Source organism: Eublepharis macularius, chromosome 5, assembly GCF_028583425.1.
Source record: "Eublepharis macularius isolate TG4126 chromosome 5, MPM_Emac_v1.0, whole genome shotgun sequence".
In the NCBI taxonomy this organism is placed as follows: domain Eukaryota; kingdom Metazoa; phylum Chordata; class Lepidosauria; order Squamata; family Eublepharidae; genus Eublepharis; species Eublepharis macularius.
In genome coordinates, this window is record NC_072794.1 from 131,634,708 (window position 1) to 131,706,796 (window position 72,089).

Consider the following 72,089-nt stretch of genomic DNA (forward strand, 5'->3'; position numbering starts at 1 on the left):
GAGGACTATACTAGTAATATATTATCTGTTGCTGTGTATTTTTATTTTGCTGTCACTGCATTGTTTCTACTTATGTAAGACTATTTCTTGCTTTGTTTAACATGTCATGTTGACTTAGTTCAGAATTCTACTACCTTAGCCCTATTACATTGTTTATTAGGAGTCTTCTCATCCCATTGATTGTACTGACTTATGTAATTTGCCTTGACTTCAATGAGAAAGGTGGGCAACAAAAATAAATATCACAAGCAGAATTTGAGAGTCACTTAATTAAATAAGTACTGTACTCTGAAAGTTCTGCTGTCTTAAACTCCATGTGTGTTTCTGAATGCTCTAGTGAAAGAGGAAAAATACAGTCATGGTGAGACTTGATTATAGCTTTATTTAAATGATACAAATTCCCTCTGAGGCAAATCTCCCAGTCCTGTCTCTTGCCTGCAGTAGAGTCAAATACAATTTCTTCGAAGAAGCTCTGGCCTTACATGAGCCAATAGGGTGCAACTGTGGAAAGTAGACATCTTGCCATGACTTTGAGAATGTCATCTGCATGTCCTTTCCCATCAGTAGTTCTCTCTTGTCTCCTGCCAAATCACACTTCTCATTTTCTGTGATCCAGCCAGGACAACAACAACACAACTTATTTTGAATTCATTTTGGAAACTGCTTAGCTCCCAAAGGCAAACTTTCACAGTCCTGCCAGGAACATAATATTTGTCAGACAATCAATTTTTATATCAGCCTATGAAAAATATAAAAATAGGCCTCAAATGGAGCAGGCTATTACAGTATACAGTACATCAATGCATTCCCACCATCATTCTTTATACAAGCTGAAAAAGACTTATGATGCAAGAACAAGTCACAATTTCAATTTTTAAAAAGTCTTTGCAGCAACACATCTATTTGGAGAAAGGCTATAAAAATCTCGAATGGCCCTCCAGATAATCCAATACTACATGTAAGATTTATCTGTAAATCAGAGCTGACAAGATCACAAACTGGTTAAATTATTCCTGTGCATCACAACGTACGACATTCTCATTAGGCCTGCTTCTAGATCACTACTGCAGGGTGCTAAAAAGGGCTGGCAATCTTTGCGGGGAGAAGGGGGAAGTGTAGTTGTAACATCAGCTTTTATCAGTAAAATAAAAAAGCACTACAGAGATCTTTAGACTAAGCACTGTATATGGGCCAAGGGAATTACAAATATTTCCCAATTTCTAATCTATGCAAAAATAGCTTTGACAGTTGCATCAAAATTAAAACTCTCGTACTGATTGTGGATCTAGACTGGAAGTCTCCATCTATGCTTCAGGAACAGAACTTGTTGAGAGACTATCATCAGATATATCTGTGTTGGCCATGGGATATATCGTATTCAATAACCACCAAATCTATGTAGCCAACAGGAGACTTGAAGTGTAATAGATGCACTGTGGCAAAAGGTGCCCCAAAAATTCTCTTCACTCTGATGGAATAAATATTTCTGAATCGTCAGCTGTAGCTGCAGTGCAGACTGATTATCTAACACCTGTAGGTAATTACAACAATTTATGTAATGACACAGTTGTGACAACAGCAGAAGATTACTGCTTTAAACTAAGCCTTAAGATTTATCCTTGTATAGAGAGAGCGCTAGTTTCCACTGGGGTTGTAAAAACCATCCTAATTAAAAACCTCACCCCTATAGCCACTACACTGCAGTTCAGGCTACTGCAGTATATAAAATCCCTTGTATTCTATTGAATAATGCGATTTAATAAGTGAGAATTAGGCTCATTAGAAGCCTTGCCCTTTTTAAAGAAAAAATGTGGCCCCACCGGCCTTAGAAGGAGATCCTTTGCAGATAAGAGACCTTTCAGTTTCTTTGATTCAATTGTAAGTCCTACATTCTCCTCTACATTGGTTAACTGTGCAATATGCTGTGATCCATTCTGAGTTTAACCGTGCAGGACTGAAATCCCACCCCTGACATGTTAAGAAACACTGAATTCTCTCTCTATCCCCACCTCAAGACATGTTGTAAAGACTGCAGTCAAAAGCTCTAATATCCTTCAAGAGAAGCACAACTAGAAAGCAATTTTAACTGCACAAGCCACAGAAATGGTTACTTAAAATTTAAAAAATGGCGAGACCCACCACTTTTCATCTGGTTTGACAGCACAAGAAGCAAGGGGGAAGGGTGGCATCAGCATATACAGCAATTTTCTCCTCTAGCACCAATGGAATGTTAGCAGTTAATATTTTTGTAGCCAGTTTTTTTTTTAAAAAAAACCCAAAGCAATGCCCCAAAATCAGACAGGTGTGAGGATGGCAGCTAGGATGGGCAGGCACAAGTTAGAAAGAACTGTTAATGCCACTTGTTTGGGCGAACACTGGTTCTGGGTGGGTTCAGAATGAAGGAAAGGGGTTGTCTGAATACACAAGAGGACTGCTTGCTTAGCAGGATACTTCCATAGTCTGAGGAGAGTCACGAATGGCAGCTGCTTCAGGCATTTCAGTTGTTGCCTCTCCTGGTTTGATGGTCTGAGACCTTGTTTGGGTGCTCTCACCAGAGCCTACACTCGAAGAAGAGTGGGTCCGGGAACGGATGAGCCTGGTCATACTAGCAGATGGCACTGTAAGGAGAGAGAGGCAGCAATGACCAAAATTAAAGTAACATGCAAACTGCTACACATACCCTTTTTGCAGTAAGAGTAGAAATTGAGAGTCACTATTGAGAAACACATACAGTATTTCTAATAATGGGAAGTAGTACTTCACTTAGAGTGTGTTACTTCAGGAAACAGAGACCCTAACCTGTGTTTGCCAAGCTAATGCTAGTGGGTATGGTGGCATTTGTAATAGAGAACCAGCAGTTGAGGAAGAGGGATGCTTAAACTGTATTACCTCTGCTAGCTCTTCCCTAAAAGCAGTCTCCCAGATCCTGCACTTGTTCTAAAAGGAAAACACAGGTTGGGAACCCCATGGCTTCCCACTGCATGAAGTTCCACTCTAAAATATGACAATGACGTGTCTATATATGATCAAATGGAAGATGCTGAAGGCCCAGCATGGACAGCTGTCTACAAATTTTGGCAAATGTAATGTAGGAACTGCTTAGTTCATCAAGGATTCCCATACACCTTCATTTAAGAAAACCCAAAATCATAATCTTTGCTCCTGAACCATCTCTGAGCTGCAACCCATGCAACAGCCAACCAAATACAAATGCAACAAAGGAAGTTGTAGTGCAAGAGATATAGAAATGGAACGGCCTTAGAATACAGAAAAGTGCCAGGCCATGCCGAAAGCAGAATAATGCAGTGTGGGGAGGGTGTTTAAACTCAGCCAAGCCAGACACAAAATTGTAGGTACCTGACTCAGTGCTGAGGTGGCTGAGCTGCACGTAAGGGACTGAAAGTAAAAGGTAAGAGAGGGAATGGAGAAAACAGTTAGTGAGTCTCAACTTGCTCGGGGCTATGTGAGAAGCTTGAACACCAAGCATTAATTTTCATCCCTTTGGTTGCTGGTTTGAAAAGCTATAGCCCTTTCGGAGATTATCTGCTAATACTGCCAACAGCATGTGAAAAATTTTCTCAAGTCTTTAACATCATCTTGCGCTTTTTCTGATCCTAAAATTAATTTCTGTGTCAGAAACCATGCATAAGGGGACACAAGTTGTTCCCTACTCCACATAAGAACACACATCCGGAAGCCAGTTCATGCAGCAGCTCTACCAGTAACAACAGATGCAACTGAGTTTTCAGCAGACTGCAGAAGTCCTTGCTACTCTGCTGGTTGGCTAAGTCAGTATGTTTATAACCCACAATTCTGGTACCTGAAATAAGAAATCCTAAACTGAGACATGGTACTAGATTAGTATTTGGCACAAACTATGCATTTCAGCCATAGCCTGGGTCTTGGCAATTTTTCTGGCTACCAAGTGTAATACCACTAGGGCAGACAATTCCTGCCAAACAATATGCGATACAATTCAGCAGTATGTGTGAATCATACGGGCCAATGGCGTGTCCCATCAAGTTCTTAACTGAAAAATCCTACTGTTGAGAGTTCAGTGGGATCTGCATAACAGTTAAGCTCAGCTTAATGCTTTAAAAATAGTATGACATTTTTAGTACTTACTGTAGCCCATTCCTTGCACAAAGTACTTGAAGGCTTCAGTCAATTTCCCAGGCTGGAAAATATAACAAGCAAGACTTAAATTTAAGTAAAGCTACTTTTGTACTCTCACATGAACCAAATGCAGAGGTCACCAAGATCTCACCTGAACAACCTGAGGCAACCCTCCGCAGTCTGCCATCTGGAAGAAAAAGAAAACAGTTAGAACCAGTCATAATGACATCTGGCTAAAAACTATTTCTAAATCACAAACAAAGACTAAATTAATTACAGCCCCAGAGAGAAAATAGGTAGACTTCTGCAGAAGTCAGTTCCATGCAGAATAATGATTTCTGTATTTCCTAGCATGCGTAGCTTTATAACCAAACTTTTCCAGATAAATGAAGCACTGCTGGAGAAGACAGAGCCAACTGAGTTCTTACTCATTGGTAAAGATGTCTAAAATCCACTATGGTTGGTTAATTTTTTTTCTGTATAAGAGATTTGGTAGGTGGGAGAAATGTATTATTTGAAACATGACAAAGTATTCTCTGTTGCCTTTTAGTTTAAAATCACCATTGTAAGTGCAGGTATCCTACATTAATCTTCTAATACCCTTCTTTTGTACTGGAGGATAGGCAAACAGGAATATATTCCTAGAGACCTCTATGGAAGCTGCACAGAGACCTCTCTAGAGCTGAACACAGCTGCCCATGATATTCTGTTACCTTCAAGAATGTTGTGTTTACTGGATCCAGTCGTGAATTGCACTCAACCTGCAAAATACACAGAGACATTTCATTTCCCCCTGTTGGATACCCAAAGACATAAGAGTCCTTACCAAGGATTCAGGAGGAAGGGGGACTGGAAGTAAAAATAGTGCATCTCAGCAGCAACACACAGGAATAAAGAGGACTTGGTGAATAAAATGCAACGGTAACCGTCATTTTCTTAATAAAGAACCAGTCCCCTTCTGCAGTAGTACCTTTGCACATGGGGCCAAGAGTCCTTCCAGGTATCAATAAAATTGTTAATGTGACTACCAGCTTCCAAGAAGAAAAAGAATGCACACATAAAATTTCCTTTAGGAGAAGGGCCCACAAGCACAGACCCAGAGAAAGCTTGCTTCATCTTCGTTCTTCTGTGCCTCCACACATGGGGACTGCGCAGGCGCAGGCCAGCCGCCGGAGAATTCTTTAACGCTTCTATAGCTCCGAAGGGGCCGTTTGTCGTGCGCCTCAGCGACCGTTTTCCCGCCCAAATGGTCACATGTCTTCCCAGCGACCAACGGCCCCTTCCCTCAGTTCTCTTCTTGCTGCCGCTTCGAGAGAATGTCTGCTTTGCAGCTCCGTGCTTTAGTGATTTAATCTTTATCCCCTGTGTCACCTCCTGTACCTCAATGGTCTCTGTCTCTGGTGTTATCGAGGCTGATGCTGCCTCCCTTCAAGCCCTTGGATTTGTTTCAAGCCCTCCCTTGGATTTGTTATCATACAAGGTGGCATTTCTGGTGGCTGTAACGTCTGCCAGAAGGGTTAATGAACTATCAGCACTTAGGGCTGACCCTCCCTTCCTCCTATTCCACAGTAATAGGGTGGTCCTGCGGCCATGCCTTCAGTTCCTGCCTAAGGTGGTGTCTGCCTTTCACCTGTCGCAGGAAATTACGCTGCCTGCGTTTTTTCCACAGCCATCTTCCAAAGGGGAAAGGGCCCTTCATACCTTAGATTTAAAGAGGGCCTTGGCTTTCTATTTAGATAGGACAAAGGATTTCCGTAATGGTCCCCACTTGTTTGTCTGTTTCGGGGCCAAGGACAAGGGTCACAGGGCATCTTCGCAGACCCTGTCACGGTGGATTGTGTCGGCCATTAGTAAGGCCTATTCTCTGGCTGGGGTGGGTTGCCCACTGCAGGTCAGAGCCCATTCCACACGGTCTCAAGCAGCCTCTTCGGCACTCATCAGGGGTGTGCCGCTGGTTAATATCTGTAAGGCGGCTACGTGGTCCTCTGCTGACATGTTTGTTAAACACTATGCTATGGATGTCAATGCAGAGCAAGAGGTTTCTGTAGCCAAAGCTGTCCTTCACTCCCTGTTTTCCTAAAGGGATGCTGGAGGGTATTGTTGTAATAACTGACAATGACACTTTGTGTATATATGTATATATGTATATATTTATTGAACAAGTTAAATGTTACTGTACAATGCTTTATTTATTTATTGGTCCTGGTACTAGGACTGTTGTTGTGTAATAAAATTGAGTTGGACTTCACCCCACCTTCCTTATTGTGTGAAGCTTGGTACTCTCCCATGTGTGGAGGCACAGAAGAATGAAGATGAAAACAGGGTTAACATACCTGTAACTTATGTTCATCGAGTTCTTCTGTGCTGACACACATCCCTCCCTCCTACCCCGCTGTGAATTCCAATGCACGATAATATGATGGTTATAACAAAATTGATGTTTTAAAGGATTATGGCTATGTGTATTGGATAGCGGCGGCAAGGGAGAACTGAGGGAAGGGGCCGTTGGTCGCTGGGAAGACATGTGACCGTTTGGGCGGGAAAACGGTCGCTGAGGTGCGCGACAAACGGCCCCTTCAGAGCTATAGAAGCGTTAAAGAATTCTCCGGCGGCTGGCCTGCGCCTGCGCAGTCCCCATGTGTGTCAGCACAGAAGAACTCGATGAACATAAGTTACAGGTATGTTAACCCTGTTTATCTTTTTATGGCATCAGATCAGTGCTATACAGTGTTGAATCTGGACTGGGGAGACGTGGATAGAAATCGCTGCCTAGCTTGTTGTGCAAATCATTCTCACTTAACCCATTGCTGGGTGTAGTGCAATAGAATATAATGCTATGTATGCTGCTCTAAGCTCTTTGAAGACACAGAAAGTAATAATGGATAAATGAATACTGAAGAAAAACCTTTAAAAATGGATAGCAGGGACAGCTCACATATAATAACAACAACAACAGCATTCGATTTATATACCGCCCTTCAGGACAATGTAACGTCCACTCAGAGCAGTTTGCAAAGTATGTTATTATTATCCCCACAACAAACATCTTGTGAGGTGGGTGGGGCTGAGAGAGCTCCTAGAAGCTGTGACTGACCCAAGGTCACCCAGCTGGCTTCAAGTGGAGGAGTGGGGAATCAAACCTGAGTCCCGCACTCTTAACAACTATACCAAATACTGAACTCGTAGAGCTGTCACTGCAGGTGGGAATTCAAGACTCCATTAGTTATTATAGTGTCTAGACAGAGAAGCAAAGAGGGGGAAGATTTGTTTATTTGATAATGGACAATAGGCAATAATAGGGCTAAAAGGTAAGAACGTGGCCACGTGAATCAGTTTTATGAAAAGGTGTTGATGCAACTTTTGCCTATTTACATTTTTAAAGGAAGCAGATTGATTATGGTGGGGGGAGAATAGGGAAAATCACTTAACAATACATTGCTTTCATAACATCTCCATTATGGATCCTATTTATCCTACTAGCATTGGCATTCCACCCCACTCAGCTGACCAGTTGCATGCATTTAGATGGGCCCAAATATACATTAAGTACTGAGTCTCTCCCCCAACTCATCTTCATTTGCCAAACAAGTATAACAGATCATTCATCCATATCAAACAGAATTGATCCTTACACGGACGCTCATGAATTGAAACAACCTTCTCTCTTGAGAAACATTGTTCAACTGTCCATATGAATTTGTAGAGGTCCAGCATGACATTGTAATTAATCAACAAGATGAATAAGAGGGTATACAAGATAAAATGACTAAGCAGACTTACCACAGCTTCAACTGCTGGCGAGTTATCCCCAACCACTAATAAGGCAGGACACCTGGATGAAAGCCACAGCATACAAATGAACTTTGCACATGCACACACATTTCCATTGCCCAGTCTTCTGTTGGTTATGATTCCTGCTCAGCTTTAATCCATTGTGCAGGAAAATTTCCTATGGAGCAAACGTGGTTTCTATATAGGACACACACACCCCCCCAATCTTATTTTTCAGGTATGTATCAGTGGTGGATTTACCATGCAGTGAGTGAGAAAAAATGCTCTCATTCACTCATCTGATGGGTTTCATTAGGTTAGGCATTAGCAGTTTTACTGCTCTATTATTCAAATCCTGAGTTTTAACTTGCCTTTTATACCCTTAATAAAACAAACTAGGTGGACCTTAGGTGGTCTAAACATGGTATAGTGGACTATGTCAAGAGCCTTTTTAGCTCTCACAAGAAGGGACGGGGAAATGAGAACACAAGAGCATAGCGGCAGCCAGCCAGAAGAAACAGCAGACACTTATCTTAAAATGGAACTTGCAACATCTAAATTATGAGCAACTTACTTAAGTGTTTTTGCTGAATTTTCATTCACACCCAAGACTGGTCTCTCAATGTCCAGATCTCTACGGCTAGAAAATAAAGTAGAGCTACTCTCAAAAAACTGCTATATCACACTGGCTCAGCTGTACATTAAAAATAGGGCAACTCAAATACTAAGGCCTCATGGAATCATTTCTGTATGATATGCAAAACAACGCAACTATTATTAACATTGACAAGGCCACAGCTAACACAAATAGAAATGCAGATCTGAGACTGGAAAATGACAAAGAGGACTAGCATCTCACTAAAGGAGTGGCAGATATCTTACAATAATGTGTGTGTGTGGGGGGGGGGTCAGTTTAATGTTCTACACATTTTACAAGTTATCAGCCCACAGAACCAAAAGCTGGCTCATGGAGTGAGGTGTGCTTGTTGTCTGTATTTTAAGCAGCAGTTTCATAGTCTCTTCCAAACAGCAGAAAAAGATCAAAGCAAGAGATTTAGCTTAAGATAAAAGGCTCAACACACCTACACTAACATAACAGGATCATATAGCAAACACAGCTGAGCTTAAAGGGGATCTGATGAGACCATTCCCCTGAAGAGTCTTATAGGATACTGCTACCTCCAAAATATAACACATCTGCATTCTGTAGCATATGTTCAACATACTGGACTCTTCCACATATCTTAGCTACTACAGCAACACTAACTTTAAAAAGGGGGAGAAAAAGCAAACCAATTTCCATACTAACAAAAAAAGGCCTGTACCTATTGTAAGCGGTGAGGAAGTGTTGAAGATTTTCCTGATTGATGTCCTGTGCTATATGAAGTCTGTACGTCTGGATCAGGTCCAGGTTGGCTTGTAGTTCTTCCTGGTGAAGAATGGAAGATTTAAATTATCACTTACTGTGAAGCTTCCTTTCTCAGTGGTCCGGGAGTAGAACAGTCCTGCACTGTTTGGGGAATAGCTCCTCCTCTCCGAGGCAGAGTCCGTGGTTTCAATCAATCCTGGAGGGGCTTGTCCTTGGCTCAGCAGTTTGTTTCCAAGCCGTATGTCACTGTTTGAGCTCTCGTAGCTGAATTTCTGTTCATCCACTTCTTACTGCACCTTAACTGGAACTAGTCTACTCTGAACTGGAACACTAAGAAAAATTAACTATGTACATATAAACATGTATTCTTTCTAATTAACCCAACTTTGTCTTATATAGTATAGTAGTAGCATATAGTAGTTTTCGGGGCCAGTCCAATTTCAGAGCATCTGTCCCAATAGCCTGTTTGTCTTTTATTCTTGTGAAGAATTTTTCTACTTGATGGTTCTGTGCATTTGTAAAATGAGCCACCTCCGGTCTGCCACATCTTCTGCACACTTGTCTGAATACCTCCTTGTTGAAGAACCATTCTGCTTGATCTATCATACTTCTGCTTAGCCAGTCTGCTATTATGTTTTCCTGTTCTGCAACATGCACTGCTTTTATTGATTTTAGGTTCTGCTCCGCCCAGTTCATGATCAGGGTTGCTTCTTGATTTAGGGATTTAAATCTGGTTCCCCCTTGCTTGTTTATATATGACTTTGCCATCATGTTGTCCGTCTGCACTATTATGTGGTGTCCAGACAGTATGTCTTGGAATTCCTGGGCGATGTGCCCTCCCGGAACCTTGCCAGTTCTATCCACCACTCCAAATCTTGTTTGAGGGTGGTATTGATGGTATCAATACCTTCTTTTGGCACTTGTGTGTTATGATTGTCTGGAAGGGCAGTAGGAAACTCTATAATGGTCGTGTTTGCAATCTTGACCATTGAAGAATATCCTGGCACAACACCATCATCCCCTGAAGTTGAGCTAATCGCATTACTTCCACTTTTCTTCTCCGTGTCTCCTCCATCATGGATCTGATCTGCTTTTGCCTCTCCTGTGATATGAACACTTCGTTTGCCATGGTGTCTATTGTGACTCCTAGATGTGTAATTTTCTGAACTGGCATCAGGCTGCTCTTCTCTCCGTTGATCATGAATCCATGGGCTTTCAGGCATTCTGTTGTTAGTCTCACTGGCTCCAGACCTGCTGTCAGGGATGTGGTCTTTATCAAAATATCATCGAGGAAAGGAAATAGGAATATCCCTTGTAGTCTCAAGTATGTGATTAGTGTCACAAATATCTTGGTGAATACCCTTGGAGATGATTTCAGTCCGAAGGGAAAGACCTTGTATTGATAGTGTTCTCCATCGTATGCAAAGCGGAGAGACTTCCAATGTATTTCCTTTATGGGAACATGTAAGTAGGCTTCTGATAGAGCTATGGAGGCTAGGTAGTCACCTTTTTGGATGGTCCCTACAATAGACCTCATCATCTCCATCCTGAATGTGTGAAGCTTGATGTAGTGATTCAGCCATTTTAGGTCCAAGATGGCTCTGACATCCCCATTCTTTTTTGGGACGATGAAGAACACTGAGTAAACTCCTCTGTTTTTGTATTGTGATGGAATCAGTTCTTTAGCCTTTATTTCTAAAAGGTGTTGAATGGCTTCCTTTATCATCAAGTGTTTTTGTCTCAGTAGGTTTCTTGGGAACTGGATGAAGCGTTTTGGTGGGAATCAAACTCCAGGGAGTATCCTGTAGAAATAGTGTCCAGAACCCATTTGTCTGTGATTGCTTGATGCCACGTCATGTAATTTTGTAGGTGGCCCCTGATTTGTACGATCCTTGTGTGTTGGTTGTAGTCATGCTGAATGTCCTTTCTTCTGTTCCTTGGTTTGCAGGCCTTTCCGAAAAGTGATGGATCTATTTTCTGTCTGGTTTCTGGGTTGCCAGCATCCTTTGAACGGTCTGGAGACACCCGAACATGAGGGTTGCTTGGAATCCCGAAAGGACTGCGGGCTGTGCCTGTTTTTTTATTCTCTCCTTTTTGATGGGAGGACCTTTTTCTTCTCCTTGTCCTCCATCAAGTACTTATCTAGAGCCTCTCCAAATAGTTTGGTTCCTGTAAAGGGAATAGCCATGACCTTGGACCAAACAGATCGGTCTACATCTCAGTTTCTCTGCCGTCTCGCCATGACGTTGAACCCCATGGCTCTGGACGACATCTGGAAGGCATCTAGGATGGCATCAGCTGCAAAGGCTGTAGCAAGGGCTATCTTTTAAAATTGATCTTTAAATTCTTTTGGTACCTCATTGCTGGCTGCTGCTAAGTCTGAGGTCCACGTGTAGGCTGCTCTGGCAAATAAGGAGCCCATAGCTGATGCTCCTAAAGAAGCTATCGAGGCCACGAGGTCTCTGTGCAAAGCTTGTTCAATTTTCTTATCAGATGGATCCTTGGGAAGTCCCTCTGCATCCATAGGTAGAACTGAGTTGGTTGCTAGGCTAGTGACTGGGTTGTCCACTGTTGGTAATTTGATCTTTCTTGCTGCTTCTGGCACTAGAGAATAGAACTGGTTAAAGACAGACTGATTTGTCTATTGTTTGGCCAGGTTCTCCCATTCTGCTTTCAACAAGCTATGGGACATTACTGGTAGAGGAACACCCTTCTGGGTGGTTTACAGCTTGGGAAGAGCTCTCTCCAAACCTTGGGAGAAGGCGGGGTCTGTTTCCTCCTTCCCTGTGGGTGTTAGAGGGATTTCTAGTACCCTTAGTACTTTGGGGGACACCCAGGAATAGACTTCCTGAGGGAAGAGTCTTATCTGGATGGGGCCTGTTGTTTCTTCCTCCTTGTCTGGTAACTCCCCTTCTTCACTTGCGGAAAAGATATCTTGAGATTTCAGGGTCATCTTGGGGGTCCTCTGAGGGGCTAGGTTCCTATTTTCCTCAGCTCTCCTTCTTTTAGGTTTAGTAGAAGGAAGGGATTTCTCAGGCCTTTTATTCTTAGAGCCTATCTGTCTGTCACCCTGTTTGGTTACTGGGCCCTGTTCCTTAATTTCATTAATAGCCTCCTTAAATTCTTTCTTCATTTCTGCTCTAAGCCAAGATAGAAGGTTTGACTTGGCACCTTGGCTACTAAGGTCTAGGTCGTTAGCCATCTGACCCTTCCTATCCAGGAACGGCAGTGACTGGGTGGAAGCAGGGGAACTTGGAAGATCTAGTTTGCATAGAGCTCCTCTGCTGCTCTTGAGACATCTAGGCCTGCCTTTTTCGCCATTCCTGCCAAAAGAGGCTTTCCCCCCTCCTGCAAGAATACAAGGAGAAGGAGGAGAGGGGAAAGGATAAACATTCCTTACACCAGATAATGGGTCCAGGGAGGGGGGGGCAAGGCGGGAGGGAGGCTGCGAGTTTGGCTTTCAGGACTTTCCTTTACTCCCAGGGAGTCCCTGCTCCAGTGTTGGCACCATTTACAGAGCTGTTTACTGGAGTTCAGTGATCAAGGCGCTGCAGCCTTCCCTCTTTTCTGCTGCTGGGATCACGTAAGTGGGTTGAGCGCCCATAGGTCAACTGAACCATGGCGTCACTCTTGGCCGCTGCAGAGGACTTAACCACAACCCCTGTGTTGCTTGTCTGGTTGGAGCGAGGAGTTCTCCTGCTCAAGGGTCAGTGGGAAAATTCCGCTGGAGTCCTCATGGAGACTGGGGTATAGGCGAGCCTAGGACCATCGTCTCCATCACTCGCACCAGCACTTTTGCATGCTGGAGGAGGGAGAGGAAGAAAAATGCCTTCCTCTCCCCCATTAGCTCCCAAAAGTCGGCATCGATCTTTTTTCGTTTGCTCAGGGATGTTGTTCTCAAGGAGCAGAGTCTACCAACGTCCTGCTTGGCTTCAGGACTAGAAAAAACTGCTGAGTCATGGACAAGCCCCTCCCCTCCAGGATCAATTGAAACAACTAACCCTGCCTCAGAGAGGAGAAGCTATTGCCCAGACAGTGCAGGACTGTCCCACTCCCCTGGACCACCAGAGAATGACAAATATTCTGATTAGTTGTCACATTAAAATGTTTGTTTTTAAAAAGTACTCTTTCAATATGTCAGCACACTATAAGATACACAGACCAAGAAAGAAATATACATACTGTAGACAACATTAAGGAGGAAGTAGATATAAGCATATAACTGCCTAGTGCTGGGAAAGTTTCATGATACTTGAATAATACAGAATCACATTGATGTCTGCCTCCATTTTGCCTTTCGACCAAACCCTGGCATATTCTTAAGTGAGCACTCATTAGTCTAAATGCAAAGGTTACCCCAAAGCACCAAGCTGAGATTGTGACACTCTTGCTGTCAACAGCTGCAAGGATCAAGAATAGTTTCTATCACATTTGAAATCCATTAATTCTAAAAATGCCAATTAATATAAAATTTCTAGTTGACTTACCTGACCAAAAAGATGAGCCAGAACAATGTCCACAATGTTAGTTGTCCACCCAGACAGCTGGAAACAAAACCCCATTATTAAAGGCAGTGATGCAATTGTATTACTACTACATGTTTATATCTTGCCCTTCTCTTAAGGAGCTCAGGACAGCATATAACATTCTCTTTATCTCCATTTATTTTCACAGGCACCTTCTGAGGTAGGCTAGACAGAAAGACTAGCCCAAAGTCAGCCAGTGCAGTTCATGATTGAGGGGGGAACCAGGGTCTTCTCAATCTCAGCCTGGGTTCTGGCAAACTAGCTGACGTATCACGCTGGCTCAGCTGTATACTAAAAATCGGGAAAGGTCATTTTTGAGCCAAGTAGTGAATACAGTCTTAGCAGGTCTTGAATTCTGGAATACACAAATTAACTGAGTAAATTTGTAATCACAGCCTAAAATACTAGAAAGACATTGTAACTGAAGTAATGCTTAAAGGTGGGAACACCTTTAAGTGTTAAGAGGAGGAGCATGTAGGATGTAAAGTCACCATCTTACATTTATAAATTAATTACTGAGTACCTTTCCAAGATTATGCATACACATTGCAAGTGTAAAGTTGCAATTTGGCTGAACTATATAAGGCACACTTGATGACCCTGATGGGCAGAAAGGTGAGATATAAATGCTGTAAATGAATAAATAAATAATAAACCAAAATGCAAAAAATAATAAAGAATGTCAAAAGCCTGACAGACAAGGGCCCTGCCCCCTATTTTTTCCACCATATTTCACTCAAGTCCAAGGCATCAATTCCCATTTAAAGACTATTTCACTACCATCAATATATATGACCACCCATCTAATTTTGGTCTTTTTTTAATTTAAATTTTATTAAAAAGGAAAAAGGAAAATGGACAGTATTGTAGTAACCTTAGAGTAAGCACTGCAAAGAGTAATACAAACAAAATGAAAATTAGTTACATAAAAGTAAAGAACAAAGGATATAATACATGACTATAAACTATTTCTTCTGTCCTTATGGCTTATATACATTTAGCATTTTCTATTCAGCATTCTAAAATTAAACTTTACTATTAATCCATTTTAAAAATAGCCATTCTTCCAGTGTTTTCTATTTAATATTCTAAATTATTAACTTGGAATTCATCTAGTTTAGCAATCAGCGTTTTTAGTTTTCTTAAAATTACTACCACTTATTCCAGAGAAGGGGTCTTTCTATTTTTTCTAAAATTCTAAGATTGGTCTATTATATGAAAAGGAAGGGGAAACTAGTTTTCCATAGACACCTATTCTACTTTGCCACTACTAGTTAAAACAACATTTTTATGATTCAGCACCGGGCAAAACTTTAATCATTTTCTGTTCACTCTTATGTTCAGCATTAGTTACTATTTAGCTCAACAATGATTTTTTTTTAACTGAGCTGTGTTACATATAAAGAAGTTAATCTGAAAATTAAAAAATCAGCAATAATTATAAACAGAGTATTTAAATTTCAGAATAAATCTTTCCTCAGTCTCCCTTTTATTTCTTTTCTTCATGGTTTCTTCCAGTTTGCATGTGTTGAGTTAAATCTAATAATCTGCTCAGTGTACAAAAAACTGTAAATTCCTTAGATCATCTCATTGTTAAAGGTCCCCTGGGTCGAAGCCACCTTGCAACTTCAGACAGTCTCGTTCTGGACCTCGGAGTACACTCTCTAAGTCCAAGTCGGTGAAGGTTTCTCGAATTCGGCAAAGCCCCAATTTATTACTTTCAAATTCCATTTCCCAAATTCCCATTCTCTGGCCTGCTATTGTCGGTGAGCTGATTCAATTTTTTCTTGTATCTCCCTGGATTGTTTCTGCTATGTTTTAAATTCTTGTAATCCAGAGAGTAAATCCATTCTTAACTTCAAAAAGTCTTCTCTAATTACTGTAGGAAATCCTTGAGCGATCCGATTGGGTTGTCGTAGATGAATTAATGGTTCTTTATTTTCCTGTACTATTTCTTGGGTCTCCTCACCAGTATGCTACTCCTGATTTACAGCATTCTCGAACTCGTTTTAAATCGTCTTGAAAGCAAGGAGATTATTTTTTGAGATATTTTATCTAAAACACCTTCTGAACTTGGTTTGGCTTTAGTCTTCCTCTTAGTTACAACCATTTGAATACTCCGAAGGTCTATCTCTCAGCCAATAGATGGCAGTATAGTACAATAAAATCCAAGCAAAGGAATGTTTTGATTGCCTCCACGCTAATTGCATTCTGTCTCTTTGTGATATATGTTCTTTCCTCTCTCTCTCTCTTCTCCCCTCCTCTTCTGTATCTGCCCAGTTTTGATCAGGCATCTGATGAAGAGAACTTGATTCTCGAAAGCTTATGCTACAATAAAATTGGTTAGTCTTAAAGGTGCTACTGGACTCTTTTTGATTTTGCTACTACAGACTAACACGGCTAACTCCTCTGGATCTACAAAATTACTGGGAATCTTCAGTAGGGAGCCATTTTAATGAAAAAAGTATAGACATTTAAAAAAGAGAAAAGGATTATTTTCAACTGCAGTCCAGCAATTATATATTCCTAGTTAGTTATAGTTCATGCAATAGAAAAGAGTTTGATATACTATAGTCCAAAAACAGGAAGTTAGTTCAGAATATGAGACAATTTAGAGTCTGTTGCGCAGTTTCTTTTCAGATACTGAGGGGCAGTCAAAATATAAAAGGAAGAGCAGATAATATCCAAAATGTTGACACTGTTTGTAGCTATGTTTATAGTTTTGGCATTAACAGTCTAGTCCAAATTATACTTTAAATTTTAAAGCCAGAATCCAACAGTTGATATACTGTAGTCCAAAAGCAGCAAGTTGCTATAGTCCAATCAAAACAAATTAGTTCAAAATATGAGGTAATTTAACATTTGTTACACAATTTCTTTTCAAAGGGTAAAGAAAATCAAAACAAGAGAAAAATAGATAATGTCAAAGTCCAGATAAGCCATAAATAATTGTATTTGATGAACTCTTTGAAAAGCTGCAGATTTGTTAGCTGTCTTCATTCAGAGAAATAAGATGAGAAAGAAAAAAAAATAGCTGATTTTTAATTTCTTGTAGAACAAAAGAGGAGGTTATATCAATTCAAAAATAGCTGATCTTTAGTTTCTTGTAGAAGAAGAGAGGAGATTATAACAATTCTTAATTGAGTCCAAAGTCCAGAGAAGAAAGGTAAGAGATGTTTGCAAGGCAGACTTATTCAGCATTTCAGCCGGTCTGAATCTGTTTCCTGCTTGATGTTGCTGCATCGGAGGACACAGAAGCAGGGCCGGTGCCAGGGTTTCTGGCGCCTGAGGCAAGATACCTACTTGCGCCCCCCCCCCACTAACCAATTATAAAAAACAGAAGAAATGTAGGAAAAATGAAAATTGCAAAACTTAAAACTTTTTACATTTTTAATTTAATTTTTTCTTAATTTAAATTTAAATTTTTAAATAAGCGTGAGAATAAATAACAATAAATCTTTTGCTTTTCTTTCTTAAACAGGAAACAGATAACAAATCACAAATAACTTTGAATAAACCTGTGAACTATGATGTCAAAATTATGTCTCTTGCATGTTTTCATTTCAGGCACGTCAAAATCTTACTTTGCGTGCCTTTTCTCTTGCAAGGTTTTCACAGGGCATGCAAGGTTCTCTCTTCCTCATTTTACATTTTTATCCTCCCAACAACAACCCTGTGAGGAAGGTGAGGCCAAGTGAGAAAGGTTGAATATGAACTGACAGTAGTCTGTCCAAACTTTGATCTCCTGGACAGTGGCAGGAGTTTGCAGAAGCATAAATGGCACAAGGAACAGAATGGTTTGGCAGAGACAGCACTAATTTATACTCTGCTACTGCCTCCTGGCTGTTGGCAACCAAAGCTTTAGGAAAGTCCAGGTTTTAAAAGGTCTGCCTGTCTCTCCTTTGAGCAAACTGGGGGAGCAGCATCTTGTCACCTACCATGTCTTAAACACCATAAATAAAGAAGGTTGTCCAAACACAACACAGACATGGAAACCCTGTATTAAACATTCACACCCCTTCCAATTGCATGCCTTTTTTTCCTGGCAGGATGAAAATGGGGATGTCAGGAGATTAGGAGGAGGAGGATGTCAGCAACCTGTGTGTGCGTTCTCATAAAACTATTTTTGGAAATTTACTTTGCCTGGATTCTTCTTTTGCTGTGAATCACCAAGAGAGCTTCTATCCAGGTTGACATTAAGGTGTCATTCTAAGGTGAAATTTTGTTTTTTAGCACATTCATCCTTTTGTACAGCAGGAATGCAAGGGAAAATATGAAGGATGGGAATCCCATACATCTTGCATTGTTCCAACTGTACACTGAATGTGAATGGGAGTTTCCAGAAATGCTTTACAAGCTGTTCATTACATCAGGAGCAGAATCATCCTGCTAGTTCAACCCTGGGCTGCAACACAGACAGATAATAAACTTTCCAAATATGTGCACACTGTGCTGTACCTGACCCCCTGCCAGGCTCCACAATGCAGGCAGGTCCCGTCTCTTGCAGAAACTGCAGACTTTCCCTGCCCAACCTCTGCGCTTCGTGCTGCTAATCAGCCCAAGAGGCCAGCACGCGCTTCTGCTTGGAGGGGGGGCAGGGCTGCGGCTGCGCCCCAGAGCCTCTGCCCGCCTGCGCGGCGCGCACCAGGACGCTCACAATGAGAGTGGGGCGGGGCGGAGCGGGGCTCCGGTGCGTACACAAACACCACATGGAGAGCCAGGGAGGGGATTGGCTGCCAGCCGGGGAGAACTGAGAGGCACAAGCAAACGGCATGAAGCGTCGCTGGCTGCTGCTCTAGTGCTGGGTCAGGCTGAGGTGTTGTTGGAGGCGGGGCTGGGGCCAGGCAACGGCGCCTCCTTCGGAAAGAAGCGCTCGCGGCCATCGCCTACCCCGCCTCTATTATAACGCCGGCAGTGCACAGAAGATCGTTAAGCCCCGAATTAAAAGGGCTCAAAAATCTTCTGATATTCCTCTTGCACGCATAGCTGGTGCGTCTTCTATCATTAGGAGACGGGCTTTGGGTTTATTTTCATAAACCTGCCTTCAAGGAAACAGCCAGCACGAGAGCACACAAATCTGTGTTTCTCAACCATTTTGCAGAGTCTCTAATTTTGGTCTTGTCACCCAATGCACTTTATTGGGCTCTCTCACTGTCTCTGGTATCTACATGTGCCGCCATTTTAGAAACTACATACAGACATTATATAATGTACTTTCATTTGTAAGCTTATGTATTGCTTGGCTAGATGTTAGTTTGATAGCTGGGGATTTTGCATACTACTGCAATATCAGTAACCAAAATGTAGTTCGGTGTGCAGAACTCATGAGCACATTACCCTATTGCTTCAGGCATTATGAAACAAAACACAAAGAAAGGAATACCAAAGCAATATTCTAGCACTATTTCATATACTATTTTCATGATCCCATAAAGGTAGGTTAGTATTATCTTCCACGTATTGGAAATGTCACAAAAATCATACCTTGGATGCTGCCCAGTCCATCCATCCTTTTGCACATGGGTCAATATTAATAAGCACCAGGCCTTCCACCAAGTCAGGGTGATTCAACTAAAAAGGAGAGTGGAAGGGGAAATAAAGCTTCTATATTCAATGTCTCCAAATATTTGAGTTTTAAATGTGACTGAGTATGAATGATTAATCTTGATTGCCCCTTTTGTTAAAATGATCACACATGAGTCACAGCATTTGGACCGATACTAATATACTCCTTCATTTTGCTCAGAAAATAGAAAATATTGGAAGGCCATCCACTTTTCTGGCACTGAACAATAACAGAGCTCTTTCCAGAAAAGGACTGGGAGTTCTGCAGTATGCAAGGAGATAGCAGTCACTTTGAATTAACTGCTTAAATTCTGATCTACTCATAAGGATGAAATTTCTTCCTCCGAAGGGGTTGGGAGTCAGGACATCTATTATTCAAACCATTTGTTCTTGCCAGAATTTCCCATTCCTGCATTCAGCTTTATTATGGCAACTTTACAAACAGGCCACCCCAAGAATGGACTTGAGACCGACTCAGTTCGTTCAAAGAAATATTCAAAGACAAATTATACTTACTGCAAAACGGCTGAGAATGTAAGCACCAGCTCCAACTCCAATACCAATTATGCTTCTGAGGCTGAAAGATTTCAAAAGGAGAGCCTGAATACCAACACCATTCTCTACATCAGCTGTTTTATAGTCCCCTTCTAGCACACCAAGAATACCACTCTATATTATACTAGTAACAGCAGTGAGGAATAATAGATGGTTATGAGTATTCTGATTGTGTGATATGAATAAAAAATACCTGGAGAACATTTTGCTCATTGCAATATAAGCATATCTTTCCTCTCTTCTCCTAGAGAAGCATCAGGGAAAGAGTATTTGGCAACTTGCAGAGACTGGTATGATAAATCTGGGTCACTATGTGCATACTTACCTCAGGTGTGTAAGAACAGCAGGGAGCATTTCAGCTAGTTCATCAGTCGGGGGATACTGGAATCTGAGGTACAGGAAGATGCTAGTTAGAAAATCGAGGCTAGCAATCTCTAACATACATTAAAATCCAAAGTCAAGATTTTATTCCATGGCCATTTTGTTTTGCACACAGTTCTGCAGATACACACAGCAATTCCACAAAACTAGATCCTAGAGCTTGGCAAAATGATAGTGAAAACGTATATTGACAAATACACTCAAGTAAGGGACCAAACAGGATCACAGCAGATTTATAAAATGAAGCACCATGCCCATTTGGATCCTATCTTCCCCAGGTCAACCTTCTGCTCACTTGTCAGTGCTAGAGCAGAAATGCACAGATATTTCTGGGAAGTCAGGCCCTCTCTAATGGCTTTAGGGTTCCAATTGTTTTGATATAACTGCACAGCCTTATCCTGAAAGGCTAGAAATAGTTCTTTATAGCAAAGAAAAAGCAAGCAGTTAACTAAGCAGAGTCCCGGTCAAAATACTGTTATGAAACAAACGCTATCACATCTACACTAAATGTCACGCCTGTTGAAACAGAATGGCCCTTGGCTTCCAGGATAGGATGATATTGGCACACTTACCCAGAAGGGAAAGGGGGAGCCCCTTCCTGTTGTCCTGGTGCATCAACATGACATACAGCAAAGTGCTGCGTGATCTCCTGCATGTCTTCAAAGTTGAAGAAGGCGTTGAAACAGGATTTATCTGAAAGAGAAAACCTGGAAATTACTCAGGTATGAAAGTACCTCTCCACTGTCTGCTTCTCATAGCTGAATGATCATATTCATGCTTTGTGCCACAGCAAGTTATCAAATGAGGACCGTTCAAAAGTCATGGCTCTATTTTGCCATTGGAGTAATCAGTAAGAATATGGCTAAACTAGCAAAACACACACACAAAATAAAAAAATTCACAGATCTGGTCACCAGAACAGGAAAGGACTTACGGTTGAGGCCAATATCATGGTACGTTAGGATGACAGGTCTGTTTCCTTTTGGTGTTCCACGTAGAGTAACATGAACAACTCCAAAAGCTGTCTCAATGTCATGTTCCTGCAAAAGGAAAAATTCAACTGGTGGGTAGAAAGAAAAAAATCCTTGGAGACATCTAGGCAGGGAACCAACCAGCAAGCCTCCATCAGATAGCTTATTTATAATATTTACTAGATACTTTTCCAGCTCAGCTCAGAGCTAAAGGAAACTTACTTAATACAAAAGCCCAAGCAAGCCCAGTATCATCAGAACTTGGAAGCTACGCAGGGCTGGCCTTGGTTAGTAATTGGACAGGAGAATACCAAAGAAAACCAGGTTTGCTATGTAGGGGCAGGCAACAGCAAACCACCTTTGTTCAGTCTCTTGCCTTGAAACTGCAGCAGGGGTCGTCTTAAGTAGGCTATGACTTGATGGCACCCACCACCATCAATAGAAAGTACGATTAATATTTTCAGTACTGACAAAAAACCCCAAATCAGGCATATTTCAACAAACCTCAGCAAATGCCTTGGAACACATGGTTTGCAACTGATGGCAAGAATATTACAAAACTGTCAATGGTATCTCTAAAGGCAGGGAATTCCACAGAAAAGGGCCAACTCTACAACCTTTCAGCTCTCAGTACAGTGCAAGAAGAAATGCAGAACCAATACTTTTCAAATTTCCCAAGAGATATTATAGTTTTCATTTCCTAATCCAATGATAACTGATCATTACCAATTTCAGAACAAAAAGTCCATGCATTGTCTGTCTCTCTACTGATCAAACTTGTCCATAGTTTAACAAAGCACTTTTCCCCTCCCACTACAATATTGCATGCATTTGCATTTGCTTAATCCTATTTGCTTTACCCCTTTGGCTCAAGCAGGTGTCTCCTGAATATTTCTTTGCAAGGTTGATGCAACCTTGAGAAATCCTATTCTGCTGAGCAGCTAACTTATTCTGCAAAAAGCAGCAGAAGTACATACATCATATCAGCAGGCTGTACATTCTACGATGACGCACATAGTCAACACCATATTTAAATCTAATGACACAGCAGAAAGTACAAGCTTATGTTTCGATTCATTCACTACTGAGAAATGAACTCCACAAAACAGCTATGACAATGTCCACACATACATTAAGGAGTCTTTACCCTGCTTTCCGCAGTGGAATCCCACCCTTTGCATGCTCACTGTTTTACGTTGCTTTTGGAAAAATGGGAGAACAATGAACTGCAGCTTACAGAGGAAGATCAAGAGGTAGTAAACAGCCTCCAAAAGTAGACTAGGACCACTGATACAGCCACCTTTTTTTTTTTTAACTATAAGAGAAACCAGTCTTGTTAGAGAGAATAGGAAGAATCAGTGTGGATAACAAACCCAATGTTTGGACTGGATGTAAACAGCAGATGGCACCAGTCTCTTTTTTAACCTACAATACCTTTTTCCTGTTGGAAGATAGCAGCCCTGACCTAGAAAACTCATTAGGTGAACATAGTGTGAAGTCTAATTGATTTCTCAAGATCAGCTTGGTGATGGCATGCCAAATGAGACCAGCAAGAGACAACTCTGACATCTGCTGTAGGTGACCATATTTCTTTTACATTTGAGATGGGAAGAAATTGGTAGTGTTAGCAAGAGAAGTGGGGGGGGGGGGCGCACAGGTTACACATCCACTAAGCAGACTGTATTGGCACATCTCCACTGTAGTATTTAAAGGCAAAGAGGATCAGTTTTAAAACTTTTATCAGATTGCTCTAAGGAGAAAATCAACATTAACCCCTCTAATTCTGAATACATATACACTATCACAAGACTACCAGTTCTGAGTTAAAAAAAATAAAGCAAGTTTAAAATAGCTAAGAGAAACACAGATAGGATTTTGTCAGAGAAACAATATGAAAAAGATTTAACTAAACTGGTGGTTTTATGGACCAATTCAGGGAACAAGCAACGAATTTTAGATTATGAACATCTCTGTTGTGAAGGATCAACAAGTATGCATTCTATGACCCATGTAGCCATTTCGGCTGTGCATTGTCAAATATGAGACATTCAGCTTCTTTGGCAGTATAGCACAGTACATGGACAACTTGTGCCATTCATAAGCAGAGCTACAGAAATTTGCTTGATTGCAATAATATAGCATTGGTCGTGGAGCCCAGCAGTTTGTTTAATTCTCAGAATCTCAGCTCCTAATTTTAAAACATCTTCTAGCTTAGAAGATTGCAGAGAAAAACTTGAAGACGTGGACTTTTTTTTTGATGAAGCAGAAATTAGAGACTGTATGGTGGGTAACCCAGCAGTCAGGAAGCAGGAACTGGAAGTGATCCAAAAATTCATGCCAGGAAGCAGCCATTAATTTTAAGGCAAAGTGGTGTTGATGCAGATGCAGTTAGGCAGCAAGGGTGACTGCCTCTTCCTCTTTGAAAAAAAATACGTGAAATAACTGCTTAGTACTTAAACAAGGTTGACTGAGATACTTAGAGGACTTCCCTTTGATACAGTGTTTGTTTTCAAAAGTGTATCTTTCTAGCTTGCAAAGACAACAGCACAAGAAGAAAGATGTCTTACTGGGCACATTCCAAACCCAATTGATTTTAGTGGGCCTTATGTACACAAATTGTTTCTAGGTTGCCCAGTTGGCTTAATGTGAGAGAAACCAGGTAGAAACAGGCCATGAGACTATCAGCAAGCTACAAGTGACTTTCTCCACGTGGAGAACACTAGATTTTTCTCACAAGGTTTCCTGGGAAATGAAGTCCAAGTAGTCCTTCCCCTCTGTTAGAATCGCTGCCTGAAGAGCCACAAGAGGGCTTCGTTTGGGGGCGGGCAGTTGCTACTTTCTCCCAGGGCATCGTGCAGGCTGCCTGCTCCCGGGGAGCTGCTCTGGAAAGCAGCAGCGTCAGTGAAGCTTCAGCCACAGCGACAGCAGAAGAATCTGCAGCAGATCCTTCTACTGTCGCTGCAGCTGAAGCTTCACTGACACAGCCACTTTCTCCAGAGCAGATCCCCGGGAGCAGGCAGCCTGCACGATGCCCTGGGAGAAAGTAGCAGCTGCCCGCCCCCAAACGAAGCCCTCTTGTGGCTCTTCAGGCAGTGATTCTAACAGAGGGGAAGAACCACTTGGACTTCATTTCCCAGGAAACCTTGCTAAAAAAATCGAGTGTTCTCCATGTGGAGAAAGTCACTTGTAGTCACACTCTATGCCTCTGGCTCAACAGCAAGAGAATGTGCACATAATGCAACTGTCTGACTTACACAGTTCTACTTGATAATATAGTACCACTACTTATTCACAACATTAAGTACCACTGACATATTGCCTCATAGCACATATCCCAGAAAATATCTTTGGGAACTGTAGAACAGTAGCTGTTCATCTATTAAGATACAGATGAGCACACAGTTTATTCCCAAGTCTTTCTTGTATAATCACGGCTTGTTTTCTTCTAATGCTTTCTGCTATTTATTAACCTTTCCTCATTTTAATCTTTGTATCTCTTCAAATCTGTCCTCTCCCTCTTACAGCCACAACACAGAAGTGGACAAACACTTCTAATATGGCTGCAGCTCCAAGATAAGACTCAAATTATGCAAAACTGCTCATCATCTAAACGGGCCCCATCCCATGAACATTCTCTATGCCGTCTCGCTGATCCACATGGTCAGTTGCTTCCTAAATGTTATGCTTCTGCATGGAAACAGGCTGCCGGGCCTGTAAGACAGAGTTGTTCCGCCAGGATCATGGCTGAGGTTGGGCCTCCGCTGTCCGGAGGATGCAACATCTACCCCCCCCCGCCCCCCGTGAAAGCTGCCCACCACTGTTTGTTTTTCAGCTGCTGTTACTGTGCTGCTATATCTAGTCGTACTGCTGTATTGTTCATTAATAGTTGTATTGCTGCCGCCAGGCAAAGAGTGCTGTTATTTTTATATGATGTTTTAATATGGAACGTTTTAGAATGATTTTAAGGTTGTTATCCGCCCTGAGCCTGCTTGCAGGAAGGGCGGAATACAAATATTAAATAAATAAATAAATAAATAAATAAATAAATATTGACCTCCATAATATGTGAATAATCCCATAATTATGCTGAACCTCCCACAAGCAGAGGCAGCATTGTTTTCCATACAGTACACAGCTTTACACTTCTAGTAGTATGTTTTCCTTCAGCTTTTATTAAGTTCTCAACTCACTCTAAGTGCTTTGTGAAGGCTCTTTTGGCATAACTGCTATTAAGTATATGCTGCTTTTCTACTATAAAGTTATGATTGAAAGAAGGATCATGTGGGATGCTAGTTGCTCAGACTTAAACTAGCACACTGAACTAAATTATTCATACCCACACAGAACAGAAATATTAATAGAAAGACAGTCTATGCAAGCAGGGAATGGTTTCTATGGCATTCTGTAAATATAGATCAAGGTGTAAATTAAGAGTGAAGCTTTGTGAAACCCAAGCATTATCTAGATATTTAAAAATGCCTTCAAAAATTCAGCATGCAAGGATAGCAGGAAGGATAGAGACTAATCATCAATTATGTCTGCACACATTTAAGTTTCCCAGGGTTACTTTATTCAGACCCCTGCTGTCCCTTAAATCTATTTACAGGATCACAGGAGTGCTGAAGGACAATGTGAAGAATCTACCTCTCTCCTATACATAGTATCGAAGAAAGTGAACATCACAGTCAGTAAGCTTCATCTTAGATGTTGAATAATTCTCCAATACCAGCCTCCTTAGTAGAAAATATAGATTTCAAAACTACTAAGCATAAACATGATTAGGGCATGGACAGGTTATGCTGTTTATGAGCAGAGCTATGGAAATGTGCTTGGTTGCAATAGTATGACTGGGGACCCCAACTGCTTATTTACAGTTCTCAGAACTGTGGGAGAGGTGAAATGAGGGTTATCTGCTCACTGAAAACCGGTCCAAAAGTAGAAGCATCCAGTAGGACCAAGCACTGCCTTCTAGTCACTCTCTTTATTTGAATAAGAGAATTAAAATTTGTACTCTGTCTCTCTACACAAATAAAACAATAAAAAACTAAACTTCACTATCAATTACAATAGCAGCATGAATGTGAAAATAAAGTCCTTAAAACAGTAGCCTCAAAATCAGGATAAACATCTAAAAACCTCTGTTTTTAAGTTCAAGGCTTTAAAACAGCAATAAGGCAAATAGTACTCAAAAAGAAGGAAGGTCATTGAAGCAACAATATATAAGCAGGCAGCTAATAAAAATTAAATTGGAGCGGGGGTAGTAAAAAGAATGAAAATGTTTCCTACAAGACTGCAGATATAGTACCGGGTGAGTTTCTGTGGGGAGGGAGCAGCACAGCTTAGGTGCCACTTCTGACAAGGCCTCATCTGTAGTGCTGCTCACCCATCTATCCTCCAATAGTGGAGACACAGAGAACAAAGCCTCAAAAGACCTTGGACAATGGACAGATTTATACAGGAGAAGGTGGTCCTCCGAGCAGCCTAACCCAGGACCACGCAGAGCATGACAGAGGATATATACCAGTGTAGTATTTAGGACATCCTACTAGTACTTGGTAGACTCAGGTTTAAATCCCTACTCATCTATGAAGTTCATTCGATAACTTTGGGGAGATTATATTCTCTCAGCCTAAAAAGTCTTGTAGGATAAACTAGAGGAAGGAAGAATCACAAACACTGCCCTGGATGCAAGATAAAATTTGACAGAAATGGAATAACTAGTACACTGAATTGCAACCACAAGCCAACCATCAATATACTACTGGGCCTCATAAATCCCATCCGGTAGCATATATAAATACCTGCCAGCAATCAGTCACTAGCACTAATTGCACACCTTCACTCATTCAATTTAAGAACCACTTTTTCTACCACTGATAGTTTCAGTCTCAGTTCCCTCCCACTTTTAGTTCACTATGAGCCAAGTATTCTGAACAAGTAAGGATTTAGTTTCCCAAGGCAATGTTCTACACAAATAGGAACTGTCTCAGTCAGACAGTGGCAGGGTACTGACCTTGTGATCGCATGTGCCTTTCCAAGTTCCAAGCACCCTTCCTCTCACAGCTATTCTGGGAGAGAATAGGTGCACCTGGTTGGGGGAAGGGAGAGAAGCACAAGCCTCATTCACCATGACTGATGAGACACAGCACTCTCTCTTCTACTCTTACCAGGTACTACAGTTGGGAGCAAAAGGAGAAAAATGAAAAATACTGCCAATATGCCATTCAATTTCTATAGCTACTAATTTGTGTGTGAAAGGGGGGATATGAACTTTGAAGTAGTTTGGAAAAAGTATACTCCACCTCACCTCCTAATTTGGACATACTTCTAAAATGAGTAGCATGAACATATTCTCAGCATACACAGATGTCACTTTGTAGCGTGCAATCTTGACAGAGGTTACAATCTGTGTACATGGTATCTCTATAACACAGTCAGTGAGGTTTACATAGATCCCCTTCTTACCAGCCTAGGTGCTGGTATTCCCTTTGCAAAATCCATTTTTAGCACAGCAAGGATACAACACAAGACTTCTTGACTGTGGCCACAACCATCCCCACCCCATTCCTCTCATGACTCCATAATCTCCTTAAGCAAATGGAGGGGGGATGGGGTTAAAATGTCAGATGCAAAGGAGATTGCTTCCGATGAATGGACTGGTATTATTTGGTTCATTTCCCAAGTGGTACCTAATAAAGCAGCCTGTACGAAGGTTCATGCTCATATTAATTTTACTGGTATCATGTGCTCTCAAAGTGTTGCTTTAAAGAGGTGTACCCACACGAGGAGTTGTTACAATAAAAGAAACCTCATCTTGCAATATAATTCTTCCTGTGTAATTTTACAATGTGTGTGGCCCCATTTATGGCTGAATACACTGAAGTAATTATGATAAATATCTCAGTAGACTGAACCAGAAGCCTTAAAAATGCTGAGTCAATGTGTTAAGTAAATAAATAAAAATGTATATGCTTTCAGTCTCAAGTATATCCTTTTTTCTTCGTATCATTGCTATGGATTTGCGGTTTTCTAGAGGAGGTAATGGTGCAATCTTCAAGAGATAGCTAAAATATCTAAAAATGTGATGCTGTCTAAAAATATTAAGTAACAGGACCAAATCTCTAGGAAGCTGGGCTTTTACCAATTCTGTTCTGTGTACAGTATTAGACTCTAGAAGGATCCTGTTCCACAATAAAAAAAAAACAATGCTGGATTAGATGGGTAAATTAACAGATGCCTTCCTTTGCCATGCTTCATCTGCTAAAGGAAGGGGGAGGGCAGACAAATGAACTCAATTCCTTCTTAGTATAGTCTCCTCTTTTCTGTGACGTGGTGTCCACAAGTGTCTCTCAAATGGCGCACCAGGTTTTCAGGTGTCACAGCAGACAAGGTAAGAACCAACTCAAAAGATGCAATACTGTTTTTTTATTCACTGCAAAAATCAGGGCTTTCTAGTTTCTACATAATCAAATTTCTTTTAAGTGTTTTTTTCCAGCTTTCATTTAATACTGGAAGCAACCTGCTGTTTGAACAAGCATTGGGAAAATGGCAAATTGACAGAGTTGAGGTCATATTTAATTACATGACAAGCAAGCACACACAAAACACAGTTAAAAGATCGAACATTAAATTCTTGAAGTGGAGGCAGGCATAATATGAATACACCCATGGTTCTAGCTGTGTAGGTCACAGACACCATCTGCCCATCTGCAGTGAAACCCTGGAGACCATTTAATCTACCATCTGCTGAAAGAGATGTAGTTGCTGTACTCTCAGATTTCAAGTGTACTAAGAGGAAGTGTGCATGGAATATGAACTGTAAAGGCCAGCTAAGAAAGTTTAAACTAGGAAAAAATAATTTTATAAAAACAATTACCATGCAAACTATACTTGATACGAAAAAAGGCACTGTTCAGCTTGGCACAAAAAAGGATTAATGTTGACTAGAACAGACCAGTACAATGTTAGCCTATTATCTATTTTCCAATTAAATTAAAAATTCAAAGCTATTCTAGCTTCAGTAGTAAATCCACAGAGCAACCTGTTGCTGTACGAAGCTTCTGCCCAAGTCCAAATAAATCAATATCAAGTATACACTGATACCAGCCAGCATGATGTAACTGTCGGTTTTAACCTTTTTCATTGTGTGTCCCAAAGAAAATTAACCAAGGCACTAACAAAGACATTTCCTCTTGGCCCATTAAGGCTAGAAGAGGCAGGAACCACAGTGCTCAATGCCCTTTCCAGCTAAGGAATAAACAGGGCGCTACCAGAGCTTTTTTCCTGACATGATCTGGACAATAGAAATGGCCTCAAATGGGCACTTGTGCACATTAGGGGACTGGGTATTGTGTTGCTTTTAAGACCCTTGATTTAAAGGAGAGAGAGACTGAGATAGGCATGCAGTGGTTAAACTAGCACTCTCTTCTACCTTGGTACTCTTTCCAGTCCAGAGAACTTCAATGGATATTCAAGGAATCAGCAAGCGATGTTTCCATGTCGACTCACTCCTCCGGCGCTCCCTCCGGCACCCCGCGCCTGCAGCCACCGCCTACCTGGCCTTAATAGGCGCGCCGGCCCTGATCTGAGGTAACTTACCACATCATTCTCCCTTCTTCCATTTTACTCTAACTACTGCTCTATGAAGCAGGTTAGGCTGATTCAAGGTCACCGAGCAACCTTACATGGCAAAGCAGGCATTCAAACCTGGATGTCTCAGACCCAGTATATGATGCTGGCTTATTAACAGATCTCAATGGTCCTGTGTTCTTAGTCCTTTATACCTGTGGCATAGTATAAACTTATACCACCGCCTATATAGTTTCTTGTTTCAAAGAATGACCAAAATTGAAGGAAAAAAAACTTTGGAAAAGTTCGGCCTGTGTTGCTGGACCCACAGAACTACAGGCAACCCATGGATGCCTGTTGCAGTTACTAACAGCATGGATTAAAGAAAAAAGGGATGGGCCAGGCTTCAACAACTGACAGCAGAACTGGAGGAAATAAAGCTCCTGTGCTTGGCTCAGACGTCTTCTCAACTTTCCTTTTGATTCTGGACCTAGACATTGCTACTCCAAAGAACATTTACTCCCACACTTCACTGGTCACCCTGAAGATTTTCTTTAGTTCTTCCATTCATGGAAGATACATAATACTGTTTCTTCTTCTGGATTTTGCATGGGCCAATGCAGTTGTTTACAACTTTCTTCTATTGATAAGCAAGCACCAAAAGAAAGATTCACAAAAGGAAAAACCTTGCCGTGAAACCATTCAGCATTTATTGGTTGAAGGCACTTATAAAACTTGCTCAGATCTTAATAATTTCAGCTTCCACTGAAACTAAAAATACCTTAACACGTTTTCAGTTTTGACAGCTATCTTATAACGCTGAACAAGCCTTCCCTCCAGCTCCCTGCCAAGAGCACAGATCAAATAACCTGCACAATGGGGCCATTTGGAAATTAGTTCGAAAAATCTAAAGCATATCAAAAAACTGAAAATACTGAAAAAACTGTAGGAGTATTGTAGAAGTCTTTCACGGCCGGAGAACGTTAGTTGTTGTAGATTTTCCGGGCTGTATGGCCATGGTCTTGGCATTGTAGTTCCTGACGTTTTGCCAGCAGCTGTGACTGCTACAACAACTAACTGTATGAGTGTCTGTACTAGAACACACTGCAATTCTGCAAAAAAGAAAGACTAACCAAGCCCTCATGACACAACATTGCAAGATCTTGGCTGCCACCTGAGGGCTGCTAGGCAACCTCTTCTAACATCTCTGGCTAGCTGATGGAGGAGGTTTGGCAATGTCTGTCTAGGTTTTCTAAACAGCTCCAAATCAGCTAGTCAGTGGTGGTGGGGCTTAGAGCAGAATGTGCTTTTCATGATGAAGCTTTCCCCAGCCAGAGGATCAGGGTTCCTTGGAGCAAAAAATGCATTCTGTGCTTTCAACTGCAATCCATCCACATCAGCTACAGCGGTCGGGGCGGGGACTTGGAATTGAAAAATGCACAGGACACATGCATTTGTCCTATGCACTCTTTGCTCCAAACCCTTCTCTAGATGGCGGGGGGAGAAAGCTGGCCAGCCCTATCAGTTCCAGTCAGGGAATGGGGGGAGAATAGTTCTATTCCCCCATGAGTCCTCACAGATCTGCCTCTTATTTTTTATTTTAAAAATATAAAAGCATGTTAACATCAAAGATTTATCTTTTATTAAAGCATATATCCTGACTACCCATCCCCCTCTATTTCTGTCAACAGGGGTTTGAGAAAGTTTTTCTGTTGCCATCATCATAGATATTTATTTGCAGAGATCAACTCCATACATGATTGAGATATAATGCAAAACTAAAGCTTGGTACTAAGTGAACATAACCTCTAGCTTGCACTCCTTCCTTCCCCTTCCTCATGCAGTTGGAAGCAATTGATTTCCACTTTCACAAAAACCATAATGTCCAGTTAATTCCACACTTGCAAAGTATGGTTTGGACTAAAGTGGGATTTGTTAATCAATTCCAGCTACATGCAGTGTTAGGTCAGGGAAGTAAGAAAGCGCAAGGCTTGTTCATCTAGCAGAAACCTACAATTTGGCATCTGCATTGTGTCTTAATATCTTTTAATGAGAATCCACCATGTGTATAATTTAGATTAAGGTGGTATTAAAAATGCCATGTGGCATTTGACCCAATAATATAGACTAATCAAGGGCATGTACTTGCAGTTTTCCAGAGGGCACAGTATCTTGATATACAGCTCTTCAATTTATCAAAAACAATCTAGTATGAAACAGGGCCAGGGGAAAAAGACCCACTCTTTCCTGTAGCGTCCCTCCTAAGGTGAATGTACCTTAAATGCTTTTAAATTTATATTTAAAGGCGATTGAAGTAGACACTCCTTAAAAGTTGTCATAAGCATCTTACAAGAGTTGTTAAGAAGACAAATCAGCTTTATTAACTAGTGTAACATTGAACTGGATGTTAAGAAGCTAAAATTAACAGAGCCAATGTAAGGAACATCCCGTTCAACAGTTGCCATGGACACAAGTTGCTGTTCACAGACTAAATTAAAGAAAAAATGGTGGCAAGTCTCACCTGGTCTATGCTCACTTCATGTCACACTATACAAATACAAAACTGGTGTATGCATTTGCTCTTGGTAGGTGCTAATTCCTCTGCTCCAAATGTAGTATGCATTTTCTCTATTCATTTGTGCTGGGTTATGCTGGGATGTTTCTTGTGATGTGCACTTGATGTCCATATATAATCCTCTTAAATAAATGTTTAAATTAAAATATCTTATATAAGCGTGCATTTAATTCACACTGTCCTAGCTTTCCAATAACTAGGCAAAACTCAATTATTCAGAAGGGCTTTCTACTCAGATATAGGGCTGTATCATAAGGAAGAACTCAGAGATGCCCTGGTAGAGTATGTTATTGGGTACTGTCTGCTGATGTAGATATGCTCCTACTAGGGAGTTTCCATGTTGCTAAACATACCACATTAATTAGTTACTTTATTTCAGAATCTTTGTGCTCAGCTTTACGCTTCTTTCAAATTTTCTGCTACCATACCCTATTGTATCTGCTCACTGAATGCCCTAACTGTTGCTCATTATTGTATTTTGTTCAGTGAATGTCCCAGCTGTTGATTATGTTGTGTTTCACTTTCACTGTGCAATCTGCTTTGGGTCTCAGTGAGAGAGGAGGACAATAAACAAACAAAGAAACAAACAAACAAACAAATGCCCCACTTTTCAGGGTTACTGTGCCTTTGCAGTACCAGCTGTCAAAACTTGTGTCAAGGGACGAGGGACTGTGGGTCTGGTAATGTTTGTTGATCTTAATGTTGATGTACAGACCTTGGAAAGTGGGTATTAGGATTATATTCAAGTTCTATTGATCCAAGGCCAATATATTGGCTCTCTCCTTTGCATTAATGTCTACACTCCACTTAAACTTTTAAAACCCCAGAGCAATGAAAATTTTTTGGAATCTTCTGTCTATAACAACCAGGGCTTTTTTTCTGGGAAAAGAGGTGGTGGAACTCAGTGGGTTGCCCTCGGAGAAAATGGTCACATGGCTGGTGGCCCTGTCCCCTGATCTCCAGACAGAGGGGAGTTTAGATTGCCCTCCGCACCGCTGAGTGGCACGGAGGGCAATCTAAACTCCCCTCTGTCTGGAGATAAGGGGGTGGGGCCACCAGCCATGTGACCATTTTCAAGAGGTTCCGGAACTCCATTCCCCCACGTTCCAGCTGAAAAAAAGCCCTGATAACAACCCTTGACACTCTAGCTCTTTGATTTCCCAACTCTCACCTCATGTTATGCAGGAATTTCAAAGCCAGAATAGGTCCTGACTTGGCTGCCAAATAAGCCTGTTTCCTGGATTGGGCATCACAAGACACAGTTATAAACAAGCCAGGCCTAAGAACTGCTGTCACTCCATCAGTTGCACAAACTTTGATATCTCTGGTAGTATGTTTACATTCTTGTCCACCTGGGGAGCCAGCACAATAGATTACATAGCATTATCATCCCCACTCCTGCTTCAGACCCTTAGTTTTGAGACTGGCCACAGAACCGAGAGTGATCTCTGCCCATTAAGGCTTCTGCTTCAATTCAAGGGAAACATCTTGCTTAGTTCTTCCCATGAAGCCCTAGAGGGATCTCAGTCTTGCATAAGGAGAATCAAGTGGTCCACACAGCTACACTCCAGGTTAGCTCAATTTCTGGTGAAGGATAACTTCTGGTCTCTACAACAAGAACTAATGCAGAACCGTTCCAATGGTCCTGCATTAGGGGGGTTAGAAGTATGAACTCTCCTAGATGCAGATGACATGGTGTTGGTGTCCCAAACTGATCACAGGGGGAGCCAGAGAACATGTAATCAACTCAGCTTGTTCAACTCTTTAGTCACACGTGCGTCATGGATTTCATATTGCATCACTGAAGTAGACAAATTAGCTTAGATTGCCATACATGGAACAGACCACCTTCATGGTATAAAAGGGGGCGGTAGCTTTGTTTTATGTGGGGAACTTGAGGCAGGGTTGCCAGGTCCTGTGAGCCCCCTGGCAGGAGACTGGGACCCTGGCACTTACCCTTTGATGTGCTAAGTCTCTATCTTTGTGGATGTGTGCTCTCGGCATGCATGATGATGTCACTTCTGGGAAGTGATGTCATCACGTGGGTCAAATGGCGGCCCAGGAGCGTTCCTGCGCACGGCAAGCAGGCTGAATCGCCCCCACACAGGCCTGATTCAGCCTGAAACGGGCCTGTTGCAGGGCACGGGAGCACGCCACAGCAGGGCATGGGGGCTCCCTAGGGGGCATGCCCCCCACTGGCTAGGTAAGTGGGGGCAGGGGGGAGCAGGGGATCCCCCGCCCCGGGTGGGGGATTGGCAAGCCTAACCTGAGGTAAATTCTTTGTGTTAAGAACCTGTTCCTCCTCTTATTGCAATAAACACTTTCTGTACTCCTTCCACTCCGCCTGCCTTCTCCTTAATTGGGCCAGGAGTGCGTGGGGCCCTTTTGGGATGACAAGATCTTAACAACCAAGTCAATGCCACATTTGCTGCTTGCAGAAAATGCCAAAGACAAGACACAATATGAAGCTAAGACAGAACCCAAACTTGGAAGAGAGAAATCCTGAATAGTTTGTTTCATAACATTTAAAAACAACAGTTCATAATTAGAATTACAAACCCCTCACACTTTACTGGTTTCTGAGATATTTAACCTCAGCGCAGATTTGTACCCTATAAATCTCACACACCACTGCAACACTTTAAACTAGTGAGAAAAAAAAAGGACAAAGGTCAAAACTGGAGTCAGGCAGGGAAGATACACACACTTAGTCAGAAATATAAGCAGATGTCGATGGCTTTCCTATTTCACTCTCATCTATTCAAAATTATTATACAACCAATTGTTTTTCTAAGAGAAGAATACTAACGCCATTCTGGATATATGTACTTACCTGACAGTCGAAGTCCTGGAAATTTCGAACTGAATTCTGTTAGAGTAAGAGTAAGAAACAATGAACAGCACAGAATCCAAATTAGTCCAATATGCCTGCAGCTCATGGAACTTTGCATTCTACCTATTTGAAAATTTTGCTTCATCATGTCAGTTTGCAGAAAAAGCAATAGACTGCAAAAGAACTCTGTTGCGCACATCGTTGCTGATTTCCCTTCATACTGCAATCCTTTGCACACACACTCCCAGACATTCTTGGGGGTTGGTAGACTCTTGGGAACAGCATGGAATGTAGTGCAGAGGATGGAAGGACTCAGCAAATCTTGCTCTCCCTTGTGCATGAAGAATTGCCCTTCCATTCAGGCACCAAGTGGCTTGCATCCAAGCCACTCTGCACAGAACCTTCCAGTATTAAATCAAAAGAAAGTGCTCAGAGGAGATAATTACAAGAAAGATGTTAATTTACCACCACTGAAGCCCAGAAGCCAGCCATAAAGACTGCATAATCAGTGCCAATAAGCAGCTAATTACATTGCATTGGGTTGTCAAAAACAGGACAAGTGTAGCAGTTCCACCACCTCTATTAAGTATGCATATGGATGTATACATGGCTCAGAAGTACATGATTTCTAACCACTTCCAAAATCTTCATGCATGTATATCAAACACCTCTTCAAAATGTACTCTGAAGCAGGCTTCAGAATGATTTCAACCTAAAATTAACATTTGTGTATTGAGACTTCTTAACCTTCAACTTGGATAAATCTCAGCCTTTAGCTATTATGTAATTTCTTCTTCCAGTAGAATTGGCTATAGTTTTATCTCTAGATTATATAGACGCCTAGCTCTTCTCTCTTTTAAGGGGGAGAATTAAGGTAACTATGAGTGTCAGGAGAAAAGGATATTTTAAAATAGTAAGCGTAAATGTAAATGAGAATAAGATGCAGACGAGTTCAGATATGCCACAGGACACATATTCACAGCAATTATAACATAAAAAAGACAAAGAAATAAGGACAGGATTTACAAAATGAAGCCGGAAAAGCTGGCATGGATCCAGAACAGCATTTCCATACGTTTAAAGATTTCCTTCCACAGAATGCAACTTCCCACTCACAGCAACCCCACATGCCCCCTAAATCCTATTCCTAGGGTCTTTACAAACAGAAAATCTTGCACTCATAGAAAAACTGTTCTGAATCCAAGCCAGTGTTCTGTCCCTAAACTCATCTCAGATTATGAAGAAATCATGTTCTTTGCACATGTCCACGTGCCTTCCCACAGAATAACAAAAATAAGAATTTGCAACTGCAGTGAGTTCTTTAAAGCTGATGATCACATTACATTTCAAGTATCCTTTCTTTGCATTTATTCACCATGAAAGGATAACTAGTTTTTGAGAAGTTGTGGTTTATACACTGAACTCTGAACTAAATGTTGTAAGTTATAATTCTATGATTAGGTAGCTCAAACGTGGCGCTAAGAAAAGCTAAACACGGCAATGTTAATCTGCAAAATTAAGCATATTTGAATATATTTTCTTACTCTATATTATTTATTTTGCTTCAGCAAGTCATGGAGAGAAACAAGGACATAAGGAGGACATTGTAGCCTTATCCCCCTTCTGATGACTACTGGAAATCCTGTCCGGACATTTTTTGCTTTTTGAGATCTGTATATTTTCAAACCAGTGTTTGCAGCCATTAATGTTTTTATATGGTACCATCACCATTTTAGAGGAAAAAGAGTGAAGTTTACAGTGTGAAGTTCAACACAGGAGAGGCAAAACTGAGAGAAAAAAGGACAGAAGTGAGGACAAACCAAGAAAATGCATGTTCAAGTTTAATTGCTTCAAAAACAACACAAAGAGCGATTCTCGGGATATCTGGTTGGTTCTTCCAATAACAAACAATACACAGTTGTGGAATATAGCGCTTGCATTCAGTTGGCACATAATTCGAACACACTTACACTTTGCTAGTGCTGCCGTATAGCCAGATAGATTACCTTATCATTCAGAAGAGGTTTGATCTCTGTCAGCTGGACATCTTGCAACTCATCCATAGTTACCAAGATCACCAAAGTTAGCTGTGAAACAGCAAATCACAGCTGCTGAAATAAGGAAGACAGAGACATGATTAAAATCACAGCAACATTGGAAAAGATCCCAGGTTTACACAGAATGAATTGAGAGCATGGTTGTAAGCCACTAGACAGCTCAAAACCATAGGAAGCTGTCTTCCTTTCACAACCCAGCACTGAGTGAGGCATTGTTTAGGCCTGCTTGAATTACAAACAGCAAGTAATCTCCCCTGAACGGCACTACTAATAAATATCTCTAGACCAGAGATTCATCCTAAATGTTTTAGGTCATGAGTACAGAAACAATGCTACACAGGTTTGTTTTAAGGTACACCTTAAATTGCAAAAATAAAATCACATGAAGTGTGCCCACATACATAGTAAGTATAAATGGATAATTTCCTTGTCTAAGTGGTTTTTAACATAAGCATGAATACCACAGCATGTAAATATTACACAAGCCAGAGTAGCACACACAAAATTTAATATTACCATACCTGTATATAAGAGGTAATTATCTAAGGTTAATGCATCTAAATAAGGCCAAAAGGAAGATCTATTTAACAGGTGATTCGTCTTTGCAGTTTTTGTGCAGCTCAGCCACGGAAAAGTTTTCCAGAACTTTCAACAAGACTAGGAACTTCCCTCCACTCCTTGGTGCTTTCCTGCCAAAAGCATCACATGACCAGGAGGAAGGGCGCTCCCCCCCCCCCCGTTCTCTTTTTGCTGCCTCAGAGAGAGGATTTCTATTGCTGTTGTCCATTTCTCCTCACCTCATTCTTGAGGCTGAAGAGACTTATTTCTCATTAAAAAAAATTGTCCTCAATAGTTATTCTAATGCCCTGGTCTAAACAGCCCAAGCAAGCCCAATCTCATCAGATCTTGGAAGCTAAGCAGGGTTGGCTTGCCTAGTTACTAGATGGGAAACCTCCAAATTGGACCAGGATAGCTATGCAGAGGCAGGCAATGGTAAACCACCTCTGTTAGTCTCTTGCCTTGAGAACCCCAGCAGAGGTCGCCATAAGTCAGCTATGATTTGGCAGCACTTTCCCTCACCACCAGTTTTCCTTTTGTCCTTCTGGCTCAAGAGGGGCCTCTTCAAGATTGTGCCAGCTGTGCTTGTCAAATAACACTGAAAAATATCCATTCTCTGTGTCTTATTTGCCTGGGGATTGCAAGATAGAGCTGCCCACTTTTTCTGTCACCAATTTACTCTGCAGGCATGAGCTTAGGGTTGCCAGACTTCCAGTGGGGATTCCATACTCCCAGCCTCCTCCCCCTGCCGCCGCTCATCTGGCCAGCTGGGGGTAAGTGTGGGAATGGCTCTTCTGGGCGAACTCCTGCCATGACAATATCACTCCCAGTAGTGACGTCCTCACACTGCGTTGGGAGCACGCACGTGAACACATCCAAAAAGTGCTGGGTCCTCCCTCCCACCAGGAAGGTAAGGAGACCTGGCAACCCTATGACAGAGTCTCCTCAGAATGGCTTTTTTTAAAGACTGGCTTTGCCCCAGCCTGGTTAAAAGCATCTTCCCCCCTCATTTCTGAAGGGAGAAGCCCAGATGTGTGGCCTGACAGAACCCTCACTTCTGAGGCCGAGAGGCTTTTTTCCTCCTAAAGGCTTTGACAACATGCCAGCTTGAATAATGCCTCCCTTTCCTTAGCTGTGAAAGCTCCAGGGCAAAAACCTGGAGCTGGGACCGAAGAGAGCCCTTGGTTCCGAGCTGCACAGCTTTCCCCAAAGGCTTTATACATGTGTCTGCCTGAACGAGGGAATCCCTCCTCCTGCCAGTCTATCCTTAGGTTCAAGGTGATGGCCCTGGAGGAATGGGCCAAAAGAGCAAGAACAGTGACATAGTACCCTCAGAACCATCACTGTAATGACTGTGGTTCCTCAGAAGCCTCTGTAATAGAAATGATAAACCTGCACCTCTAAGCCCAATCCTTTTTTAATGCAGTTTTTCCTGTCAATTCCACGTATGCCCACATTCCCTTTTTCCTACAGGGCATGGTGCTGGCTCTCCCCAGGGTCCTCAGTCTCATTGCTATAAGATCCTGCAGTCATGCAGGAAAGTGCAGAAGGTCTCTTTCAGTCAACAAAGAGTAACTTTATTCAGCCCTGGTACCATGACCTGGTATCGGAAGAAGTGAGCTGTGACTCATGAAAGCTCATATCCTACCACAAATTTTGTTAGTCTAATAGGTGCTACTAGACTCTTGATCTTTTCTACTAGTCTGTGCTACAGACAAACATGGCTACCCATCTTGATCTTTATTCAGCAGAAACAAAGAAGAACACAAGGCCTATCAGAGGCCTTCCATAGTATTCTGAATTCTTCCAGTAGATAACATACCCTCTTTTGTGAAAGACATACACTGTTATTGATCATTTGATTTACTTTTCTAACACACTCCTCTACAGTGTTAATTTGAGTAGAAGTCTAACACCTGGAACAGTCTAGTATGGCCCTTTATGCATATGGAACTAAAGAAGCAGCGTCCAGAGGGATGTATGCCTTGTTCTGCATAATTGATAAATAGAGTCTGCTGATGTTTCCAAGGCAACTGCACTCCACAGACATACAAGCGAAGAAGAACATAAGGCTGGCTAACCAGCTTTCCCACACAAACTTAGCTGTACCTTATTTTGGAACTTATATTTGGCATCTGAAGACTGCTAAAAGCAAACACACAAGCACAGAACTAGAATAAGAGATAGGCAAAGCATAAAGGAAAAGCCAACCCTCTAATTTAAGTTTTTAAGTATCAACAGGTTTTCTATCTGCCATTGTTCCCTCTAGGCATAAATTTTATTTTTATTTATGTTACTTCATTTATACCTTGCCTTTTGTTGACAGCCAGTTTGATGTAGTGGTTAAGATGGGCACGAATCAAATTACGACCCCCAAAAACACATGAACCAGGCTGGTTCGTGGAAGCTCGTTTCCACGAACTGGTCTACTGGTTCGTTGGGTCATATTTAAAGGGGCAGTTTAAATGGCCATTTCCCCAGGAAAATGGCCATATAAACTTTTCCTGCTGCTTGCAAGTGTCAGGTCCCTTTAAACTACCAGCTGGCAGGCAGCAGGGGGGAATCCCCCCACACCGCCTGCCAGCTATAGTTTAAAGGGACCTGCCGCAGCCGGGCCCTTTAAACTGCCCAAACCCCAGCCCCCACCCCCACACTTACCTTGAGCTGCGGCCTATGGCATCCTCCCCCTCCTCCTGCGAGGGGCGGGAGGGCCATTTTCGGCCTCTTCTGCTGCTGTGTGGGCCCACAGGGGAGCGGAGTAGGGCAGGGAGGCCATTTTTGGCATCCTCTTCTGCCCAGTGGGGTGTTTTTCAGGACTGGAAACCATGTCCTATTCATTCATAGCATCTGTTGTATTTTTCTGGTGGGTCTGAATACTGTTTGTAAGTTGTGCTTTTTCATAAGCTTTCCCATCTGATCAGTGATTCCTTTGATATATGGCAAAAACATTTTCCTGTGGGAGGCTACGATCAGCAAAAGACAGTAGAGACCCCCTCACCTCTGCAGGAGTATACTGCATACCCTGCAGCTGTGGACAAGTTTACATCGGGACCACACAGCGTAGCATCCAGACAAGAATAAAAGAACATAAAAGACACTGCAGACTTAGCCATCCGGAAAAATCAGGAGTGGCTGAACATAGCCTAACTCAAACAGGACACAGTATCCTATTCCAGGACACTAAAATACTGGACAACGCTTCCAACTACTTCGTCAGATTGCACAGGGAAGCCATTGAAATTCATAAGCATAAGCACAATTTCAACAGGAAAGAAGAGACTTTAAGAATGAATAGAGCATGGTTTCCAGTCCTGAAAAACACCAGGCTAACAAAATACTCTACATCCTACAATAGCCCTGCAGAGATTAGCATATCAAGCACCAATCCATATGCAAAAGAACCTCCTCGGGATACAGTGAAGCCTCCCTCCATTGGCATTCCACACCCTGAGAAACTCGTACAGGATGACTCAGCCCAAACCCACCTTCCTGAGTAGATATAAATTACCTGCCAATATCTTCTCCACACTGTGACACTGAGAGATCTCTGTCTTTTGGTGCTACACCTCTGAAGATGCCAGCCACAGCTGCTGGCGAAACGTCAGGAACTACAATGCCAAGACCACGGCTATACAACCCGGAAAATCCACAACAACTGTCATTTGATTAGCTCCTCAGTCAAGGACAGATCTCATCACAGAAGGAGGGAAAGAAATGTGTTAAGTGGGGATGACTCTATGAGACCTTTGTTGCGCTGGATTCCTTAGGGGCTGGAGGAACTGCAAATCCAATCACCTCTAATCACTCCGTATTTCTATGTGGCATTCCATTCATGCCTGGATCTCCCGGGCAAGACTCAGCAACTGTTAGTTGGAGGTCCTCTGGTTGTAATACAAGCTGCCATTTTAAATCCAGAGGCCTGGTGATTTTTAATATCACGTCATGTTAAAATGGCTATTAAAGATGGCGGAGGCCAGGCCGACTGCTTCCACCACCCGACAAGCTCCCAGCAAAGTTAGCTCATTTCACAACGGAAATTTCTCAAAGGCATTTAAATGATCCAGTGTATGACTACAACCAAGGGAGATCCAAAAGTCAAACTAGCGTATTACTGCAAGCCAAATGTTAAATGACAGCCATATTTGGCTTGCAGTAAAATGCTGGTTTTACTTTAGGACATTTGGCTTGCAAGTATTGGTTATAACCTACAAAGCTATTCACAGCCTTGATCCATCATATCAACGGGACCGCCTCTCTCCCTATATTCCACCATGACAGCTTCACTCATTTGAACAGGGCCTTCTTCAGGTGACACCTTGCACATGGGCAAAATCAACAGCTGCCCGTACACGTGCATTCTCTGTGGTCGCTTCCTCTTTATGTAATGGTCTACCTGAAGAGGCTAGGAAAGCTTCCACTCTCCTGGCCTTCTATAAACAATGCAAAACTTTATTATTATTCTCTAAGAAAAAAAATCCTACACTTTTTAGTTTTTCCATTTAGAGAAGGTGCTACAACACTTTGATAGTTTGGGCTCCATTTTCTGTATCTCTGCAATATCCTTTCAATATTCCAAATGGCTGCACCATAGTTCTATATTCGTTTAGTTTAACAACATTAATGTAAGAGCTTGAAAACAATTACTTAGATTACTCTTTATGGCGAGCAAAAAGGTTTGGGTTTTCTAGCATCTTTTCTCTCTTCTCTTACTTAAAGACAGAGGTCTTTTTTCTGATTTTGTAACAGTGATTAAGCAACGCCTGTAGATTGATCAAATATATTCTTATCCAAAATGTGAACAGCTGACAAATTGTATAAAAATTATGATACTTGAAAATACATCGAACATTTTTACTATTCTGAAATTTGGTTAAAAGCAATAAGGGAGTAATTGGTTCCAGGGAACAGAATAAACTGAAAAGTTGAGAATAAGAAGGAATAATTTCAGTGTAGAAGGAAGCTGAAAATGATAAAGCAGCTGTGATCGACACACTCAGATAGTGAACTTGTTGTCAAGGCTCTAGCAAACATAGGAGAAAGTAAGGTTTTATGTTAGCGGGGGGACAACCATGATTTAAATACTGACCAGTCATCTACTGAGCTACTTATCTGATTAGACTGCCAATATGCAGGTTATTCAAATATGTGATCAGTTCTCTTAAAAAAAGTGTCAAGAGATTTTGTTTAATTTTCCCCTCCCCCCCAGACTGAAAACCCTAAGGCCATTTTTTTTGGTGTGATCCTGAATTAGCAATACAAATTCTCTGATATTAATTGGGCATATTAAAATTAGTACTGTTTTCTCAATCAGGGTGTCTGGTGCAGCCGGACTTGGACCTGAAGCCAACCTCCCGGGCCTCAGACACCTCCCAGAGGGACCCTGACTCAACAACCCTACTCACATGTGGGTGGATGGACCCAGCCTGGGACAAGGGAGACTATCGGCCAAAAGGGTGGCCAGCGCGGGGCAGAAGGAGCCTGGGGAAGCCCCCAGACACTACCACTCAGCTGACGCTTGTGGGGGCACAGCAGCAGTAACTGCCACAGCCCCCACCGACATCAGTGCCAGCATCCTCAGGCCGGCTGGACTGGGCTACACACAGCCAGGAGAGGGACCAGTAGGATCGAGCCTCCTGACAGGTGCTGAGGCTAGCCAGAAGAGGCCGCACCCAGCCAGTGAGGGGAGGGCTTGGGCAGGACAGTGAGAGGGGCAGGGGAAGTGGGGAGAGGGGGCCAGGTAGGAAAGCCAGCTTGGGGTTGGCAGTCAGAGCCAGGAGGTGGGACAGAGGGGGAAGAGAACTCGACAAGTGCTTGGGGCAAGGTGTCCCACCAGGACAGGGGAAGGCCAGCAAACGAGGGTGGTTCAAGGATTGGTGGCACTGGTAGAGGAAGGAGAATAAAAGGAGTGGTCTCAGTGAAGCTGGGGAGGAGACAGCTGGCTTGACTCAGGAAGGTGCAGAAAGAACATCAAAACACAGCGAACGTCAAAACACAGCAGGATAGGAGGTGGCGACGGGTGCTGTAAACCCCCTCTCTTAACTCCATCTGAGGCAGAGAGAGCACCCTCAAGTGGATGACCACGGCGGAGGGGGGACTGGACGCCACGGGAGGCGTGTGAACTCACACAGCGTAGACATAGTTGATGGGTAGATGATGTTGTAACACTCTTCATAGTCACTCTATGAAACTAATGTCTCACCAATACTGTTATTTACATATTGGGATTCTAGATTACTGAAGTATTTTGATGTTTCATGCATATGCATGTCTATTTTATGATTCTGGATGTTTCCTAGCTGATTTTTAAGCTCAATTTATAATTTTTTTTAAAAAAAACGATCTACAATTTCACTGCTGCCGCTACATTTGTACATGTTGGCTCTTTGAACTGGTATTATTTCAGAAGACAGACATCTGTGCTATACAATATACTCTATACACAGTGAGAAATAATGACAATTTTAATACTAATATTTTTTCCTATTGGTATTTACACAAGTGATTCCTTGAACAAACTAAAAAACAAAGACATAAATTCAACTGCTGATATAGAAATGTCCATGGCTTGTTGTTTCTAATTTTATATTTGGAGTCTTATCAACACCATCACATTCAATTTCATTCTTTTCAGCAAATGACGTTTTAATATAGTAATATGCTTTAATACCAATTCATACTACTTTCTAAATAGTAAAATCCCATATGCATTTTAAACATGCATCCCAAACACTATTCAGTTAAGAAACAAGACAGCCAATCAGAAATGTATGTATGTGTATGCTTTAAAACTGACTTTTTTGGCCTGCATGCTGTAACAAAGCTCTTACTCAGTTACAACCGGCAGCTTGTAACTATCTGCAACCCAACAAGAGAGTAGAGGGAACAGGATGGAAAATTCCATTTTGACAACATACTTCAGCTGCAAATATAGGAACTTACTGGGAACAAAAGCCTCCTGGCCACAGCATATAACCAAGCAAAGTCCTTCTGAATTAGTGCAAATCAAAATAGTATAGGTATAAGCATGCTTCAGATGTAATTGGCAATACCACAATTTGCAGCTATGAGAACAAGCCTGAAAGTTCCTCAAGCTCATGCATGATGACCCAATTAAAGACTTTTGCAGAAAGCATAACTTGCCATTTCATTCAAACATAAACTAGGATTTGTGCTCTTCTCTGCAAAACTGCATTCTGAACCAGGATTAAACCACTGCATGGAATTCTGGTTTGCAGAAGAGGGTGCAAGTTACAGTTTGGAACCAAGGCAAGATTCAACATAAAAACAGAAGTGTTTCATTACCAAGCTGTTCTGGCAGTGGGAGGGCACACACAAGCAGAAGATACCTCCAGGCCCACTGACATAGCAAACTTTCACAACTGGCCATAGTATTTGAAGTACGCCAAAGTGGATATATGAGAAGCATTGGGGGGGGGGAGGGGTTAGTCAGACTTTACAATGATTGGCTGTAAACTCTATAGGACAGCAAAGATCATACTGAAGACAGCACTATACATATGCCAGAAGGGGCATATCACCCACGATTTTGCTATTGCTGCCCAAACTTTATCATGGTTGTGGTGTCTTCTCCTACTTACCTCTGTACTTCCTTCCCAGCAGCAAATCATAATTTACTGGTGTATCTGAGCCACAGAAACTGAGGTGAGCACAGAGCATAGTTTGCTTGTGCATCAGAAATAGACATCATAATCAAACTGAAGTTTCCAGGTGTAATTTGTGGGGAAACCATGGCCTGCACCAACCAGTCCATTCAAATGCAATACCAAACTGTAGCTTGGAGAAGTCATCCAAAGACATATATGTTGTGCTTAGTTTTAGCAGATCTTTTATAATTGTGGTTCTATTTATTTAAGAAAATAGTTCTATAAGTTTCTCTTAGCCTTTGATTGATCTTTAAAACCTTCTCTAAGAATATATAACAGCATATACACTTCAGGTGTAACAACTCTAAATTTTGATGATAGAATATGCATGTTGTCCTAATAGAATTTGCTTTGTTCCTTATATTGTGCTTTGTAATCGCATTATCTACTGTTATTAAAACAATATTTCTCATACAACTATGAAACAGCAGGTATTTGTGAAAACTCAAGAACGCACACAAATCCCACCTGCCCCCTTATCAATAGGACTACAAAAATCTCTTATTTGTCATAGTTTTTGCTGAAAAGAATACACTATCTTCATATATAATTCAGTTTTTAAAACATTTAATTCTCTTCATGTGCCTTAGGCTGGAGATGTGTAACAGAATGCTTGTCTCATTAAGGCTAACTGTCCAGTGTCAAGATTCATATCCCAACTCTGAGCAGCTTCAAAGCCTTAGCTATTGAGACCTAAAACAGACCTCTCTTTTTGAGAGCCTGTCAATTAATACAAATAATTTATATGTATTATTCTTGTTTTGCTCTCCCAATCAAGGTATATATTGTTCATTAGAGTTCTATTATTTTTTATTGAAATAAACTTTAATCCTTTTAATAAAGCAAGATATCAAAATATAAAGGACTATTGAACCAATAAGAATGGAACAAATACACACAATAAGGACAGACAGTGCAATCCTAAGCAAAGTTACTCCAGTCTAAGATTTCAATGGGCTTAGACTGGAGTAACTTTGCTTAGGATTGCACTTTAAATCACTTCTCCCAATTAAATCTAAGATTGATTCAAAATGCACTGAATTTTCAATAAGCACTCAGACAAGTACAATTTTCTCACCAAATCTTCATGAGAATTTTTTCAGCAAGAGTCTGATCTATTATCTGGGTAGCATCTTTTATAACAATTAACATGATATCCACAAAGAAATCTAAGATCTTTTATACATGATAGCAATAGTAATATAAAATTATGATTTGTTTTAGATTTAGCTCATCATTCAGATTATAAATCATTAGAAGATGACAGGAAAAGTTAAGTGTGCAGATCATCATTGGTCCATTCTAACAGCTAAAGAACCATTTCTCTGCTATTGTCCACTATTTTTAACTGGCTGTCGAAGATGAAAAGAACAGCTGTGTTTATACAATGTTAAAAAAATGACATTAAAGTTCGTACAAAGTTCACTGCAGTATGTGAGTACCACTAAGGTATAATGTGCTCTAATCCATATTTCCGTTACAGATGGACATCAATATATCTAATTATCAATGTGGCCCCATCTATGGATACTTAAATCCAGAGACTGGGGCTGTGAACAGACAGGATCCCACCACAAACCTAAGAAAAGCCCCGAATTTGCAGAAAAATCTGAAATATTTAAAAAAATACATGGGGGTTAAAACTCCCCAAAATGATAAAAAGGAGAACTTGTATCTTTAAGAACCAGAAGGACTCAGTGGCTGTTGTTAAGCAACCACAACAGTATTCAAGCCTTGGTTTCTGTCAGTAAAAGACAGGGAAAGGGGCAAGGGCCCTTTCCAGGACTGTTCTGGCTTTTGAGGGAGGACTCATCAGAATCAGGCCCACCAGGAACCACAGGGGACTTCCTACCATACAACCTACATTGACACACCCAGGACTGGCTGCTTACTACTGTTCACTAGCAGCCAGACTATGAAAGCCCGTGTAGTTGTTAAGAGTTTCAGAACTGGAACTAGGGCCCCAAGATTCAAATCCCTACTCTGCTACTGAAACTCATGGGGTGATTTTGGGCCAGTCATCATTCTCAACCTAACTTACCTCACAAGGTTGTTGTGCAGATAAAATGGATGAGAGGAGAATGATGTAAGCTGTTCTGGGTTTCCACTGTGGAGAAAAATGAGATAATGTAGTAAATAAATAATAAATATAGCTAAAGTTGGGGCAGATGAAAAGTAGGTTGGTGGGTGGGGAAGAGATAACTAAGCAGGGGAAAGTGAGAACATAGGGGTTGTTAACATTAAAAAATCCAGAATATACAAACTATAAAAATAAAAAAAACCCAAAACATAACAATTTATCCAATTAGCTTCACCGGTTTACATCCTTCAGCCTCATTAAAAATCTAGGGGACAACCAAAATCCACTAGTACAGCACACAATCCAGCATCAACCAATTGCCAAAGGTTCACCGGAACACTAATACAGCCCTGCATAGCTTCCTGAGTCTTAGCATAGCACTGAGCTGCACCATGCGTCTGAAAATACATATTTATCATATACAGCAGCTTTGTAGTGGCTATACTAGGATTAGGATGATCCAGGTTCTAATCCCTATCCACCATGGAAGCTTGCTAAATTATCCTGGGCCAATCACACACTATCAGCCTAATCTTCCTCAGATGGTGCTGGTTGTGAGGAGAGGAGAAGGTTGTCATAAGCTTGGCACATTAAAAGTTGTAAGATGAAAAACTTATCATCAGTACAAATATTAATATAACAGCATGCTTGACTTCAAGTTGTTTAGTATTCATCTAATGTGAAGGCTTTAAGAAAGAAAAAATAATTTGTTTTTCTTTAATATACATAAAACCTTTTCACCAAGATAAATTTATCACAAGATGAAGCTGGTCCTACTAAGCAACAGAATGGTTTGTTAGGTTTTATCTTAACCATTTTCTTGACATGTAAATAAACCTTGAACAAAGAAAGTGATACATTCACATCAGAGGTAAACAGATGAGAAAAAGTGGCCTCAAACACACATCCTGACTCTAAAACTGCTGCAAGCTAGAAACGAGCAGAAGGTAGTCATTCCATAAGCACTTTGTTATTTAGATCTTTAACAAAAGGGCTGCACTAAAGGCAACATACACAATCGATAAAATATAATATATCAGCTTGGAAACTGAAGATTCAGGCGTTTAAGACAGCTGCCAGGGTTGGACCATTCCCTTTGCAAAAATAGTTCCAATCCCTCTCCTCATAAGAATGTTACCACAACTACACTGAAAAATATACCTACAAACCTTGACAAGGGCTATATGAATGGCTTACATGGGTTGACATTTATAAAGTATATTAATCACCTTGCTGTTAAAAAAAAAACAGGTCCTATGGCCATGTACAATCAGCACCAGTGTTTGAGAATCCTGTTGCTGTGGGAAGTATTCAGACTATAATATTTTACAGATCCCCCTGATGAAACATATGCAAAATTTGTAGCAGTAAATTAAAATTAATTTCCCCATCATACCAATTGTCTCATTTTTTTGCTGAATGCTTGGTGCAGCCCTCCTTTTCTTGCTGATATAATTTAACCAGGTACAAAACGTTAATCACTTATGTTTCACACACAAGTTTATACTTACTACACAAAGTGTTGGAAGTGATTCAGATTAAAATCATAAGCAGAATTAAACCCTTCTAAACCCATTGGCACTGTTAGGATAGTTATTCCTCACCTTACACAACTGAGGTATGTTCTATTCATTGAGATGAATAAAGTGAAAGTCTATTTTTAGCTCACCATACATTCCTTGGAGTGTTTTTCTCTGTTGCTTTTAAAAAAATTTCTTGAAATTGCCTGCTAGACAAGAAATGCAATTTTGGGTGTATTCATTTATATTATATTAGGAGCCCCATGGCACAGAGTGGTAAGCTGCAGTACTGCAGCCCAAGCTCTGCTCACAACTTGAGTTTGATCCTGGTGGAAGCCAGGTTCAGGTAGTTGGCTCAAGGTTGACTCAGCCTTCCATCCTTCCAAGGCCGGTAAAATGAGTAACCAGTTTCCTGGGGGTAAAGTGTAGATGACTGGGGAAGGCAATGGCAAACCACCCCGTAACAAAAAGTCTGCCAAGAAAACGTCATGATGCGGTCCCCCATGGGTCAGTAATTACTCGGTACTTGCACAGGGGACTATCTTTACCTTTATCTACTGTACAGGCTATTGTGAGGGCAAGAAAACAGAAAAACAAAAGCCAAATAATACTTTTATTAAGGCCAACCAAAACACAACAGTGTGCAAGCTTTTGAGTTCTTCAGAATTCATCTAACAGGATGTTTGAAAAGACAGAGGGCGGGGAGAGAGTTCAGGCTATAATCTTAAGGATTCAATATGTGCAGGAGGTGGCTGGCTGATATCAGATTGCTCCCTTAGAATGCTAAGAAAGAGCAACAAAAAATGGAAGACGTCCAGTTGAAAATGCAACGGCTGACAAAGAAGCCTTAAAATTATGGTATGAAAGATATTTTCTCCTCTACCTTTTAACATCCAACCTGATGATGATTTCTGTGTAACTTAAAATCCCGTTCACTGCGTTGTGTTATTTTGGTTGGCTTTATTAAAAGACATTACAGGTATTTATTATTTCATTTACAGAATACCTTTCTCACTGAGACTCGAGTATATTACGCAATTTAAAACAACACAATAAAAACAAACACAAAAGAGTGAGAAAAAACCCAGGTTACAAAATTACAGACAGTAGTGCACTGCAACAATATCCTACTATATAAAAGGCTAAGCATATTCAAGCTGCAATCACTTCCTATTCTGGGGCGCCTCCAGGGGTGCTGCTGTGGAGAGAAGCCCAGATGAGGCATCCAGACATCCAGAGAGCGTGCTGTGGTGGGAAGCCCAGACCGAGATCAGGAGTGGAGCAGGCGGCAATGCCTGCTCCCCGCCTTTGCCCAGCAGGGATGAGGAGCGAAGCAGGTGGCAATACCCACCCCCCATCTTCACACAACTGGGATCAGGAGCAGAGAGGGGGCAATGCCCAACCCCCGCCTTCACCCAGCTAGGATCAGGAGCAAAGCAGGTGGCAATACCTGCCCCACCACCACCACCTTCACCGAGTTCGGATCAGGAGCGGAGCAGGTGGAAATGCCTGCCCCTGCCATCACCCAGCTGGGATCAGGAGCAGAGCAGGTAGCAATAGCAACAGCATGGGAGCTTTCCTGACCTGAGCTTTAGTTATTTTGCTATAGACCAGCATAGCTACCTAGGTATTCAACCATGAGTTAACTCTAACTTGAGGGGGTGCATGCACGCACACACACAATAGTATAAGTGTGCACACACGCACTGAAAGAACTATATAAATGTTTTCTGAGAAGAACAACACAGAATACCAAGCACTTCAGCAAGGAAGTTTCCAGGGCTATAGCTGATCATATTCTATTTTGATGCAGCGGGCAACTCAGGTATTCCTTTGCCAAGTTGTTTATATTGAATCATCCCTGCAGCATCCTTCCTAATACAAGAAAGCTAGAGATATCAGTAATATCAGTAAACATCTTTGACCCTATGTATTGTCGAAGGCTTTCACGGCCGGAGAACGATGGTTGTTGTGGGTTTTCCGGGCTGTACTGCCGTGGTCTTGGCATTGTAGTTCCTGACGTTTCACCAGCAGCTGTGGCTGGCATCTTCAGAGGTGTAGCACCAAAAGACAGAGATCTCCCAGTGTGATTCTCGAAAGCTTATGCTACAGTAAAGTTGGTTAATCTTAAAGGTGCTACTGGACTCTTTTCTATTTTGCTACTATAGACTAACACGGCTAACTCCTCAGGATCTATTTCAAAATTGTAGTAACCAAGTAGAATTTTATAAATATTTTCCATCCAAATATACTACTATCTTTAAGGACAACAAGGCCCATCTATGCAACAACACAGCTACCTCAAATATTAGAACCTCTTTGGAAAATATTTAACAACTAAAGACAAATGAGACTAACATACATAAATTTAACCCTGATCCAGAATATTGTTAATACAGAGGTCCCACTGATTTCAATGAGATATAAGTGTAGGATCAGTCTAGCAATAACATACAGAAATAACACAAAGATAATTGAGTGTGCACATGACTTACTTTCAATACATATTAGTCAAGCTGCAATTTAGTCAAGTCAGACAAACTTGAGATAGTAACTGGCTCACTATGTTTATTCACATATGACAACTGCAGGTACAGGTTTAAACTAGAGCTCTTCCCCTAAAAAGAGCATTTACAGCACCATTGTGAACATGCATAATTTATGTTAAATAATATATGTAGAGATGATTGCTTCTAAGAAAATCTTCATTAACCAACTTCAAAAATATTTTAGTTGTTAAAGCAATGTGCTATGTTAATCTACTAAACAAGACAAGGATAGAGAACAAGGGCCTAATCTACTGAAAGCTTAGCAAAGACAACCTAGGATAGCTCAAATCAGAATGATACCAGAAAGTGAAATTCTATGAAAAAAATCACTGAGAACTATTGTCTCCCAAGAAAGAAGCATGATGCAGCTGTTCAATGACTCCCTCAGAACTGCCTGCAAATCAGACAACGCTTCTTTTAATTAACAAGTTTTAGCGCTGTTTCTTGCTTTTTCGGAAGGACAGACATACACACCCTTGAGAAAACGCAAATAAATCACCAGCTCAAACGCAAAGATGTGTTAGAACAGCTCATCCCAGAAAAATTCGTAGTTCAATCGAGTTCTTAAGTTCAATGAGACTAGATCCCTACTAAACAGGCTTAAACCCGCAGCTTTAAAACCGTCACTGAGCCCAGGCATCGCTCACAACCCCAGAAAAGCACTCTGCGCTGTTGCTTAGTCTTAATTAACCTGTCAGCTACCACTAACCCGCTAGGCGTCATTTCTCCCTTCCCTACACTGGACTGTTTCCTAGCCGAAGGCGGCCAGTTCCAGCCGGGACCAGGATCGCCGAACCCAGTCAGATCAGCACCACAGCAAGAAACAGAGAAGCAGCATCCCAATTACACACAGCAAACCAAGCTGGGTGAATACGGGGCGCCTTGACAACAATGACGAGGAAACAAGGCCGAGACCCTCCCCCTCCCCCGCCCCAGTTTCTACTCGGGGAGGATGCCGGTGGACAGAAAATGGGAAAGATCAGCGGCAGACGCCGAAGTTCGTCATGGGGACGAAGCGTTTCTCCTCAGTTATCCCCGAGAACGAATACAAGTCAAACCCACCCACCCCTCGCGGAGACACAAACAACACAATCACACCATGGAAGAGAAAAAAGCAAGGCCGAGGAAAGAAAGCCAGCCATACCAACACGATCGCGAACTCACCCTCAGCAACAAACACGGCACGAATAACCCTAACCTACTCAACGTCTCCAGCAGCACTTAACAGCATGTGTGAGGAAAAAACCGCGCAGACGCAATGCGACTCAAGGAGAGGGTCACGATTACCGCGCAAGCGCACATCTGTCGTAGTGTTTGGGACTACAAAAGAAATGGCAGGCGTTAGTAAGAGAAAAGGGGAGGGGGAAAGAAGCTCAGCAAAACGCGGGAGAAAATAGATGGGTGTACACACGTGAGGTGTGGCTGTGGTAGTGTTTGTGGTGAATGATAATTGGAGCTGATAGGCTGTTTTATCTAGAATGAGATGTTTCTAATTTAGAAATTTTGTTCTCCAATTTGAAAACTGTTCACCCTAATTTTGTGACTGGTTGGAGACGTTAATTTTTAAATCCAACCTTGTTTGATATTTACTTAGAACTAAATCGCATGAGGTTTGTTCCCTAAGAAATGAACAAAAGATTGAGCCCTTTGAGGAAAGTTGATTTTGATAGATGCTTGGAAATGTCAGTTCAGAAAGTATGTGATGATACAGTGGTCTACGTAAGTAATGTTATTTATTATGAAGTGGAAAATGCTGGTGTATTAGGAAATGATTAAATAAAATGGCTAGGGAAAGGAATTATTGTCCTGAAGGGTGGTATATAAACAAAATGTTATTACTACATCATCATTATTATTCTCAAACGATTAAAGGTAGGGGGCTTCTACTGAAGGTGATATGTAACCAAGTGTAAGACCCATGTGAGGAAATATTTCATGGCACAACACATAGTTAATTCATGGAATTTATTGCCAGAAGTGGCTCCCTCCAAGCTTGCAGGGAGCCACTTTTTTCAGCTATAATAAGTATTGGGGAAAGATGATAGATATAGCTTTTATTCCAGTTTATGGAATTTCTGTCATGTAGCAAGGTGTTTTCTAAAAATGCTGAGCTACATGGTCTGATAAAATATGATAACTATATTCTTATTTTTCTGTATTCAGCAGAATGTGGTATGAAGGGGTTTTGTGCACATGGGTGGATTGGCTTTGGATGGATTGACTTCTAGGCATGATTTGGCAAAAGTGGAATATAATTTACTCAAGTTGTTCACCCATTTCAAGGGAAAAAATGAGCTCAATTTCTCTATGCTAGAGGTTTGTAAGAGATGCTGAAGAAGCCTCTCCTATTGCCTGACCTACAAAAAGAACAGGATTGTTTAGACAGGATTAGTGGGTCAATGACCTTTTTCCCTGTCACAAGCTGAGCTGTAGCAGTATTATGGACTGGCTGATTTTACTTCAGAGTAATTACTATTAATTCTAAGGATTTTTTTTTAGAATGGGTAGAACAACATGATTAGTAAAGTCCCCTTATATGTAAAGCAAACAAAGGAGAGTTATGCTGCTAAAAATCTGGTAACGCCATATTAATGGAGTATTACTGCAACACACAGAAGTCAGAGAACTGTGGTTGAAGGGTAACATTAATCTGATTTAGGTCTTGTACTTGATTATTACTGGTGAAGGTTGAAATATGTTAGTACAAGTGGAAAGTTTTCCTAGCGCAGCCTAGTCAAGAGTGTAGGGAAATAAAGCATGTATGGTGGACTGAGTGGGCATCAAATATAATAGAGCTTCTCCTTTGAATGCATTCAGTTAGTTAGCCTGGATTCATGCCACAGTAACATTGAGATTAAACTACTATAACGCACCCTACATAGGTCTCCCCTCAGACTCAACTCAGAGGCTCTAGCTGGTACAAAATGCTGCCCCTCATTTATTTTTAGGAGCTACATAGAGCATGCATATCACTCCCATTATGCAGTCACTCCATTGGCTATCCATAAGTTATTGGGTTCAATTCAAGGTCATGACTTTCACATCCAAAGCCCTTCATGGTCTTGGCCCCTCATATGTTTGCAACTGCCTCTCTTCCTGTGTTCTGTCGTGGCTGCTTCACTCATCTGAACACAGTCTTCTGCAGGTACCACCCTGCAGTTAGGCAAAATCAACAGCAACCTCTACACACACTTTCTCTGTGGTACCCGCCACCTTATGGTATGGCCTGTCTGAGGAGATTAGGAAAGTTCCCACTCTCCTGGTTTCAGCTAACTATACAAAACTCAGTTATTCAGAGGGCTTTCTCTGCTTAGATTATGGACTGTGTTATAAGAAATAGCTCAAAGAGATACTTTGGTAATGGACAGGGACTATAGACTAAGCTATTGGGTACTGTTTGCTGATGTAGATATACTAGTTCCATGTTGCTAAAGATGTCATGTTAATTAGCTATGCTTTGTTTCAGAACAACTTGATTTCTGTGTTTAACTTTATGCTAGTTTTAAATTTTTCTCCTACCATTGCTTATTGAATCTGTTTTTGTTGAACGTGCTTAACTATTGATCATATTATATTTTATTCAGGGAATGTCATAACTATAATAATAATAATAACATTCAATTTATATACCGCCCTTCAGGACAACTTCATGCCCACTCAGAGTGGTTTATAAAGTATGTGTTATTATCCCCACAACAAACACCCTGTGAGGTGGGTGGGGCTGAGAGAGCTCCAGAGAGCTGTGACTAGCCCAAGGTCACCCAGCTGGCTTCAAGTGGAGGAGTGGGGAATCAAACCCGGCTCTCCAAATTAGAGTCCCACACTCTTAACCACTACACCAAACTGGCTCTCTATATTGTATTTACTTGCAGTGTGTAATCTACCTTGTATCTCAGCAAGAAAGATGGACTAAAAATAAATAAATACATAAATACCAGCCGTTCATAATGAAGCTGCTGAATCACAGGTGCTGTTACAGAAAATGATGGGCACCCACATTTATGGGAACAACAAAAACAAGGACAAGGATTGCTCTAGGAAATAAATGTGTTGGCTGAGTGATTATATTGACCTTAGAGCCAGTCATGGTTTAAAATGACTTACGGGACAATTAATTAAAAGGAGTGGGATACTCCTCTTATAAAATATTTCATATTGTCCAACTCAGTGCATATTTAAAAGTAAATTTATTTTAAAGGAGAATTAATTTTAGATAACATTAACAAGAGATTCTGTAAAAATAGACATGCTAATTCAATTCAAGCTTATATATTCTGATTTCATAGTATAGGTAGTCTTCATGATTTCCTTATGTCAAAATATACAGAAAGTTCATGTTTCCTTGCTACCAGCAGTGTCTTGTTTAGCCATTGATTCAAATGCATCTTGAATACACTGCACGGTCACCTAAGAGCTTCTTTAGTTTCTGTGTTATAGGCCAAAGTTATCCCAAGCTGGACCCCTCAAAATCCTTTCAATGTATATGTGACATCATTAAGAACTAGATTCAGAAGCAATAAGATTAGAATCTACAATTGGGGGACCTGCAAAGACTTGCAGGGAGCATCTCATTTTCCTGTTCAGCACTATTTCCTCTTTCCATTCCCAGAAAGCCCCTATAGCCTCTCCCCTTTTCTTCCTTCTTTCTTTCCTGTCCACCAGCCAGCCTACCTTTATCTGCCCCCTTGTCTTCAGCTTTCCTCACTTCCCTCCCCCAGCAGCCTTTACCCAGGAAAACTATGGCCCAGTTGTACAGTAGTGGCTGTAAAGCTAGGCCCTGTTGCATGGTGGGGAACCTGCAAGGTCTTGCAGGGGGCACCTCATTTCCCCCTGTATCTCATTCCGTACACTATTTCCTCCTTTCCTCATCTTAGAAACTCTCATATCTTCACCTTTCCTTGCTTACTTCTCTTTTTCCCAGTCACCATCCAAACTAATTTTTATTTGTCCACTACCTTCAATTATATTTATTATTTATTTCATTTATATCCTGCCTTTCTCTACAATGGAGTCCCAACATAGTTTACATTATACTTCGTGTAATTGGCCCAAAGGCATCTAGTTGAGCTATGGCACAGTGGTGATTCAAACCTGGGCCTCCCAGATCCTAATCTGAAATTCTAACCAGTACATAACTTGATCTTTTGAGTGTGTGGCGGGGGGTGGGGGGAGACTGCTGTTGAACAGTAGCAAACAGCTGAGTTTGGGAGAATCATCCAAGTCAAGTAGTATCAAGTTGCCCAATAGCTGCTTCCAGATCTGGCCCCAATGAATTCTCCTTGAAAGGCCTAAACAGCCCTGGAAAGGGCCTCTTACTGGTTGGAAGGCTGACAATAGCAACAGCCTAGCAACAATCTCCGAGGACATTCATTTTTTAAAACTTCCAAGAGCTGCATCTATTACTATGCGGGTTTTTAAAAAACTAAAACCCTACTTGTTTTTAAGATTTCAGATTTTTCTGCAAACCTGGGGCATTTTTTAAGTTTCTAGAAAGAACTGACTTGTCTGTTCATGGCTCCAGTATCTGAATTTACGTATCCATTGATTTCGCCGTATTGAGAATTAGATATATATTTTTTTCTTTTTGTGGGGGCTACACTATATGATCAGTGTCATTTCATGAGATTCATGATGAAACAAGACTAGCTATGAACTTCTGTAAGATCAATGAAGTCCTTTCTAAAAATAGGGTTTTCTGACTAAACAGGAAAACACTGTTGCTATATGCATTAACCTAATTTATTAACACATTATCCTAATTTATTAATATAGTTAAACCACATAGGAAAATGGAAAGGTAACTAATTTTAAAATAGTTAAAAATACAGAATAGTATCAATTTTAAAAAATCAGTTCAATTGTAATGAATTCCAGAGAACGTAACTAGGTTAGTTTGTTGCAGCAAAAACAATGAAGGGAGCAATGGTTGTTGTGGGTTTTCCGGGCTGTATTGCCGTGGTCTTGGCATTGTAGTTCCTGACGTTTCGCCAGCAGCTGTGGCTGGCATCTTCAGAGGTGTAGCACCAAGAGGTGTAGTCTTTTGGTGCTACACCTCTGAAGATGCCAGCCACAGCTGCTGGCGAAACGTCAGGAACTACAATGCCAAGACCACGGCAATACAGCCCGGAAAACCCACAACAACCATCGTTCTCCGGCCGTGAAAGCCTTCGACAATACAATGAAGGGAGCATTACAGTACATATTTTCTGCATTATGGCATTGTAGTGCTTTAGACTCTTGTTTTTATTATTGTTTGCATTATTTTCCAATTTTGCAATCCTAGTCTTTCTACATTATTTATTGGAGGTCCATGCTGCCTGAATTATGTTTTAAATTTTGTAATCCTCCTTGTCTCAGCAATAATGTCAAGCTATAAATGAAGTAAATAATTTTAAAAACCTAATAAATCTGTTGAGCCATAAACTTCAAATGCATGAAATGTTATCAGTTGGTAGCTATGATAACAAAAGAAGAGCAGAGGAGTGAGTGAGAGTTCCACTACAAAGTGAGGTCAGAAGATGCAACAATTCAAGAGACGGGTGTGTCCCTTACTATGCAGAACTCAGATAAATGAGGAGAGATACAATCAAAACAGTAAAAGATTCAATCAGAGTGGATGAAATCCCCTCCCAGTTGGCGATGAATAGTGCATGTAAACATTCAGGGAGGGATAATCAGTTTCTGTAGTTATCTCTTCTCTCCCACGCCTTTATTAATCCTACATCTGAACCTTTACAGTCCCAAGAACAGACAATCAGCTGCAAAGCCTTTGCTAAGTTTTTCACTGATAAAATAGCATGAATACGCTCTGATCTAGATGCTAGCTGCAATGCAGACAAGATGGAAGAAATGCTTAATGCACCATCTGGCTTACATTTAGACTGCCTTGAACCAATTACAATGACAGATCTTAACAAGATTCTGACATCTATGAAAGCCACTACTTGTATGCTCAATCCTTGCCAATCTTGGCTGTTAAAATCAAGTAAGGACCACATAAGTGAATCACTGCAGTGTATTGTGAATCAATTGCTAACTTAGGGCATCTCCCCCCAGCCGCTCAAGCAGGCAGTTATCCGTCCTCTAATTAAAACCCATCCCTAGACAAAAATGATGTGATCAATTATTGCCCAGCCTCTAATCTGCCCTTTCTGGGCAAAGTGATTGAGAGAGTGCTAGCTGACCAACTCCAGATCTTCTTAGAAAATTCTAGTGCTCTAGACCCTTTCCAGTCTAGATTCAGGCCAGGGAATGGGACAGAGACAACACTAGTAGCAATAGTGGATGATCTCCGTCTGAATATAGACAAAGGCCATCTCTCCTTATTACTCCTCCTGGATCTATCTGCAGCCTTTGATACAGTAGACCATACCATCCTGTTGAGGCATTTCGAGACAGAAGTGGGATCAAAGGATGTGCCCTGGACTCGTTTCTCATGGAATGGGTTCAAAGCATTGCCATTGGAGATCAGCTTTCCCCGGAATGGGAGCTATCTTGCAGGGTTCCTCAGGGCGCAATCTTATCTCCCATGTTATTCAAATTCTATGTAAAGCCTTTAGGAGAATTCAGACACAGCTATGGAGTTGGATGTCACCAATATGCAGATGACACACAACTCTATATCTCACTATCCAGATACCCATAGGATGCAGTAGAAATCTTAGATTGCTTACTGACAATTGTGGTGAGAAGGTGTAACCCCTATGAGGTTAATTGGTTTAGCCCAGTGGGGTGGAGTCAGAAGCTAGAGGCAGGCTGCTGAGGAGGAGGCCGGTTGCTGGGGAGCTTAATAATTGATATGCTTTTATCACCTTGATTAAGGTAATCAAATGTTGTATGTAAACAATATGATTTAAAGTGGTATTTGTGTATTGTGTTTGGTTGGTGTTACTGGGATTGTATTATTTTTTGCAGGGCTGAAATTCCCCAACAAGGAGACAGAAGCCTGGGATACAGTTGCTTCAAATTAATGAAAAAGGACTCATCACTTTGTGAAATGTTGAACTGTTTTACCTTTTCAAAAACATGGTTGATTTAAATTTTTCTGTCTGGTTGCACTTATGAGTTAGTTAAAAAAAAGTTGTATGTTATTAATTGTTAAAAAGTTTAAAAGGGAAAAAAATGTGTGACAGTTGCTTCCTAAGCCCCATAGAACCCATGAAAAGAGAAGTTACAATGGCTGAAAATGAACAAATTGAAATTGAACCCAGACAAGATGGAAGTGATGCTTGTCGGGAGGGCAAAGATCTTGAAGGACATTGTACTCCCCACTTTCAATGGAGTTCATCTGACCCTTGCAGACTTGGTTAAGAGCCATGGGGTTATACTGGATCCAGTGCCACTACTAGAAAAACAAGACAGATGCAAAAATTGCCTTCTACAACCTCACTCTAGCCTAGAAGATGGCTTCTTACCTTGACATGGCCGCCTGGATCCATGCTATGGTAACATCAAGACTTGATTATTGTAAAAACTTGATTATTGTAATGCACTGTACATAGGTCTCCCATCTAAGGGTCAAACCACATGAGACAAAATACACTCGAATTACACTCTAATACACTCAAATTACAAAATACACTTGAATTACCCGTGTAATTTGAGTGTATTTTGTCTCTTGTGGTGAGACCCTGTGTTAACAAGGAGACTCCAGTTGGTGGAGTCAGTTTGGTGTAGTGGTTAAGAGTGTAGGCCTCTAATCTGGAGAGCTGGGTTTGATTCCCCGCTCCTCCAGTTGAAGCCATCTGGGTGACCTTGGGCTAGTCATGGCTCTCTGGAGCTCTCTCAGCCTCACCCACCTCACAGGGTGTTTTGTTGTGGGGATAATGGTAACATACTTTGTAAACCCTCTGAGTGGGCATTAAGTTGTCCTGAAGGGTGGTATATAAATTGAATGTTATTATTATGGTGCAAAACACTGCGGTGTGACTGTTATCAGAAGCGAGCAGGAGCAGGAGCATCACCCCCTATTCTGCAGTCACTCCATTGGCTACCCATCAGTTACTGTGCTCAGTTCAAAGTATTGATTATCACATACAAAGCTCTTCATGGCCTTTGTCCAGCATACCTATGGGACAGCCTCCCTCCCTATGTTCCTCCATGGCACCTTTGCTCATCTGAACAGGGTCTCCTGCAAGTGCCACACTGCACATGGATGAAATCAACAGCATCCTGTACATGGGCTTTCTCTGTGGTAGCCCCTACCCTGTGGAACAGCCTGCCTGAGGAGGTCAAGAGAGCCCCCACTCTCCTAGCTTTCCGCAAAGGATGCAAAACCAAATTATTCAAAAAGGCTTTTGTATTGTAGGGAGGGGGTCTCAGATGCTTCGCTAATGAGTTAGGGACCATAGACTTTAACACTATGTTGCCTTAAGTACTATATGTTGTTTTAAATATGTGCTCCTGTGAGATACCAGTGCTTCATGCTGTCTAATGTCAGCCCTAGAATTGCTTGTGTTCTTGTTTCAGCATTTCTTCAACTCTGTATTGGATTCTTGCTAATGCTATGTCATTGTTAACTCGTGTTTATTTACACTATGACATTGTTTATGGAAATATCCTTGATATTGACTGTACTAATCTCACATTGTGTAATCTGCCTTGAGTATCAGTGAGAAAGGCGGACTATAGATGACATTAAATAAATAAATCTGATAGTGCCAATCTGCATATGTTAAAAATCCACAGCTGTGGTCTAGAGTTTTGTTTGAAACTATGTAAGCAAACCTAAACAGGTCTAAGTCATGTTTTATTCACTGGAAATTGTTGTTGGTCTTTTGGGTGCTACTGCTAAAGACTAACACAGCTGAAAATATTTTATTCACTGTAGCTTACTCCCATCTCAGGAAAGCGTTCTTAGAATTTCAACCTTTGTTGTTGATGTAAGGTAACATTTCCAATCAAAACATCCAGGGCTATTGAAACCCCCACACAACACAATTTACCAAATTTATGTTACCGAATTTGCAGGCTGTAACTGCTTCAGGATAATACTGCTAGTGTCTTTATTTGGGTCTGTTTATTCCTTGGCAATTAAGTTTGCCAGTGCAAATGATAGGAGGGCATTGCTGGCATGTTATGGCCTATATACTATTAGAAGATGTACAGATCGGGGAAGATAAAATCAATGATTTTTAAAACTTTAAAAATTGGATTTTTACAATTGCTTTAAATTTCAGCTGTAATAAATTTGTCAATTTAAAAAAAAATAACCTGGCTTAAACTGAAGCATGAATTTAATCAAGCACATAAACTGAATTTATTATCCTATTATGAACTTATGAAAGGTTGCTTTTCTTTTTAAAGAAAGAGCTATGGAGGAAACACCTGTGTCAATCATCATACCACACAATAGTTTATGTACTTATAGACCTGATATTTGGTGCCAAGGTCTGGCAAACCATTACATGCGTCATCCACAGATTCAACTCTTCATTCTTGATCTGCCCACTACATACTACCAACTCTTATTTCTGGTTATGATTATTTACTTTTGTGAGGGGTGGGGAAGGGCAGTAATACCAAAGAAAATGGAGCAAGTTACAAGCAATTTTGTGAGGGGCGGGGAAGGGCAGTAATACCAAAGAAAATGGAGCAAGTTACAAGCAATTTCATTTTACAAAGTTACAAAACAATAAAACCTATAGAAAACAGTAGCTTACAGTTCCGAAGTTGTCAACTCGCTCCTCTCAATCCAAATGGGAACCAGATACCAGGTGTTAGTATGAACGGACACATCATCTAAGTAACCTAAGTACTACAAACAATCTTAGAGATTTTTAAGGGGAACAGTCAACAATTTGATAATGCAGAATGCACTCTAAAATTAACACAAATACAGGCAACATAAATACCAAGCTGAAGATAAAAGCCACTATAGGTAGCAAGACCAGTCCAATACTTGATTGAGACCCCTAGGTACCACCAAGTCTAACTTAAAGATCCAATAAGACTCCGTAATAGCTCCTTCTGCACCTCTCCCAAGTGTATTGGTTTAACGACCTGTAGCATAGAAAATCTAAAAGCCCTAGGATTTCTGTGTTTCTCCATGAAGTGCTGCACTAGGGGGGCTTCTAACACCTTATTTTTTTATATGGGAAATATGTTCCTGTATCCAGATTTTCACCTGTCAAGTGGTACTGCCAACATATATGAGAGAACAGGGACATTCAATGACATAAATGACATAAGCTGTATTGCATGTTGAGAAATCCCGCAGCCAAATCACCTCTCCAGTGGCACTCATAATAAAAGAGTCCCCCTCACATGCCAGTTCCTACATTTATGATGTCCAATTGGTTGTGTGTTGTTTGACGGTTGATTACAAAAGTTAGACCTCACCAGGGAATCCTGAAGGTTCCTGGTGCACCTAAAACCTATAAAAGGTATCCTTTCACACCCAGGGATATCACTAGTCAGTTCCCAATGGTGCCTGATGATCCTCCCTATTTCGCTGGCAAGGGGTGCATTCAATGGACCAATGTAAAGCTGATTGCTCACTCCTGTTTCTCTTGGTGAAAAGAGTGTCTCTGGGGGTACACGCAGCTCAAGTCGCCGCAGATGTAATCACCTCTCTGGGATATACTCTATTAAAGAGATCTTGTCCTAATTTATCCCTGGCCCCAATGTAATCATTTTTATTGGAAGCATTCCTGCTCAAACACAAGAACTGCCCTATTGGAAGGTTATGCTTAAGGTGCGGAGGGTGAAAGGAGTCAAAATGTAAGTATGAATTCTTGTCTGTAGACTTATGAAATGGTCGAACACAAATTGAATTATGAGCATTTCTATAAGTGATTACATCCAAAAAATTAATACTATCCTTATTGAACTGTCACGTATACTGTATATTGGGGTTCATAGAGTTTAACCATTGCCCCATGGCATCTATCGAGTCAGTGTTGGAATATATGAGGTAAAGGTCATAAATATACCTCCTCAGGAACAAGATATTGGAAAAGAATGGATTGACTTCCTTATTTAGAATGTAAGATCTCTCCTGGGTGATTATATAAATATTAGCAATACTGGGAGCTGTGGCACATCCCATCGCAACTCCCTCGATTTGTAGAAAAAATCAGAATCAAAATGGAAATAATTGTGTTCAAGCACAATGTCTAGCAATTCCATAAGAAAGTATCTAGAAGCAGGTGGCAATACCCACCCTCCACCTTCACCCAGCTGGGATCAGGAGCGGAGTAGGTGGCAATGCCCACCCCCACCATCACCCAGCTGGGATCAGGAGCAGAGCAGGTGGCAATGCCTGCTCCCCCTTCACCTGGCCGGGAAAAGGTGAGGAGCAGGTGACAATGTCCACCCCCTTCACCCGGCTGGGATCAGGAGCAGAGCATGAGGCAATACCCATCCTTCACCTGGCCTGGATCAGGTGCAGAACAGGAGGTAATGCTCACCCACAACTTCACCCAGCAGGGATTAGGAGTGGAGCAGGTGGCAATTCCTGCCCCTTTATCCAGCCAGGATCAGGTGAGAAGAAAGTGACAATGCCCGCCCCCTTCACCTGACTGGGATTAGGAGCGGAGTATGAGGCAATGCCCGCTCCTCCCATTCAACTTGCCAGAATCGGGTGCAGAGCAGGCAGCAATGCCCCCCCCCACTTCACCCAAATCGAATCAGGTGCAGAGGAGGAATCAATGCCGGCCCCTTCTTCACCCTGCTGGGATCAGGAGCAGAGCAGGTGGCAATGCCCACCCGCCCCCATCACCCGGGTGGGATCAGGCGCAGAGCAGGTAGCAATGCCCGCTCCCCCTTCACTCAGCCGGGATCAGGTTCAGAGGAGGTGGCTATTCCCACCCCACCCCTGCCTTCATCTGGCTGGGATCAGTGACAGGAGAAGGGAATGCCCACCTACCCTCCCTTCCCTTTCTACTAGCTTTGTTGCTAGTAGAATATAACATTGGAAAGAAGCATCAGCACCACAAGGTGCCAATTAGCACTTGTCAACAAAAAGCTGTCATTGCTGCAAGTTATTAATGATCGTCGTCGTCCTTCTGTGCAGCCCCACATTGGGACTGCGCAGGCGCAGGCCAGCCGCGGAGAAGATTCTTTTAGCTTCTAGAAATGTGACGGGGACGTTCGGGCCCACCGCGCATGCGTGCCGGTGTTCCCGCCAATTTTGAAGTACAAGTACCCGAACGTCCCCGGCATTCCCTCAGTTCCTTTTTCGCCGCCGTTCGAAAAGGTTCTTTAGCTGTCGCTCGTGTCTTCGGACTTTTTCTTCGCTTGTGAGTTATCGTTTCCTCCTTCATCTCTGGGAAACGCCTCCACCATGTCCCATTCCTCTCTATTTAAGAAATGCCAGCAGTGTGGCACTAAAATGACCCACTCAGACGGTCATGACCTGTGCCTTATCTGTTTGGGCGAGGGGCACGTCGTGGAGCGCTGTAAGTTCTGCATGGCCTTCACCCCGAAGGCGCGGAACGACCGCAAGGCCAGGCTCCGAGCCTTCCTTTGGGACGCCAACCTTTTGCCGCCCAAACCTTCTGGATCGTCCGGGAGCAGGCCCAGCTCTGTCGCTCCCTCGCCGGCTCCACGTAAGTCGCCGGAACCGCTCCCCTCGGATCCGACGGGGCCGCCCGTTCCGGAGGGCTCGACTGCCTCCGGTTCCGTGAGTGCTCCGTCCAGTCGGAAGGCGAAGAAACGCACTTCTTCGAAGCCTTCTTCGAAACCTTTGGCCACTGAGGCTTCTTCGGAGCCCCCGCCAAAAAAGGCAAAGGCCAGATCGAAATCCAAGAGCCGTGCTTTATCGCCGGCCCCGACATCGTTGGCTGGTTCGCCTCCCAGATCGGCCCCTCCTGCTGAGGACGTCAGGAGCCTCCTGCACACCCCTTCGCCTCCTCGTACGCCTCCTCCGGTGGTTCCGGACGACTATGAATCGTTCCCTTGTTTTTCGGAACCGTTCCAGGAGTTTGAACGCTCCCTGCCATCTGCTCCGGTCCCGTCGGAGGTCTCCGTTCCGTCGCAGCCAGTCTTGTCGGTTCCGGCGCCGTTTCACCGATCCGTTCCGGTGCCTGCTGCTCTACCTCCTTGGCAGCCTGTCCCGGGCTTTGGGAACGTGGCCTCCTGGCAAGATTTCGTGGCTTGGATCCAACAGTCCGCCCCCTTCCTGCCTGGCCCGTCTGCGCCCTTGACCTCGGTTCCGGCGCCGTCGACTCTGCCACTTGCTCCGCCTGCCGCTCAGCCGCATCGCCATCTTTCGGCTCCCGAGCCTTGTACCTCGGTTCCGACGGAGCACCCTTCGGTTCCGACGCAGACCCCTGCGGCTTTTTCCGACTCCGAGGATGAAGAGGGCCTGGCGTCTCCATCAGAGTACTCCTCGGACGCGGCCTCCGACCCTTCCCCTGATGATGCTGTGGGGGAGCTCCGTTCGTCGTCCCCGAATGACGACTACAGAGTATTCGCGGAGCAGCTGGTCCGGATGGCTGCCGCACTGGAGCTTGATGTCGCCTCCTCAACCTCTAAACCCAAGAGCAAGCTGCTGGAGCCGTTATACTCTGGGTCTCCTGCCTCGGTGGCGTTCCCCCCTGTCGAGGATCTCGTCGACAATGCCCTCGCGCTCTGGCAGACCCCTGCTTCCGTGCCGCCTACGGCCAAGAAGGTCGAGAAATATTATCGGCTCAAACAGGAGGATTGCCCTTACCTCTTCACCCATCCGAAACCCTCTTCCATCGTAGCCGAGGAGGGTCAAGCTCGGTTCCGACGCGGTTCCTCTTCAGCTTCGTCGGATCGGGAGGGCAGAAAGCTAGATGGCGGTGGTCGGAAGGTGTATTCTTCGGCTTCCCTGGGGTTCCGTATCGCCAATTTCCAAGTGATAATGGGCTCCTACAATCTCTTCTTGTGGAAGCGTCTGTCGTCTTACCTCTCTGACCTTCCCGACGACCGCCGTAACTTGGTCAAGGCTCTCCAGGCTGAGGCTTTCCGGTTGTCAAAGCAACAAATGACAGCTGGCAAAGACGCCGCCGACTCTGCTGCACGCGCAATGGCATCCTCAGTGCTCTTGCGTCGGCACGCCTGGCTTCGATCTACAGCCCTGCCCCCCGAGAAGAAGGCCAAAGTCGAGGATTTCCCGTTTGAAGGTCCCCAGCTCTTCTCAGAGAAAATGGATGAGTCCCTTTCTCTCATGAAGAAGAACCAGCAGACGGCCAAGTCCCTCGGGGTTGCGCCTTCGGTTCCGCAGTCGGGTCCGAGATATCGGTACGGCAAGTTCCGGTCCTATCAGTCCCCCTACCAGCAGTTCCAACAGTGCCAAGGAAGGTACTTCTCGGGCCAATCCTATGGCAACCGTTCCTACTCTGGCCAGCAGCGCCACTCTTCGAGACGCTCCGGCCGGTCCAAGGGACGACAGCAGCCTCCCTCGCCCAAGCCCTCGACTTCGGCGCAGAAGCCCTCGGTCTTCTGACTACGCCAGGACGCTTCCCCGTTGGCCTCCAAGGACGCTGTTGCTATCTTGTTCTTGGACAGGCTACGGCCTTTCTTGCCCCGTTGGCAACTCATTACTACCGATACCTGGGTCCTCTCTATTGTGGCCCGTGGTTATAAGTTATCGTTCACCACTGTACCCCCTCTTTCGCACCCCCCTCGTTGTGCTCCTTGTTGTAATGTTGTTTTACAAAATAATGTTTTGGAGCTGGTTAACAAAGGTGCTGTCCGGGTGGTCGATGTCTCTACTTCCCCTTGGGGGTTTTACTCAAGATACTTTCTTGTGGATAAGAAAGATGGGGGGTCTCGTCCCATTTTGGACCTTCGGACCCTTAATACTTACTTGAGGGTGGAAAAGTTTAGGATGCTTACTCTGTCACGAGTATTGGAACTCTTGGAGTCAGGCATCTGGATGGCCATTTTGGATCTCAAAGACGCCTACTTCCACATTTCCATCTTTGAGGGCCACAGGAAATATCTCCGTTTTACCTGTGGAGGCGCTGTCTATGAGTACACAGCCTTGCCCTTTGGCCTGGCCTCGGCGCCCAGGGTGTTCACTAAATGTATGGCCACCGTGGTGGCACATTTACGGTCTAGTGGCTGTTTTGTCTATCCATATTTGGATGATTGGCTCCTGGTGGGTCCCTCCTCTGATTCGCTCCGGGCCTCTATCGCCCTCACCTTGTCCGTGCTAGACGGCCTGGGGCTAGTGGTTAATTTGGGGAAGTCTGTTTTGTCCCCAGGTACGAGCATTAGGTTCATCGGGGTCCACTTTGACTCTCTGCTGGGCCGGGCTTATCTACCCCCGGACCGCTTGCGCAGGCTGTCCTCCCTGGCCCGCCACTTCGTGCATAACCGGTTCCAAACTGCCCTCCTGATTCAAACCTTGTTGGGCCTCATGGCCTCCTCCACAGGGGTGGTGTGTTTTGCACGCCTGCACATGCGGCCTCTGCAAAACTGGTTTGTTCGGGTTTTCAACCCTCTCGCTATGAGTCAACACCGTGGGTTTTCCATCCCGAGGGTGGTACAGCGGTCCTTGGTGTGGTGGACTGTCCCTGAGAATTTGTCCAAGGGTTGTCCTTTTGGTCCCTTCCTGCCGGAGGTCACCGTCTTTACGGACGCTTCCAATCTAGGCTGGGGAGGGCGTTGTGGATGCCTGTCTGCTCAGGGTGTTTGGTCCTCCCTTGAGGTAAACATGCACATTAACCTCTTAGAGCTTAGAGCGATCCGTTACTCCCTTGCTTCTTTTGCAGATGTCATTCGGAACAAGAGGGTGCAGGTCCTGTCGGACAATACCACGGCCTGTTACTATCTCAACAAGCAGGGAGGAACGGTCTCGCTCAAGCTCTGCAGGGAAGCGACTACGCTCTGGAACTGGGCCATTACCAACAACGTCCTGCCCAAGGCCGTTCATATTGCGGGGGAGAGCAACACAGCAGCAGACGCGCTGAGCAGAGTGTTTTTGCCCCAACACGAGTGGTCCCTCAACAGGGCTTACCTCCACGTGGTTTTCCGCATGTGGGGCACCCCGCTCGTCGACCTCTTCGCCACAGCCCACAACACACAGGTTCCCCTGTTCTGCTCCCGGGCCGGGATTGGCCATCGTTCACTGGGGGATGCCTTCCAGATACCCTGGTCTCCAGGGCTCTTTTATGCCTTCCCGCCCTTCCCACTCCTTCACAAGGTCCTCTCCAGGATCAGAGCCTTCCGAACCCATTGTATCCTGATTGCCCCTCGGTGGCCTCGCCAGGATTGGTTCCCCCTTTTGCTCTCCCTGTCACAGGGGCGGTGTCTCCCGCTTCCACACGCCCCAGACCTGTTACTCAGGGACGGGGTGTGGCATCACGATGTGGCAGTGCTAAATCTGACTGCCTGGCTCCTCTGCGCCCCAGACTAGACCTCTCTGCTAGGGTGCTTAACGTGATCTTGAATGCCCGAAAACCGTCTACCAGGTTGTCCTACCAGAGGAAGTGGTCACGTTTCTCTAGGTGGTTAGCCCCCAAAGGGGTTTCCCCTTTCACTTGCCCGCTGCCTGTCATTCTGGACTACCTCCTGGACCTGTGCTCCCAAGGCCTGGCGTTCTCCAGTGTTAAGGTGCACATGGCTGCTATCTCTGCCTTCCATGAGCAGATTGATGGGAGGACTGTGTTTGCACATTGGCTGTCCAAACAGTTCCTGAAGGGCCTATTAAAGTCCTTTCCTCCTAGGGCCCATCCTATTCCTCAGTGGAGCCTGACCCTGGTGCTCTCCCGTCTGATGCTCTCCCCTTTTGAGCCCCTGTCTACCTGTCCCTTGCCTCTGCTCACGCAGAAGGTGGCCTTTTTGGTAGCAGTCACTTCCTCCAGGCGGGTAGGGGAGTTGTCTGCTCTGAGGTGTGACCCCCCCTTCCTGCAGTTCTTCCCCGGTACGGTCATGCTCCACACTAGTATGCAGTTCCTGCCCAAGGTGGTTTCCAAATTTCACCTGCGTCAAAAGGTGGTCCTTCCTTCCTTTTTTCCTACTCCCTCTTCCCCAGAGGAACGTACTCTACACACATTGGATGTGAAACGTGCTTTATTGTTTTATTTACATCGCACCAAGTGTTTCAGGAAGTCTCCTGCCCTGTTCTTGTGTTACTCTGGCCCTCGCAAGGGCTCGCCAGCTTCTGCCCAGTCCATCTCTCGCTGGATTGTGTCTGCAATTAAACTTTGTTATCAGCAAGCTGGAGTCCGGTGCCCGTTGTTGATTACTGCTCATTCTACTCGAGCACAAGCTGCCTCTGCTGCCTTCCTGCGAGGAGTGCCACTCCAGGACGTCTGCCAAGCTGCAACGTGGTCTACCGCTGACACTTTCATTAAACATTATTCTGTAGACGTGAATGCACTCCGTGAATCCGCTGTTGGCACGGCTGTTCTGCATTCTTTGTTCACCTAGACACTCACACCCGCCCCCATTGGTGAGATGCTAGCTATTCTCCCAATGTGGGGCTGCACAGAAGGACGACGACGATAAACAGGGTTTCTCACCTGTAACTGTTGATCGTCGAGTCTCTTCTGTGCAGACACACATTCCCTCCCGCCTGCCCCGCTGTGAGTGCTTGGTTTACTCCATTGTTTCTCCGGCGGCTCAGGTGAACTGAGGGAATGCCGGGGACGTTCGGGTACTTGTACTTCAAAATTGGCGGGAACACCGGCGCGCATGCGCGGTGGGCCCGAACGTCCCCGTCACATTTCTAGAAGCTAAAAGAATCTTCTCCGCGGCTGGCCTGCGCCTGCGCAGTCCCAATGTGTGTCTGCACAGAAGAGACTCAACGATCAACAGTTACAGGTGAGAAACCCTGTTTTTCTGTTTTATAGAATGTAATCCGCCCTGAGCCTGCCAGTTTAGGGAGGGCAGAATAGAAATTGAAGATAAATACAATAAATTATATGAGACCCCCTGTCTTTGGTCATGAGTGTGAAGTTGTATCAAAATAAGAAAAAATATTTCCTAAAATAGTAAAAATATTGTTAGGTAGTACAAGTATACCTTCTCTGAAAGTTCTTTGCATAAGAGGAAGGTTCTTTCCATCAGAGTTAAGCAAAGCAAGAGGATATAATCCAGGATGCTTTAGCTGTCATAGCAGTAAATTAATGTGCACTTTTAATTAGGAAGTATCTTATAATGTAGAATCTGGATTTAAATTATTTAAATTGGTCTTTTTTCTTGTTGATTTAAATTGTTTTGTTGAAAACGAGCCATTGATGGTGGGTAGCCATTGTTTTTTGGGTCCTATGATAGTGTCACTCAAGTAGATGTGGGGATAGGGGCAGCAGGATTATTGCAGGGCTTGGGTGTACCCCTGTTGGTATGAATATTGTTACCAGTGAGCAGGGCTTTTTTTCAGCGGGAATGCGGTGGAACGGAGTTCCGGCACCTCTTGAAAATACTCAGCAATGGTGCGTGAAAATAATATTCTTTCAAAGAATCCTGTGTTTCCTCCTCATTTCCCTCTTGAGAGTTCCACCACCTCTTTTCCCAGAAAAAACCCCTGCCAGTAAGTAGTTATTTCAACCTGCTCTGATTTCTGGGATGAATGGTGTCCGGACGCTTCCGCTTTGTGGGAGAGACACGCAGCTTTTTTGTGGCTAGAGAGCTGTTCTCCAGCCGTTTATCATTCATGATAAGAAAATGATCGAAGATACCCATTTGTGCCTCATTTGGTGAGTTCGGCGGAAGTTTTACTGCCTGGACAATGTCGGGCGGTGTCCAGTGCTGAAGAGCCAAGCACTGGGAATGCAATATCATCGAAAGCTGAGTTGGACCGAAAGGACGACCCCTCCCAATCTTATCTACTAATTACTTTCTCTGACCTCTTAACTACAGTTTGGAACCTGTGATACAGAATAGCTTATTCAGCTTGGTGAGAAAATTTCTCTTGCTTAACTCTCATCTAATTCAGATGTGTCTTATATGTTAAAAAATGAGAATGAAAAGAAATAAATTCACAGGAGCTTGCTTTAATTATATTGGAAAAAGAAAGTTTTAAACGGACATAGAGTGACTTTTTTGCTATGTTGGAAGCATATGTGGGGTTTTTTTTGACCTGACAAGATAAACAATCCGGCATGTGAAGTTGGAATGTACTGCAAGGGAATAGCCTTGAAGATAAGCCAACAGAAATAACTAGTTTTCCTGAGACATTTTTGTCTCTCTTTGTTTTTCCCTTCTGAAATTATTCTATGCTTATGACTTTGGAAATCTGGCTAAATAATATTAATTTCTAGATTTATGAGAGAGAACACTGTGAAAACATTATGAAATTGGACTTCATAGCTAAATAATTGGATTTTATTGGAGCTGAACAGAGAAGGAACTTAATCTATGGGACTAACTAAAAAGAAGACGAAGACTTGGATATATATCTAAAGAGTTAAATGGACTGGATTGTGCTGTTCAAGTTTACATCAGACAGTTAACCCAATTGTGAAGCTGGAATATGCAAAGATCATTCTAGTTTGGCAACCTAAATGTGGTA

The 72,089-nt window shown here is 42.6% G+C and overlaps 1 protein-coding gene across 3 annotated transcripts; it reads right to left on the reverse strand.

Moving 5' to 3' along the window:
- Positions 1-362: 362 nt before the first annotated feature.
- NDRG3 (NDRG family member 3) lies at positions 363-52,908 on the reverse strand. Of its 3 annotated transcripts, XM_054980781.1 has the most exons (18): positions 52,823-52,908; positions 47,551-47,616; positions 37,237-37,341; positions 35,231-35,266; positions 21,218-21,323; positions 20,856-20,976; positions 20,228-20,290; positions 19,864-19,924; positions 19,267-19,353; positions 13,744-13,800; positions 9,213-9,316; positions 8,462-8,527; positions 7,897-7,948; positions 4,830-4,877; positions 4,268-4,303; positions 4,126-4,177; positions 3,358-3,396; positions 363-2,618 (listed from the first exon to the last, which is right to left on the reverse strand). In XM_054980781.1, the coding sequence occupies exons 3-18, from the start codon at positions 37,291-37,293 to the stop codon at positions 2,440-2,442; spliced, it is 1,164 nt and encodes a 387-aa protein (XP_054836756.1). In that variant the 5' UTR covers positions 37,294-37,341; positions 47,551-47,616; positions 52,823-52,908; the 3' UTR covers positions 363-2,439. The 3 variants fall into 3 exon arrangements, with proteins under 3 accessions (XP_054836756.1, XP_054836758.1, XP_054836757.1); XM_054980783.1 differs by lacking the exon at positions 3,358-3,396; XM_054980782.1 differs by lacking the exon at positions 47,551-47,616 and having other exon boundaries at positions 52,823-52,866.
- Between the last annotated feature and the right edge of the window lie 19,181 nt (positions 52,909-72,089).

Excerpts from the sequence above, each read along its gene's own strand:
- NDRG3 (XM_054980781.1), bottom strand. The coding sequence starts at position 37,293 with ATGGATGAGTTGCAAGATGTCCAGCTGACAGAGATCAAACCTCTTCTG. Across the intron at positions 8,528-9,212 it reads TTCCTCACCGCTTACAATAG|CCGTAGAGATCTGGACATTG; the intron begins GTACAGGCCTTT and ends TTTATTTTCTAG. Across the intron at positions 4,178-4,267 it reads GGTTGCCTCAGGTTGTTCAG|CCTGGGAAATTGACTGAAGC; the intron begins GTGAGATCTTGG and ends TATATTTTCCAG.